Source organism: Camelus dromedarius, unplaced genomic scaffold (genome assembly GCF_036321535.1).
Source record: "Camelus dromedarius isolate mCamDro1 unplaced genomic scaffold, mCamDro1.pat HAP1_SCAFFOLD_140, whole genome shotgun sequence".
Lineage (NCBI taxonomy): Eukaryota > Metazoa > Chordata > Mammalia > Artiodactyla > Camelidae > Camelus > Camelus dromedarius.
In genome coordinates this window covers 3,173,471-3,245,559 of record NW_026989773.1, presented here as the reverse complement: position 1 = coordinate 3,245,559, position 72,089 = coordinate 3,173,471, and positions in this window count along the sequence as shown.

Sequence of the window (72,089 nt, the reverse complement as noted above, 5' to 3'; positions counted from 1 at the left end):
CTAGCTCCAACTTGATTTTACAGTGAAAACTGCAGGAACTTCAAACCGGCTCTAGGAAAGAGACTGAGAAACCAGAGTAAAAGTTTCTCCTGCATCCCTTTCCCTTTGTGCTAGATGAACGAACGTCTCTCCACATGCTCAGTTCTGAGAGATAAGTGTGTGTGAAAGCCGTCCTTCACCTATCTTGTTGGGAACACAAAGTTTGTTTTCACTTGCAAACTCCACTCCATACATATATATGGGGAGTTACGAGCTCCAACTCGGTTTTACAGTGAAAACTGCAGGAACTTCAAACCGGCACTAGGAAACAGACTGAGAAACCACAGTAAAAGTTTCTCCTGGAACCTGTTCCCTTTGTGCTAGATGAACGAACGTCTCTCCACATGCTGAGTTCTGAGAGAAAAGTGTGTGTGAATGCCGTCCTTCACCTAGCTTGTTGGGAACACAAAGTTTATTTTCAGTTGCAAACTCCACTCCATACATATATATGGGGAGGTACTAGCTCCAACTCTGTTTTACAGTGAAAACTGCAGGAACATCAAACCGGCACTAGGAAACAGACTGAGAAACAAGAGTAAAAGTTTCTGTTGCAACCCGTTCCCTTTGTGCTAGATGAACGAACGTCTCTCCACATGCTCAGTTCTGAGGGATAAATGTGTGTGAATGTCTTCCTTCACCTAGCTTGTTGGGAACACAGTTTCTTTTCAGTTGCAAACTCCACTCCACACATATATATGGGGAGGTACTAGCTCCAACTCGGTATTACAGTGAAAACTGCAGGAACTTCACACCGGCACTAGGAAACAGACTGAGAAACCAGGGATAATGTTTCTCCTGCAACCCGTTCCCTTTGTGCTAGATGAACGAACGTCTCTCCAAATGCTCAGTTCTGAGAGATAAGTGTGTGTGAAAGCCGTCCTTCACCTAGCTTGTTGGGAACACAAAGTTTCTTTTCACTTGCAAACTCCACTCCATACATATATATGGGGAGGTACTAGCTCCAACTCGGTTTTACAGTGAAAACTGCAGGAACTTCAAAGCGGTAACAGGAAACAGACTGAGAAACCATAGTAAAAGTTTCTCCTGCAATCCGTTCCCTTTGTGCTAGATGAACGAACGTCTCGACACATGCTCAGTTCTGAGAGATAAGTGTGTATGAAAGCCGTCCTTCACCTAGCTTGTTGGGAACACAAAGTTTGTTTTAAGTTGCAAACTCCACTCCATACATATATATGCGGAGGTACTAGCTCCAACTCAGTTTTATTGTGAAAACTGCAGGAACTTCAAACCGGCACTAGGAAACAGACTAAAAAATCAGAGTAAAAGTTTCTCCTGCCACCCTTTCCCTTTGTGCTAGATGAACGAACGTCTCTCCACATGCTCAGTTCTGAGAGGTAAGTGTGTGTGAATGCCGTCCTTCACCTAGGTTGTTGGGAACACAAAGTTTCTTTTCACTTGCAAACTCCACTCCATACATATATATGGGGAAGTACTAGCTCCAACTCGGTATTACAGTGAAAACTGCAGGAACTTCACACCGGCACTAGGAAACAGACTGAGAAACCAGAGATAATGTTTCTTCTGCAACCCGTTCCCTTCGTGCTAGATGAACGAACGTCTCTCCACATGCTCAGTTCTGAGAGATAAGTGTGTGTGAAAGCCGTCCTTCACCTAGCTTGTTGGGAACACAAAGTTTCTTTTCACTTGCAAACTCCACTCCATACATATATATGGGGAGGTACTAGCTCCAACTAGGTTTTACAGTGAAAACTGCAGGAACTTCAAACCGGCACTAGGAAAGAGACTGAGAAACCAGAGTAAATGCTTCTCCTGTAACCCGTTCCCTTTGTGCTAGATGAACGAACGACTCTCCACATGATCATTTCTGAGAGATAATTGTGTGTGAAAGCCGTACTTCACCTAGCTTGTTGGGAACACAAAGTTTGTTTTCAGTTGCAAACTCCACTCCATACATATATATGGGGAGGTACTATCTCCAACTTGCTGTTACAGTGAAAACTGCAGGAAATTCAAACCGGCACTAGGAAAGATACTGAGAAAACAGAGTAAAAGTTTCTCCTGCACCCCGTTCCCTTTGTGCTAGATGAATGAACGTCTCTCCACATGCTCACTTCTGAGAGATAAGTGTGTGTGAAAGCCGTCCTTCACCTAGCTTGTTGGAAACACAAAGTTTGTTTTCAGTTGCAAACTCCACTCCATACATATATGTGGGGAGGTATTAGCTCCAAATCGGTTTTACAGTGAAAACTGCCGGAACTTCAAACCGGCACTAGGAAACAGACTGAGAAACCAGAGTAAAAGTTTCTCCTGCAACCCGTTCCCTTTTTGCTAGATGAACGAACATCTCTCCACATGCTCTGTTCTGAAAGATAAGTGTGTGTGAAAGCAGTCCTTCACCTAGCTTGTTGGGAACACAAAATTTCTTTTCACTTGCAAACTCCACTCCATATATATATATGGGGAGGTACGAGCTCCAACTCGATTTTACAGTGAAAACTGCAGGAACTTTAAACCGGCACTAGGAAACAGACTGAGAAACCAGAGTAAAAGTTTCTCATGGAACCTGTTCCCTTTGTGCTAGATGAACGAACGTCTCTCCACATGCTCAGTTCTGAGAGATAAATGTGTGTGAATGCCGTCCTTCACCTAGCTTGTTGGGAACACAAAGTTTCTTTTCAGTTTCAAACTCCACTCCATACATATATATGGGGAGGTACTAGCTCCAACACGGTTTTACAGTGAAAACTGCAGGAAAATCAAACCGGCACTAGGAAAGAGACTGAGAAACCAGAGTAAAAGTTTCTCCTGTAACCCGTTCCCTTTGTGCTAGATGAACGAACGTCTCGCCACATGCTCAGTTCTGATAGATAAGTGTGTGTGGAAGCCGTCGTTCACCTAGCTTGTTTGGAACACAAAGTTTCTTTTCACTTGCAAACTCCACTCCATACATATATATGGGGAGGTACTAGCTCCAAATCGGTATTACAGTGAAAACTGCAGGAACTTCAAAGCGGCAACAGGAAACAGACTGAGAAACCAGAGTAAAAGTTTCTCCTGCAACCCGTTCCCTTTGTGCTAGATGAACGAACGTCTCTCCACATGCTCAGTTCTGAGAGATAAGTGTGTGTGAAAGCCGTCTTTATCCTAGCTTGTTGGGAACACAAAGTTTCTTTTCAGTTGCAAACTACACTCCATACATATATATGGGGAGGTACTAGCTCCAACTCGGTTTTACAGTGAAAACTGCAGGAACTTCACACCGGCACTAGGAAAGAAACTGAGAAACCAGAGTAAAAGTTTCTCCTGCAACCCGTTCCCTTTGTGCTAGATGAACGAACGTCTGTCCACATGCTCAGTTCTGAGAGATAAGTGTGTGTGAAAGCCGTCCTTCACCTAGCTTGTAGGGAACACAAAGTTTCTTTTCAGTTGCAAACTCCACTCCATACATATATATGGGGTGGTACTAGCTCCAACCCCGTTTTACAGTGAAAACTGCAGGAACTTCAAAGCGGCAACAGGAAACAGACTGGGAAACCAGAGTAAAAGTTTCTCCTGCAACCCGTTCCCTTTGTGCTAGATGAACGAACGTCTCTCCACATGCTCAGTTCTGAGAGATAAGTGTGTGTGAAAGCCGTCCTTCACCTAGCTTGTTGGGAACACAAAGTTTGTTTTCACTTGCAAACTACACTCCATACATATATATGGGGAGGTACTAGCTCCAAAACGGTTTTACAGTGAAAACTGCAGGATCTTCATACAGGCACTACGAAAAAGTCTGAGAAACCAGAGTAAACGTTTCTCCTGGAAACTGTTCCCTTTGTGCTAGATGAACGAACGTCTCTCCACATGCTCAGTTCTGAGAGATAAGTGTGTGTGAAAGCCGCCCTTCATCTATCTTGTTGGGAACACAAAGTTTCTTTTCAGTGTCAAACTCCACTCCATACATATATATGGGGAGGTTCTAGCTCCAACTCGGTTTTACAGTGAAAAATGCAGGAACATCAAACCGGCACTAGGAAACAGACTGAGAAACCAGAGTAAAAGTTCCTCCTGTAACCCGTTCCCTTTGTGCTAGATGAACGAACGTCTCTCCACATGCTCAGTTCTGAGGGATAAGTGTGTGTGAAAGCCGCCCTTCACCTAGCTGGTTGGGAACACAAAGTAACTTTTCACTTGCAAACTCCACTCCATACTTATATATGGGGTGGTACTAGCTCCAACTCGGTTTTACAGTGAAAACTGCAGGAACTTCAAAGCGGCAACAGGAAACAGACTGAGAAACCAGAGTAAAAGTTTCTCCTGCCAACCGTTCCATTTGTGCTAGATGAACGAACGTCTCTCCACATGCTCAGTTCTGAGAGATAAGTGTGTGTGAAAGCCGTCCTTCACCTAGCTTGTTGGGAACACAAAGTTTCTTTTCAGTTGCAAACTCCACTCCATACATATATATGGGGAGGTACTAGCTCCAACTCGGTTTTACAGTGAAAACTGCAGGAACTTCAAAGCGGCAACAGGAAAAAGAGTGAGAAACCAGAGTAAAAGTTTCTCCTGCAGCCCGTTCCATTTGTGCTAGATGAACGAACGTCTCTCCACATGCTCAGTTCTGAGAAATAAGTGTGTGTGAAAGCCGTCTTTCTCCTAGCTTGTTGGGAACACAAAGTTTCTTTTCAGTTGCAAACTCCACTCCATACATATATATGGGGAGGTACTAGCTCCAACTCGGTTTTACAGTGAAAACTGCAGGAACTTCACACCGGCACTAGGAAAGAAACTGAGAAACCAGAGTAAAAGTTTCTCCTGCAACCCGTTCCCTTTGTGCTAGATGAACGAACGTCTGTCCACATGCTCAGTTCTGAGAGATAAGTGTGTGTGAAAGCCGTCCTTCACCTAGCTTGTAGGGAACACAAAGTTTCTTTTCAGTTGCAAACTCCACTCCATATATATATATGGGGAGGTACTAGCTCCAACTCGGTTTTACAGTGAAAACTGCAGAAACTTCAAACCGGCACTAGGAAAGAGACTGAGAAACCAGAGTAAAAGTTTCTCCTGTAACCCGTTCCCTTTGTGCTAGATGAACGAACATCTGTTCACATGCTCAGTTCTGAGAGATAAGTGTGTGTGAAAGCCGTCCTTCACCTAGATTGTTGGGAACACAAAGTTTCTTTTCACTTGCAAACTCCACTCCATACATATATATGGGGAGGTACTAGCTCCAACTCGGTTTTACAGTGAAAACTGCAGGAACTTCAAAGCGGCAACAGGAAACAGACTGAGAAACCAGAGTAAAAGTTTCCCCTGCCAACCGTTCCATTTCTGCTAGATGAACGAACGTCTCTCCACATGCTCAGTTCTGAGAGATAAGTGTGTGTGAAAGCCGTACTTCACCTAGCTTGTTGGAAACACAAAGTTTCTTTTCAATTGCAAACTCCACTCCATACATATATATGGGGAGGTACTAGCCCCAACTCGGTTTTACAGTGAAAACTGCAGGAAATTCAAAGCGGCAACATGAAACAGACTGAGAAACCAGAGTAAAAGTTTCTCCTGCAAACCGTTCCATTTGTGCTAGATGAACGAACGTCTCTCCACATGCTCAGTTCTAAGAGATAAGTGTGTGTGAAAGCCGTCCTTCACCTAGCTTGTTGGGAACACAAAGTTTGTTTTCAGTTGCAAACTCCACTCCATATATATATATGGGGAGGGACTTGCTCCAAATCGGTTTTAAAGTGAAAACTGCAGGAATATCAAACCGGCACTAGGAAACAGACTGAGAATTCAGAGTAATAGTTTCTGTTGCAACCCGTTCCCTTTGTGCTAGATGAAAGAACGTCTCTCCACATGCTCAGTTCTGAGAGATATGTGTGTGTGAAAGCCGTCCTTCACCTAGCATGTTGGGAACACAAAGTTCTTTTCAGTTGAAAACTCCACTCCATACATATATATGGGGAGGTACTAGCTCCAAATCGGTTTTACAGTGAAATCTGCAGGAACTTCCAACCGGCACTAGGAAAAAGACTGAGAAACCAGAGTAAAAGTTTCTCCTGCAAACCGTTCCCTTTGTGCTAGATGAACGAACGTCTCTCCACATGCTCAGTTCTGAGAAATAAGTGTGTGTGACAGCCGTCTTTCTCCTAGCTTTTTGGGAACACAAAGTTTCTTTTCAGTTCCAAACTCCACTCCATATTTATATATGGGGAGGTAATAACTCCAACTCGGTTTTACAGTGAAAACTGCAGGAAGTTCAATCCGGCACTAGGAAAGAGACTGAGAAACCAGAATAAAAGCTTCTCCTGTAACCCGTTCCCTTTGTGCTAGATGAACGAAAGTCTCTCCACATGCTCAGTTCTGAGTGATAAGTGTGTGTGAAAGCCGTCCTTCACATAGCTTGTTGGGAACACAAAGTTTGTTTTCAGTTGCAAACCCCACTCCATATATATATATGGGGAGGGACTAGCTCCAACTCGGTTTTAAAGTGAAAACTGCAGGAACTTCAAACCGGCACTAGGAAACAGACTGAGAATTCAGAGTAAAAGTTTCTGTTGCAACCCGTTCCCTTTGTGCTAGATGAAAGAACGTCTCTCCACATGCTCAGTTCTGAGAGATAAGTGTGTGTGAAAGCCGCCCTTCACCTAGCTGGTTGGGAACACAAAGTATCTTTTCACTTGCAAACTCCACTCCATACTTATATATGGGGAGGTACTAGCTCCAACTCGGTTTTACAGTGAAAACTGCAGGAACTTCAAAGCGGCAACAGGAAACAGACTGAGAAACCAGAGTAAAAGTTTCTCCTGCCACCCGTTCCCTTTGTGCTAGATGAACGAACGTCTCTCTACATGCTCAGTTCTGAGAGATAAGTGTGTGAAAGCCGTCCTTCACCTAGCTTGTTGATAACACAAAGTTTCTTTTCAGTTGCAAACTCCACTCCATACATATATATGGGGAGGTACTAGCTCCAACTCGGTTTTACAGTGAAAACTGCAGGAACTTCAAAGCGGCAACAGGAAAAAGAGTGAGAAACCAGAGTAAACGTTTCTCCTGGAACCTGTTCCCTTTGTGCTAGATGAACGAACGTCTCTCCACATGCTCAGTTCTGAGAGATAAGTGTGTGTGAAAGCCGTCCTTCATCTATCTTGTTGGGAACACAAAGTTACTTTTCAGTGTCAAACTCCACTCCATACATATATATGGGGAGGTTCTAGCTCCAACTCGGTTTTACAGTGAAAAATGCAGGAACATCAAACCGGCACTAGGAAACAGACTGAGAAACCAGAGTAAAAGTTCCTCCTGTAACCCGTTCCCTTTGTGCTAGATGAACGAACTTCTCTCCACATGCTCAGTTCTGAGAGATAAGTGTGTGTGAAAGCCGCCCTTCACCTAGCTGGTTGGGAACACAAAGTATCTTTTCACTTGCAAACTCCACTCCATACTTATATATGGGGTGGTACTAGCTCCAACTCGGTTTTACAGTGAAAACTGCAGGAACTTCAAAGCGGCAACATGAAACAGACTGAGAAACCAGAGTAAAAGTTTCTCCTGCCACCCGTTCCATTTGTGCTAGATGAACGAACGTCTCTCCACATGCTCAGTTCTGAGAGATAAGTGTGTGTGAAAGCCGTCCTTCACCTAGCTTGTTGGGAACACAAAGTTTCTTTTCAGTTGCAAACTCCACTCCATACATATATATGGGGAGGTACTAGCTCCAACTCGGTTTTACAGTGAAAACTGCAGGAACTTCAAAGCGGCAACAGGAAAAAGAGTGAGAAACCAGAGTAAAAGTTTCTCCTGCAGCCCGTTCCATTTGTGCTAGATGAACGAACGTCTCTACACATGCTCAGTTCTGAGAAATAAGTGTGTGTGAAAGCCGTCTTTCTCCTAGCTTGTTGGGAACACAAAGTTTCTTTTCAGTTGCAAACTCCACTCCATACATATATATGGGGAGGTACTAGCTCCAACTCGGTTTTACAGTGAAAACTGCAGGAACTTCACACCGGCACTAGGAAAGAAACTGAGAAACCAGAGTAAAAGTTTCTCCTGCAACCCGTTCCCTTTGTGCTAGATGAACGAACGTCTGTCCACATGCTCAGTTCTGAGAGATAAGTGTGTGTGAAAGCCGTCCTTCACCTAGCTTGTAGGGAACACAAAGTTTCTTTTCAGTTGCAAACTCCACTCCATATATATATATGGGGAGGTACTAGCTCCAACTCGATTTTACAGTGAAAACTGCAGAAACTTCAAACCGGCACTAGGAAAGAGACTGAGAAACCAGAGTAAAAGTTTCCCCTGTAAACCGTTCCCTTTGTGCTAGACGAACGAACGTCTGTTCACATGCTCAGTTCTGAGAGATAAGTGTGTGTGAAAGCCGTCCTTCACATAGATTGTTGGGAACACAAAGTTTCTTTTCACTTGCAAACTCCACTCCATACATATATATGGGGAGGTACTAGCTCCAACTCGGTTTTACAGTGAAAACTGCAGGAACTTCAAAGCGGCAACAGGAAACAGACTGAGAAACCAGAGTAAAAGTTTCCCCTGCCAACCGTTCCCTTTCTGCTAGATGAACGAACGTCTCTCCACATGCTCAGTTCTGAGAGATAAGTGTGTGTGAAAGCCGTACTTCACCTAGCTTGTTGGAAACACAAAGTTTCTTTTCAATTGCAAACTCCACTCCATACATATATATGGGGAGGTACTAGCCCCAACTCGGTTTTACAGTGAAAACTGCAGGAACTTCAAAGCGGCAACATGAAACAGACTGAGAAACCAGAGTAAAAGTTTCTCCTGCAAACCGTTCCATTTGTGCTAGATGAACGAACGTCTCTCCACATGCTCAGTTCTAAGAGATAAGTGTGTGTGAAAGCCGTCCTTCACCTAGCTTGTTGGGAACACAAAGTTTGTTTTCAGTTGCAAACTCCACTCCATATATATATATGGGGAGGGACTTGCTCCAACTCGTTTTTAAAGTGAAAACTGCAGGAATATCAAACCGGCACTAGGAAACAGACTGAGAATTCAGAGTAAAAGTTTCTGTTTCAACCCGTTCCCTTTGTGCTAGATGAAAGAACGTCTCTCCACATGCTCAGTTCTGAGAGATATGTGTGTGTGAAAGCCGTCCTTCACCTAGCATGTTGGGAACACAAAGTTCTTTTCAGTTGAAAACTCCACTCCATACATATATATGGGGAGGTACTAGCTCCAACTCGGTTTTACAGTGAAATCTGCAGGAACTTCCAACCGGCACTAGGAAAAAGACTGAGAAACCAGAGTAAAAGTTTCTCCTGCAAACCGTTCCCTTTGTGCTAGATGAACGAACGTCTCTCCACATGCTCAGTTCTGAGAAATAAGTGTGTGTGACAGCCGTCTTTCTCCTAGCTTTTTGGGAACACAAAGTTTCTTTTCAGTTCCAAACTCCACTCCATATTTATATATGGGGAGGTAATAGCTCCAACTCGGTTTTACAGTGAAAACTGCAGGAAGTTCAATCCGGCACTAGGAAAGAGACTGAGAAACCAGAATAAAAGCTTCTCCTGTAACCCGTTCCCTTTGTGCTAGATGAACGAAAGTCCCTCCACATGCTCAGTTCTGAGAGATAAGTGTGTGTGAAAGCCGTCCTTCACATAGCTTGTTGGGAACACAAAGATTGTTTTCAGTTGCAAACCCCACTCCATATATATATATGGGGAGGGACTAGCTCCAACACGGTTTTAAAGTGAAAACTGCAGGAACTTCAAACCGGCACTAGGAAACAGACTGAGAATTCAGAGTAAAAGTTTCTGTTGCAACCCGTTCCCTTTGTGCTAGATGAAAGAAGGTCTCTCCACATGCTCAGTTCTGAGAGATAAGTGTGTGTGAAAGCCGCCCTTCACCTAGCTGGTTGGGAACACAAAGTATCTTTTCACTTGCAAACTCCACTCCATACTTATATATGGGGAGGTACTAGCTCCAACTCGGTTTTACAGTGAAAACTGCAGGAACTTCAAAGCGGCAACAGGAAACAGACTGAGAAACCAGAGTAAAAGTTTCTCCTGCCACCCGTTCCCTTTGTGCTAGATGAACGAACGTCTCTCTACATGCTCAATTCTGAGAGATAAGTGTGTGTGAAAGCCGTCCTTCACCTAGCTTGTTGATAACACAAAGATTCTTTTCAGTTGCAAATTCCACTCCATACATATATATGGGGAGGTACTAGCTCCAACTCGGTTTTACAGTGAAAACTGCAGGAACTTCAAAGCGGCAACAGGATAAAGAGTGAGAAGCCAGAGTAAAAGTTTCTCCAGCAACCCGTTCCATTTGTGCTAGATGAACGAACGTCTCTCCACATGCTCAGTTCTGAGAAATAAGTGTGTGTGAAAGCCGTCTTTCTCCTAGCTTGTTGGGAACACAAAGTTTCTTTTAAGTTGCAAACTCCACTCCATACATATATATGGGGAGGTACTAGCTCCAACTCGGTTTTACAGTGAAAACTGCAGGAACTTCACACCGGCACTATTAAAGAAACTGAGAAACCAGAGTAAAAGTTTCTCCAGCAAACCGTTCCATTTGTGCTAGATGAACGAACGTCTCTCCACATGCTCAGTTCTAAGAGATAAGTGTGTGTGAAAGCCGTCCTTCAACTAGCTTGTTGGGAACACAAAGTTTGTTTTCAGTTGCAAACTCCACTCCATATATATATATGGGGAGGGACTAGCTCCAACTCGGTTTTAAAGTGAAAACTGCAGGAATATCAAACTGGCACTAGGAAACAGACTGAGAATTCAGAGTAAAAGTTTCTGTTGCAACCCGTTCCCTTTGTGCTAGATGAAAGAACGTCTCTCCACATGCTCAGTTCTGAGAGATATGTGTGTGTGAAAGCCGTCCTTCACCTAGCATGTTGGGAACACAAAGTTCTTATCAGTTGAAAACTCCACTCCATACATATATATGGGGAGGTACTAGCTCCAACTCGGTTTTACAGTGAAAACTGCAGGAACTTCCAACCGGCACTAGGAAAAAGACTGAGAAACCAGAGTAAAAGTTTCTCCTGCAAACCGTTCCCTTTGTGCTAGATGAACGAACGTCTCTCCACATGCTCAGTTCTGAGAAATAAGTGTGTGTGAAAGCCGTCTTTCTCCTAGCTTGTTGGGAACACAAAGTTTCTTTTCAGTTTCAAACTCCACTCCATATTTATATATGGGGAGGTAATAGCTCCAACTCGCTTTTACAGTGAAAACTGCAGGAAGTTCAATCCGGCACTAGGAAAGAGACTGAGAAACCAGAATAAAAGCTTCCCCAGTAACCCGTTCCCTTTTTGCTAGATGAACGAAAGTCTCTCCACATGCTCAGTTCTGAGAGATAAGTGTGTGTGAAAGCCGTCCTTCACATAGCTTGTTGGGAACACAAAGTTTGTTTTAAGTTGCAAACCCCAATCCATATATATATATGTGGAGGGACTAGCTCCAACTCGGTTTTAAAGTGAAAACTGCAGGAAATTCAAACCGGCACTAGGAAACAGACTGAGAATTCAGAGTAAATGTTTCTGTTGCACCCCGTTCCCTTTGTGCTAGATGAAAGAACGTCTCTCCACATGCTCAGTTCTGAGAGATATGTGTGTGTGAAAGCCGTCCTTCACCTAGCATGTTGGGAACACAAAGTTCTTATCAGTTGAAAACTCCACTCCATACATATATACGGGGATGTACTAGCTCCAACTCGGTTTTACAGTGAAAACTGCAGGAACTTCCAACCGGCACTAGGAAAAAGACTGAGAAACCAGAGTAAAAGTTTCTCCTGCAAACCGTTCCCTTTGTGCTAGATGAACGAACGTCTCTCCACATGCTCAGTTCTGAGAAATAAGTGTGTGTGAAAGCCGTCTTTCTCCTAGCTTGTTGGGAACACAAAGTTTCTTTTCAGTTTCAAACTCCACTCCATATTTATATATGGGGAGGTAATAGCTCCAACTCGCTTTTACAGTGAAAACTGCAGGAAGTTCAATCCGGCACTAGGAAAGAGACTGAGAAACCAGAATAAAAGCTTCTCCTGTAACCCGTTCCCTTTTTGCTAGATGAACGAAAGTCTCTCCACATGCTCAGTTCTGAGAGATAAGTGTGTGTGAAAGCCGTCCTTCACATAGCTTGTTGGGAACACAAAGTTTGTTTTAAGTTGCAAACCCCAATCCATATATATATATGTGGAGGGACTAGCTCCAACTCGGTTTTAAAGTGAAAACTGCAGGAACTTCAAACCGGCACTAGGAAACAGACTGAGAATTCAGAGTAAAAGTTTCTGTTGCACCCCGTTCCCTTTGTGCTAGATGAAAGAACGTCTCTCCACATGCTCAGTTCTGAGAGATATGTGTGTGTGAAAGCTGTACTTCACGTAGCATGTTGGGAACACAAAGTTTCTTTTCAGTTGCAAACTCCACTCCATACATATATATGGGGAGGTACTAGCTCCAACTCGGTTTTACAGTGAAAACTGCAGGAACTTCACACCGGCACTAGGAAAGAAACTGAGAAACCAGAGTAAAAGTTACTCCTGCAACCCGTTCCCTTTGTGCTAGATGAACGAACGTCTGTCCACATGCTCAGTTCTGAGAGATAAGTGTGTGTGAAAGCCGTCCTTCAACTAGGTTGTAGGGAACACAAAGTTTCTTTTCAGTTGCAAACTCCACTCCATATATATATATGGGGAGGTACTAGCTCCAACTCGGTTTTACAGTGAAAACTGCAGAAACTTCAAACCGGCACTAGGAAAGAGACTGAGAAACCAGAGTAAAAGTTTCTCCTGTAACCCGTTCCGTTTGTGCTAGATGAACGAACGTCTGTTCACATGCTCAGTTCTGAGAGATAAGTGTGTGTGAAAGCCGTCCTTCACCTAGATTGTTGGGAACACAAAGTTTCTTTTCACTTGCAAACTCCACTCCATACATATATATGGGGAGGTACTAGCTCCAACTCGGTTTTACAGTGAAAACTGCAGGAACTTCAAAGCGGCAACAGGAAACAGACTGAGAAACCAGAGTAAAAGTTTCCCCTGCCAACCGTTCCCTTTCTGCTAGATGAACGAACGTCTCTCCACATGCTCAGTTCTGAGAGATAAGTGTGTGTGAAAGCCGTACTTCACCTAGCTTGTTGGAAACACAAAGTTTCTTTTCAATTGCAAACTCCACTCCATACATATATATGGGGAGGTACTAGCCCCAACTCGGTTTTACAGTGAAAACTGCAGGAAATTCAAAGCGGCAACATGAAACAGACTGAGAAACCAGAGTAAAAGTTTCTCCTGCAAACCGTTCCATTTGTGCTAGATGAACGAACGTCTCTCCACATGCTCAGTTCTAAGAGATAAGTGTGTGTGAAAGCCGTCCTTCACCTAGCTTGTTGGGAACACAAAGTTTGTTTTCAGTTGCAAACTCCACTCCATATATATATATGGGGAGGTACTTGCTCCAACTCGGTTTTAAAGTGAAAACTGCAGGAATATCAAACCGGCACTAGGAAACAGACTGAGAATTCAGAGTAAAAGTTTCTGTTGCAACCCGTTCCCTTTGTGCTAGATGAAAGAACGTCTCTCCACATGCTCAGTTCTGAGAGATATGTGTGTGTGAAAGCCGTCCTTCACCTAGCATGTTGGGAACACATAGTTCTTTTCAGTTGAAAACTCCACTCCATACATATATATGGGGAGGTACTAGCTCCAACTCGGTTTTACAGTGAAATCTGCAGGAACTTCCAACCGGCACTAGGAAAAAGACTGAGAAACCAGAGTAAAAGTTTCTCCTGCAAACCGTTCCCTTTGTGCTAGATGAACGAACGTCTCTCCACATGCTCAGTTCTGAGAAATAAGTGTGTGTGACAGCCGTCTTTCTCCTAGCTTTTTGGGAACACAAAGTTTCTTTTCAGTTCCAAACTCCACTCCATATTTATATATGGGGAGGTAATAGCTCCAACTCGGTTTTACAGTGAAAACTGCAGGAAGTTCAATCCGGCACTAGGAAAGAGACTGAGAAACCAGAATAAAAGCTTCTCCTGTAACCCGTTCCCTTTGTGCTAGATGAACGAAAGTCCCTCCACATGCTCAGTTCTGAGAGATAAGTGTCTGTGAAAGCCGTCCTTCACATAGCTTGTTGGGAACACAAAGTTTGTTTTCAGTTGCAAACCCCACTCCATATATATATATGGGGAGGGACTAGCTCCAACTCGGTTTTAAAGTGAAAACTGCAGGAACTTCAAACCGGCACTAGGAAACAGACTGAGAATTCAGAGTAAAAGTTTCTGTTGCAACCCGTTCCCTTTGTGCTAGATGAAAGAACGTCTCTCCACATGCTCAGTTCTGAGAGATAAGTGTGTGTGAAAGCCGCCCTTCACCTAGCTGGTTGGGAACACAAAGTATCTTTTCACTTGCAAACTCCACTCCATACTTATATATTGGGAGGTACTAGCTCCAACTCGGTTTTACAGTGAAAACTGCAGGAACTTCAAAGCGTCAACAGGAAACAGACTGAGAAACCAGAGTAAAAGTTTCTCCTGCCACCCGTTCCCTTTGTGCTAGATGAACGAACGTCTCTCTACATGCTCAGTTCTGAGAGATAAGTGTGTGAAAGCCGTCCTTCACCTAGCTTGTTGATAACACAAAGATTCTTTTCAGTTGCAAACTCCACTCCATACATATATATGGGGAGGTACTAGCTCCAACTCGGTTTTACAGTGAAAACTGCAGGAACTTCAAAGCGGCAACAGGAAAAAGAGTGAGAAGCCAGAGTAAAAGTTTCTCCAGCAACCCGTTCCATTTGTGCTAGATGAACGAAAGTCTCTCCACATGCTCAGTTCTGAGAAATAAGTGTGTGTGAAAGCCGTCTTTCTCCTAGCTTGTTGGGAACACAAAGTTTCTTTTCAGTTGCAAACTCCACTCCATACATATATATGGGGAGGTACTAGCTCCAACTCGGTTTTACAGTGAAAACTGCAGAAACTTCAAACCGGCACTAGGAAAGGGACTGCGAAACCAGAGTAAAAGTTTCTCCTGTAACCCGTTCCCTTTGTGCTAGATGAACGAACGACTGTCCACATGCTCAGTTCTGAGAGATAAGTGTGTGTGAAAGCCGTCCTTCACCTAGACTGTTGGGAACACAAAGTTTCTTTTCACTTGCAAACTCCACTCCATACATATATATGGGGAGGTACTAGCTCCAACTCGGTTTTACAGTGAAAACTGCAGGAACTTCAAAGCGGCAACAGGAAACAGACTGAGAAACCAGAGTAAAAGTTTCTCCAGCAAACCGTTCCATTTGTGCTAGATGAACGAACGTCTCTCCACATGCTCAGTTCTAAGAGATAAGTGTGTGTGAAGCCGTCCTTCAACTAGCTTGTTGGGAACACAAAGTTTGTTTTCAGTTGTAAACTCCACTCCATATATATATATGGGGAGGGACTTGCTCCAACTCGGTTTTAAAGTGAAAACTGCAGGAATATCAAACTGGCACTAGGAAACAGACTGAGAATTCAGAGTAAAAGTTTCTGTTGCAACCCGTTCCATTTGTGCTAGATGAAAGAACGTCTCTCCACATGCTCAGTTCTGAGAGATATGTGTGTGTGAAAGCCGTCCTTCACCTAGCATGTTGGGAACACAAAGTTCTTATCAGTTGAAAACTCCACTCCATACATATATATGGGGAGGTACTAGCTCCAACTCGGTTTTACAGTGAAAACTGCAGGAACTTCCAACCGGCACTAGGAAAAAGACTGAGAAACCAGAGTAAAAGTTTCTCCTGCAAACCGTTCCCTTTGTGCTAGATGAACGAACGTCTCTCCACATGCTCAGTTCTGAGAAATAAGTGTGTGTGAAAGCCGTCTTTCTCCTAGCTTGTTGGGAACACAAAGTTTCTTTTCAGTTTCAAACTCCACTCCATATTTATATATGGGGAGGTAACAGCTCTAACTCGCTTTTACAGTGAAAACTGCAGGAAGTTCAATCCGGCACTAGGAAAGAGACTGAGAAACCAGAATAAAAGCTTCTCCTGTAACCCGTTCCCTTTTTGCTAGATGAACGAAAGTCTCTCCACATGCTCAGTTCTGAGAGATAAGTGTGTGTGAAAGCCGTCCTTCACATAGCTTGTTGGGAACACAAAGTTTGTTTTAAGTTGCAAACCCCAATCCATATATATATATGTGGAGGGACTAGTTCCAACTCGGTTTTAAAGTGAAAACTGCAGGAACTTCAAACCGGCACTAGGAAACAGACTGAGGATTCAGAGTAAAAGTTTCTGTTGCACCCCGTTCCCTTTGTGCTAGATGAAAGAACGTCTCTCCACATGCTCAGTTCTGAGAGATATGTGTGTGTGAAAGCTGTACTTCACGTACCATGTTGGGAACACAAAGTTTCTTTTCAGTTGAAAACTCCACTCCATACATATATATGGGGAGGTACTAGCTCCAACTCGGTTTTACAGTGAAAACTGCAGAAACTTCAAACCGGCACTAGGAAAGGGACTGCGAAACCAGAGTAAAAGTTTCTCCTGTAACCCGTTCCCTTTGTGCTAGATGAACGAACGACTGTCCACATGCTCAGTTCTGAGAGATAAGTGTGTGTGAAAGCCGTCCTTCACCTAGACTGTTGGGAACACAAAGTTTCTTTTCACTTGCAAACTCCACTCCATACATATATATGGGGAGGTACTAGCTCCAACTCGGTTTTACAGTGAAAACTGCAGGAACTTCAAAGCGGCAACAGGAAACAGACTGAGAAACCAGAGTAAAAGTTTCTCCAGCAAACCGTTCCATTTGTGCTAGATGAACGAACGTCTCTCCACATGCTCAGTTCTAAGAGATAAGTGTGTGTGAAGCCGTCCTTCAACTAGCTTGTTGGGAACACAAAGTTTGTTTTCAGTTGTAAACTCCACTCCATATATATATATGGGGAGGGACTTGCTCCAACTCGGTTTTAAAGTGAAAACTGCAGGAATATCAAACTGGCACTAGGAAACAGACTGAGAATTCAGAGTAAAAGTTTCTGTTGCAACCCGTTCCATTTGTGCTAGATGAAAGAACGTCTCTCCACATGCTCAGTTCTGAGAGATATGTGTGTGTGAAAGCCGTCCTTCACCTAGCATGTTGGGAACACAAAGTTCTTATCAGTTGAAAACTCCACTCCATACATATATATGGGGAGGTACTAGCTCCAACTCGGTTTTACAGTGAAAACTGCAGGAACTTCCAACCGGCACTAGGAAAAAGACTGAGAAACCAGAGTAAAAGTTTCTCCTGCAAACCGTTCCCTTTGTGCTAGATGAACGAACGTCTCTCCACATGCTCAGTTCTGAGAAATAAGTGTGTGTGAAAGCCGTCTTTCTCCTAGCTTGTTGGGAACACAAAGTTTCTTTTCAGTTTCAAACTCCACTCCATATTTATATATGGGGAGGTAACAGCTCTAACTCGCTTTTACAGTGAAAACTGCAGGAAGTTCAATCCGGCACTAGGAAAGAGACTGAGAAACCAGAATAAAAGCTTCTCCTGTAACCCGTTCCCTTTTTGCTAGATGAACGAAAGTCTCTCCACATGCTCAGTTCTGAGAGATAAGTGTGTGTGAAAGCCGTCCTTCACATAGCTTGTTGGGAACACAAAGTTTGTTTTAAGTTGCAAACCCCAATCCATATATATATATGTGGAGGGACTAGTTCCAACTCGGTTTTAAAGTGAAAACTGCAGGAACTTCAAACCGGCACTAGGAAACAGACTGAGGATTCAGAGTAAAAGTTTCTGTTGCACCCCGTTCCCTTTGTGCTAGATGAAAGAACGTCTCTCCACATGCTCAGTTCTGAGAGATATGTGTGTGTGAAAGCTGTACTTCACGTACCATGTTGGGAACACAAAGTTTCTTTTCAGTTGAAAACTCCACTCCATACATATATATGGGGAGGTACTAGCTCCAACTCGGTTTTACAGTGAAAACTGCAGGAACTTCAAACCGGCACTAGGAAAAAGACTGAGAAACCAGAGTAAAAGTTTCTCATGCAACCCGTTCCTTTTGTGCTAGATGAAAGAACGTCTCTCCACATGCTCAGTTCTGAGAGAAAAGTGTGTGTGAAAGCCGTCCTTCACCTAGCTTGTAGGGAACACAAAGTTCCTTTTCAGTTGCAAACTCCACTCCATATATATATATGGGGAGGTACTAGCTCCAACTCGGTTTTACAGTGAAAACTGCAGAAACTTCAAACCGGCACTAGGAAAGAGACTGAGAAACCAGAGAAAAAGTTTCTCCTGTAACCCGTTCCCTTTGTGCTACATGAACGATCGTCTGTCCACATGCACAGTTCTGAGAGATAAGTGTGTGTGAAGCCGTCCTTCGCCTAGATTGTTGGGAACACAAAGTTTCTTTTCACTTGCAAACTCCACTCCATACATATATATGGGGATGTACTAGCTCCAACTCGGTTTTACAGTGAAAACGGCAGGAACTTCAAACCGGCACTAGGAAACAGACTGAGAAACCAGAGTAAAAGTTTCTGTTGCAACCCGTTCTTTTGTGCTAGATGAACGAAAGTCTCTACACATGCTCAGTTCTGAGATATATTTGTGTGTGAAAGACGTCATTCACCTAGCTTGTTGGGAACACAAAGTTTCTTTTCACTTGCAAACTCCAATTCTTACATATATATGGGGAGGTACAAGCTACAACTCTGTTTTACAGTGAAAACTGCAGGAATTTCAAACCGGCACTTGGAAACAGACTGACATACCAGCGTAAAAGTTTCTCCTGTAACCTGTTCCCTTTTTGCCAAATGAACGAAAGTCTCTCCACATGCTCACTTCTGAGAGATAAATTTGTGTGAATGCGGTCCTTCACCTAGCATGTTGGAAACACAAAGTTCCTTTTCAGTTGCAAACTCCACTCCATACATATATATGGGGAGGTACTAGCTCCAACTCGGTTTTACAGTGAAAACTGCAGGAACTTCATACCGGCACTAGGAAAGAGACTGAGAAACCAGAGTAAAAGTTTCTCCTGTAACCCGTTCCTTTGTGCTAGATGAACGAACTTCTCTCCACATGCTCAGTTCGCAGAGATAAGTGTGTGTGAAAGCCGACCTTCACCTAACTTGTTGGGAACACAAAGTTTCTTTTCACTTGCAAACTCCACTCCATACATATATATGGGGAGGTACTAGCTCCAACTCGGTTTTACAGTGAAAACTGCAGGAATTTCAAAGCGGCAACAGGAAACAGACTGAGAAACCAGAGAAAAAGTTTCTCCTGCAACCCGCCCCATTTTTGCTAGATGAACGATCGTCTCTCCACATGCTCAGTTCTGAGAGATAAGTGTGTGTGAAAGCCGTCCTTCACCTAGCTTGTTGGGAACACAAAGTTTCTTTTAACTTGCAAACTCCACTCCATACATATAAAAGGGAAGGTACCAGCTCAAACTCGGTTTTACAGTGAACACTGCAGGAATTTCAAACCGGCACTAGGAAACAGACTGAGAAAACAGAGTAAAATTTTCTACGGCAATCCCTTCCCTTTGTGCTAGATGAACGAAAGTCTCTTCACATGCTCAGTTCTGAGAGATAAATGTGTGTGAAAGCCGCCCTTCACCTAGCTTGTGGGGAACACAAAGTTTCTTTTCAGTTGCAAACTCCACTCCATACATATATATGAGGTGGTACTAGCTCCAACTCGGTTTTACAGTGAAAACTGCAGGAAATTCAAACCGGCACTAGGAAACAGACTGAGAAACCAGAGTAAAAGTTTCTCCTGCAACCCGTTCCATTTGTGCTAGATGAACGAGCGTCTCTCCACATGTTCAGTTCTGAGAGATAAGTGTGTGTGAAAGCCGTCCTTCACCTAGCTTGTTGGGAACACAAAGATTCTTTTCAATTGCAAACTCCACTCCATACAAATATATGGGGAAGTACTAGCTCCAACTCGGTTTTACAGTGAAAACTGCAGGAACTTCAAACCGGCACTAGGAAACAGACTGAGAAACCAGAGTAAAAGTTTTTCCTGCAAACCGTTCCCTTTGTGATAGATGAACGAACGTCTCTCCACATGCTCAGTTCTGAGAGATAAGTGTGTGTGAAAGCCGTCCTTCACCTAGCTTGTTGGGAACATAAAGTTTCTTTTCACTTGCTAAACCCAATCCATACATATATATGGGGAGGTTCTAGTTCCAACTCGGTTTTACAGTGAAAACTGCAGGAACTTCAAACCGGCACTAGGAAACAGACTGAGAAACCAGAGAAAAAATTTTTTCTCATGCAAACCGTTCATTTTGTGTTAGATGAACGAACGTCTCTCCACATGCTCAGTTCTGAGAGATATGTGTGTGTGAAAGCCTTCCTTCACTTAGCTTGTAGGGAACACAAAGTTTCTTTTAACTTGCAAACTCCACTCCATACATATATAAGGGAAGGTACCAGCTCCAACTCGGTTTTACAGGGAACACTGCAGGAACTTCAAACCGGCACTAGGAAACAGACTGAGAATCCAGAGTGAAATTTTCTACTGCAACCCCTTCCCTTTGTGCTAGATGAACGAACGTCTCTCCACATGCTCAGTTCTGAGAGATAAGTGTGTGTGAAAGCCGCCCTTCACCTAGCTTGTGGGGAACACAAATTTTCTTTTCAGTTGCAAACTCCAATCCATACATATATATGGGGAGGTACTAGCTCCAACTCGGTTTTACAGTGAAAACTGCAGGAACTTCCAACCGGCACTAGGAAACAGACTGAGAAAATAGAGTTAAGTTTCTCCTACAACCCGTTCCCTTTGTGCTAGATGAACGAACGCCTCTCCACATGCTCAGTTCTGAGGGATAAGTGTGTGTGAAAGCCGTCCTTCACTAAGCTTGTTGGGAACACAAAGTTTCTTTTCACTTGAAAACTCCACTCCATACATATATATGGGTAGGTACTAGCTCCAACTCGGTTTTACAGTGAAAACTGCAGAAACTTCAAACCGGCACTAGGAAACAGACTGAGAATCCAGTGTAAAAGTTTCCCTACAACCCGTTCCTTTTGTGCTAGATGAACGAACGTCTCTCCACATGCTCAGTTCGGAGAGATAAGTGTGTGTGAAAGTCGTATTTCACCTAGCTTGTTGGGAACACAAAGTTTCTTTTCAGTTGCAAACTCCACTCCATACGTATATATGGGGAAGCACTAGCTCCAACGCCGTTTTACAGTGAAAATTGCAGGGACTTCAAACCGGCACTAGGAAACAGACTGAGAAACCAGAGTAAAAGTTCCTTTTGCAACCCATTCCTTTGTGCTACATGAACGAACGCCTCTACACATGCTCAGTTCTGAGAGATAAGTGTGTGTGAAAGCCGCCTTTCAACTAGCTTGTTGGGAACACAAAGTTTCTTTTAAGTTGCAACTTCACTCCATACATATATATGGGGAGGTACTAGCTCCAACTCGGTTATACAGTGAAAACTGCAGGAACTTCAAACCGGCACTAGGAAACAGACTGAGAAACCAGAGTATAAGTTATCCTGTAAGACGTTCCCTTTGTGCTAGATGAACGAACGTCTCTCCACATGCTCAGTTCTGAGAGATAATTGTGTATGAAAGCCGTCCTTCACCTAGCTTGTTGGGAACACAAAGTTCCTTTTCACTTGCAAACTCCACTCCATACATATATATGGGGAGGCACTAGCTCCAACACGGTTTTACAGTGAAAACTGCAGGAACTTCAAACCGGCACTAGGAAACAGACTGAGAAAAAAGAGTAAAACTTTCTGTTGCAACCCGTTCCCTTTGTGCTAGATGAACGAACGTCTCTCCACATGCTCAGTTCTGAGAGATAATTGTTAGTGAAGCCGCCCTTCAACTAGCTTGTTGGGAACACAAAGTTTCTTTTCAGGTGCAAACTCCACTCCATACATATATATGGGGAGGTAGTAGCTCCAACTCGGTTTTACAGTGAAAACTGCAGGAACTTCAAACCGGCACTAGGAAACAGACTGAGAAACCAGTGTAAAAGTTTCTCCTGCAACCCGTTCCTTTGTTCTAGATGAACGATCGTCTCTCCACATGCTCAGTTCTGAGAGATAAGTGTGTGTGAAAGCCGTCCTTCACTAAGCTTGTTGGGAACACAAAGTTTCTTTTCACTTGAAAACTCCACTCCATACATATATATGGGTAGGTACTAGCTCCAACTCGGTTTTACAGTGAAAACTGCAGAAACTTCAAACCGGCACTAGGAAACAGACTGAGAAACCAGTGTAAAAGTTTCCCTACAACCCGTTCCTTTTGTGCTAGATGAACGAACGTCTCTCCACATGCTCAGTTCGGAGAGATAAGTGTGTGTGAAAGTCGTCTTTCACCTAGCTTGTTGGGAACACAAAGTTTCTTTTCAGTTGCAAACTCCACTCCATACGTATATATGGGGAGGCACTAGCTCCAACGCCGTTTTACAGTGAAAATTGCAGGGACTTCAAACCGGCACTAGGAAACAGACTGAGAAACCAGAGTAAAAGTTCCTTTTGCAACCCATTCCTTTGTGCTACATGAACGAACGCCTCTGCACATGCTCAGTTCTGAGAGATAAGTGTGTGTGAAAGCCGCCTTTCAACTAGCTTGTTGGGAACACAAAGTTTCTTTTAAGTTGCAACTTCACTCCATACATATATATGGGGAGGTACTAGCTCCAACTCGGTTATACAGTGAAAACTGCAGGAACTTCAAACCGGCACTAGGAAACAGACTGAGAAACCAGAGTATAAGTTATCCTGTAAGACGTTCCCTTTGTGCTAGATGAACGAACGTCTCTCCACATGCTCAGTTCTGAGAGATAATTGTGTATGAAAGCCGTCCTTCACCTAGCTTGTTGGGAACACAAAGTTCCTTTTCACTTGCAAACTCCACTCCATACATATATATGGGGAGGCACTAGCTCCAACACGGTTTTACAGTGAAAACTGCAGGAACTTCAAACCGGCACTAGGAAACAGACTGAGAAAAAAGAGTAAAACTTTCTGTTGCAACCCGTTCCCTTTGTGCTAGATGAACGAACGTCTCTCCACATGCTCAGTTCTGAGAGATAATTGTTAGTGAAGCCGCCCTTCAACTAGCTTGTTGGGAACACAAAGTTTCTTTTCAGGTGCAAACTCCACTCCATACATATATATGGGGAGGTAGTAGCTCCAACTCGGTTTTACAGTGAAAACTGCAGGAACTTCAAACCGGCACTAGGAAACAGACTGAGAAACCAGTGTAAAAGTTTCTCCTGCAACCCGTTCCTTTGTTCTAGATGAACGATCGTCTCTCCACATGCTCAGTTCTGAGAGATAAGTGTGTGTGAAAGCCGTCCTTCACTTAGCTTGTTGGGAACCCAAAGTTTCTTTTCAATTGCAAACTCCACTCCTTACATATATATGGGGAGGTACTAGCTCCAACTCGGTTTTAGAGTGAAAACTGCAGGAGCTTCAAAGCGGCAACAGGAAACAGGCTGAGAATCCAGAGTAAAATATTCTCCTGCAAACCATTCCATTTGGGCTAGATGAACGAACGTCTCTCCACATGCTAAGTTCTGAGAGATAAGTGCGTTTGAAAGCCGTCCTTCACTATCTTGTTGGGAACACAAAGTTTCTTTTCAGTTGCAAACCCACTCCATACATATATATGGGGAGGTACTAGCTCCAACTCGGTTTTACAGTGAAAACTGCAGGAACTTCAAACCGGCACTAGGAAACAGACTGAGAAACCAGAGTAAAAGTTTCTGTTGCAACCCGTTCCCTTTGTGCTAGATGAACGAACGTCTCTCCACATGCTCAGTTCTGAGAGATAAGTGTGTGTGAAAGCCGTCCTTCACCTAGCTTGTTGGGAACACAAAGTTTCTTTTCATTTGCAAACTCCACTCCATAAATATACATGGGGAGGTACTAGCTCCAACTCGGTTTTACAGTGAAAACTGCAGGAACTTCAAACCGGCACTAGGAAACAGACTGAGAAACCAGAGTAAAAGTTTCTGTTGCAACCCGTTCCCTTTGTGCTAGATGAACGAACGTCTCTCCACATGCTCAGTTCTGAGATATAAGTGTGTGTGAAAGCCGCACTTCAACTAGCTTGTTGGGAACACAAAGTTTCTTTTCAGTTGCAAACTCCACTCCGTACATATATACGGGGAGATACTAACTCCAACTCGGTTTTACAGTGAAAACTGCAGGTACTTCAAACCGGCACTAGGAAACAGACTGAGAAACCAGAGAAAATGTTTCCCCTGCAAACCGTTCACTTTGTGTTAGATGAACGAACGTCTCTCCACATGCTCAGTTCTGAAGATAAGTGTGTGTGAAAGCCGTCCTTCACTTAGCTTGTTGGGAACACAAAGTTCCTTTTAACTTGCAAACTCCACTCCATACATATATATGGGGAAGTACTAGCTCCAAATCTGTTTTACAGTGAAAACTGCAGGAACTTCAAACCGGCACTAGGAAACAGACTGAGAAACCAGAGTAAATGTTTCTCGTGCAACCCGTTCCATTTGTGCTAGATGAACTTAATTCTCTCCACATGCTCAGTTCTGAGAGATAAGTGTGTTTTAAAGCCGTCCTTCACTTAACTTTTTGGGAACACAAAGTTTCTTTTCACTTGCAAACTCCACTCCATACATATATAAGGGGAGGTACTAGCTCGAACTCGGTTTTACAGTGAAAAATCCAGGAACTTCAAACCGGCACTAGGAAACAGACTGAGAAACCAGAGTAAAGGTTTCTCCTGCAAACCGTTCCGTTTGTACTAGTTGAACGAACGTCTCTCCACATGCTCAGTTCTGAGAGATAATTGTGTGTGAAAGCCGCCCTTCACCTAGCTTTTTGGGAACACAAAGTTTCTTTTCAATTGCAAACTCCACTCCATACATATATATGGGGAGGTAGTAGCTCCAACTCGGTTATACTGTGAAAAGTGCAGGAAATTCAAACCGGCACTAGGAAACAGACTGAGAAACCAGAGTAAAATTTCGTTTGCAACCCGTTCATTTGTGCTAGATGAACGAACGCCTAAACACATGCTCAGTTCTGAGAGATAAGTGTGTGTGAAAGCCGTCCTTCACTTAGCTTGTTGGGAACCCAAAGTTTCTTTTCACTTGCAAACTCCACTCCATACATATATATGGGGAGGTACTAGCTCCAACTCGGTTTTAGAGTGAAAACTGCAGGAGCTTCAAAGCGGCAACAGGAAACAGGCTGAGAATCCAGAGAAAAATATTCTCCTGCAAACCATTCCATTTGGGCTAGATGAACGAACGTCTCTCCACATGCTAAGTTCTGAGAGATAAGTGCGTGTGAAAGCCGTCCTTCACTAGCTTGTTGGGAACACAAAGTTTCTTTTCAGTTGCAAACCCACTCCATACATATATATGGGGAGGTACTAGCTCCAACTCGGTTTTACAGTGAAAACTGCAGGAACTTCAAACCGGCACTAGGAAACAGACTGAGAAACCAGAGTAAAGGTTTCTCCTGCAAACCGTTCCGTTTGTACTAGTTGAACGAACGTCTCTCCACATGCTCAGTTCTGAGAGATAATTGTGTGTGAAAGCCGCCCTTCACCTAGCTTTTTGGGAACACAAAGTTTCTTTTCAATTGCAAACTCCACTCCATACATATATATGGGGAGGTACTAGCCCCAACTCGGTTTTACCGTGAAAACTGCAGGAACTTCAAACCGGCATTAGGAAACAGACTGAGAAACCAGAGTAAAGTTTCTCCTGCAAACCGTTCCATTTGTGCTAGATGAACGAACGTCTCTACACATGCTCAGTTCTGAGAGATAAGTGTGTGTGGAAGCCGTCCTTCAACTAGCTTGTTGGGAACACAAAGTTTTTTTTAATTTGCAAACTCCATTCCATACATATATAAGGGGAGGTACAAACTCCAACTCGGTTTTACAGTGAAAACTGCAGGAACTTCAAACCGGCACTAGGAAACAGACTGAGAAAACAGAGTAAAAGTTTCTCCTGCAACCCGTTCCCTTTGTGCTAGATGAACGAACGTCTCCCACATGCTCAGTTCTGAGAGATAAGTGTGTGTGAAAGCCGTCCTTCACCTAGCTTGTCGGGAACACAAAGTTTCTTTTCAGTTGCAAACTCCACTCCATACATATATATGGGGAGGTACGAGCTCCAACTCGGGTTTACAGTGAAAACTGCAGGAACTTCCAACCGGCACTAGGAAACAGACTGAGAAACCAGAGTGAAAGTTTCTCCTGCAACCCTTTACTATTGTGCTAGATGAACGAACGTCTCTCCACATGCTCAGTTCTGAGAGATAAGTGTGTATGAAAGCCGTCCTTCACCTAGCTTGTTGGGAACACAAAGTTTCTTTTCAGTTGCAAACCCCATTCCATACATATATATGGGGAGGTAATAGCTCCAACTCGGTTTTACAGTGATAACTGCAGGAACTTCAAAGCGGCACTAGGAAACAGACTGAGAAACCAGAGTAAAAGATTCTCCTGCAAACCTTACCCTTTGTGCAAGATGAACGAACGTCTCTCCACATGCTCAGTTCTGAGAGACAAGTGTGTATGAAAGCCGTCCTTCACCTAGCTTGTTGGGAACAAAAATTTTCTTTTCAGTTGCAAACTCCACTCCATACATATATATGGGGAGGTACTAGCTCTAATTCGGTTTTACAGTGAAAACTGCAGGAACATCAAAACGGCTCTAGGAAACAGACTGAGAAACCAGAGAAAAAGTTTCTTTTGCAACCCGTTCCCTTGTTGCTAGATGAACGAACGTCTCTCCACATGCTCACTTCTAAGAGATAAGTGCGTGTGAAAGCCGTACTTCACCTAGCTTGTTGGGAACACAAAATTTCTTTTCACATGCAAACTCCACTACATACATATATATGGGGAGGTACTAGCTCCAAATCAGTTTTACAATGAAAAATGCAGTAATTTCAAACCGGCACTAGGAAACAGACTGAGAAACCAGAGTAAAAGTTTCTTCTGCAACCCGTTCCCTTTGTGCTAGATGAATGAACGTCTCTCCACATGCTCAGTTCTGAGAGATAAGTGTGTGTGAAAGCCGTCTTTCACCTAGCTTGTTGGGAACACAAACTTTCTTTTCACATGCAAACTCCACTCCATACATATATATGGGGAGGTACAAGCTCCCACTCTGTTTTACAGTGAAAACTACAGGAACTTCAAACCGGCACTAGGAAACAGACTGAGAAACCAGTGTAAAAGTTTCACCTGCAACCCGTTCCCTTTGTGCTAGATGAAAGAATGTCTCTCAACATGCTCAGTTCTGAGAGATATGTGTGTGTGAAAGCCGTCCTTCACCTAGCTTGTTGGGAACACAAAGTTTCTTTTCACTTGCAAACTCCACTCCATACATATATATGGGGAGGTACTAGCTCCAACTCAGTTTTACAGTGATATCTGCAGGAACTTCAAACCGGCACTAGGAAACAGACTGAGAAACCAGAGTAAAAGTTTCTCCTGCAAACTTTTCCTATTGTGCTAGATGAACGAACGTCTCTCCACTTGCTCACTTCTAAGAGATAATTGTGTGTGAAAGCCGTCCTTCACCTAGCTTGTTGGGAACACAAAGTTTCTTTTCAGTTGCAAACCCCACTCCATACATATATATGGGGAGGTAATAGCTCAAACTCGGTTTAACAGTGATAACTGCAGGAACTTCAAACCGGCACTAGGAAACAGACTGAGAAACCAGAGTAAAAGTTTCTCCTGCATCCCGTTCCCTTTGTGCAAGATGAACGAACGTCTCTCCACATGCTCAGTTCTGAGAGACAAGTGTGTATGAAAGCCGTCCTTCACCTACCTTGTTGGGAACACAAAGATTCTTTTAAGTTGCAAACTCCACTCCATACATATATATGGGGAAGTACTATTTCCAACTCTGTTTTACAGTGAAAACTGCATGAACATGAAACCGGCACTAGGAAACAGACTGAGAAACCAGAGTAAATGTTTCTCGTGAAACCCGTTCCCTTTGTGCTAGAAGAACTTAATTCTCTCCACATGCTCAGTTCTGAGAGATAAGTGTGTTTTAAAGCCGTCCTTCACTTACCTTGTTGGGAACACAAAGTTTCTTTTCAGTTGCAAACTCCACTCCATACGTATATATGGGGAGGCACTAGCTCCAACGCCGTTTTACAGTGAAAATTGCAGGGACTTCAAACCGGCACTAGGAAACAGACTGAGAAACCAGAGTAAAAGTTCCTTTTGCAACCCATTCCTTTGTGCTACATGAACGAACGCCTCTACACATGCTCAGTTCTGAGAGATAAGTGTGTGTGAAAGCCGCCTTTCAACTAGCTTGTTGGGAACACAAAGTTTCTTTTAAGTTGCAACTTCACTCCATACATATATATGGGGAGGTACTAGCTCCAACTCGGTTATACAGTGAAAACTGCAGGAACTTCAAACCGGCACTAGGAAACAGACTGAGAAACCAGAGTATAAGTTATCCTGTAAGACGTTCCCTTTGTGCTAGATGAACGAACGTCTCTCCACATGCTCAGTTCTGAGAGATAATTGTGTATGAAAGCCGTCCTTCACCTAGCTTGTTGGGAACACAAAGTTCCTTTTCACTTGCAAACTCCACTCCATACATATATATGGGGAGGCACTAGCTCCAACACGGTTTTACAGTGAAAACTGCAGGAACTTCAAACCGGCACTAGGAAACAGACTGAGAAAAAAGAGTAAAACTTTCTGTTGCAACCCGTTCCCTTTGTGCTAGATGAACGAACGTCTCTCCACATGCTCAGTTCTGAGAGATAATTGTTAGTGAAGCCGCCCTTCAACTAGCTTGTTGGGAACACAAAGTTTCTTTTCAGGTGCAAACTCCACTCCATACATATATATGGGGAGGTAGTAGCTCCAACTCGGTTTTACAGTGAAAACTGCAGGAACTTCAAACCGGCACTAGGAAACAGACTGAGAAACCAGTGTAAAAGTTTCTCCTGCAACCCGTTCCTTTGTTCTAGATGAACGATCGTCTCTCCACATGCTCAGTTCTGAGAGATAAGTGTGTTTTAAAGCCGTCCTTCACTTAAGTTTTTGGGAACACAAAGTTTCTTTTCACTTGCAAACTCCACTCCATACATATATAAGGGGAGGTACTAGCTCGAACTCGGTTTTACAGTGAAAAATCCAGGAACTTCAAACCGGCACTAGGAAACAGACTGAGAAACCAGAGTAAAGGTTTCTCCTGCAAACCGTTCCGTTTGTACTAGTTGAACGAACGTCTCTCCACATGCTCAGTTCTGAGAGATAATTGTGTGTGAAAGCCGCCCTTCACCTAGCTTTTTGGGAACACAAAGTTTCTTTTCAATTGCAAACTCCACTCCATACATATATATGGGGAGGTAGTAGCTCCAACTCGGTTTTACTGTGAAAAGTGCAGGAAATTCAAACCGGCACTAGGAAACAGACTGAGAAACCAGAGTAAAATTTCGTTTGCAACCCGTTCATTTGTGCTAGATGAACGAACGCCTAAACGCATGCTCAGTTCTGAGAGATAAGTGTGTGTGAAAGCCGTCCTTCACTTAGCTTGTTGGGAACCCAAAGTTTCTTTTCACTTGCAAACTCCACTCCATACATATATATGGGGAGGTACTAGCTCCAACTCGGTTTTAGAGTGAAAACTGCAGGAGCTTCAAAGCGGCAACAGGAAACAGGCTGAGAATCCAGAGAAAAATATTCTCCTGCAAACCATTCCATTTGGGCTAGATGAACGAACGTCTCTCCACATGCTAAGTTCTGAGAGATAAGTGCGTGTGAAAGCCGTCCTTCACTAGCTTGTTGGGAACACAAAGTTTCTTTTCAGTTGCAAACCCACTCCATACATATATATGGGGAGGTACTAGCTCCAACTCGGTTTTACAGTGAAAACTGCAGGAACTTCAAACCGGCACTAGGAAACAGACTGAGAAACCAGAGTAAATGTTTCTCGTGCAACCCGTTCCCTTTGTGCTAGATGAACTTAATTCTCTCCACATGCTCAGTTCTGAGAGATAAGTGTGTTTTAAAGCCGTCCTTCACTTAACTTTTTGGGAACACAAAGTTTCTTTTCACTTGCAAACTCCACTCCGTACATATAAAAGGGGAGGTACTAGCTCGAACTCGGTTTTACAGTGAAAACTGCAGGAACTTCAAACCGGCACTAGGAAACAGACTGAGAAACCAGAGTAAAGGTTTCTCCTGCAAAACGTTCCGTTTGTACTAGTTGAACGAACGTCTCTCCACATGCTCAGTTCTGAGAGATAATTGTGTGTGAAAGCCGCCCTTCACCTAGCTTTTTGGGAACACAAAGTTTCTTTTCAATTGCAAACCCCACTCCATACATATATATGGGGATGTACTAGCCCCAACTCGGTTTTACCGTGAAAACTGCAGGAACTTCAAACCGGCATTAGGAAACAGACTGAGAAACCAGAGTAAAAGTTTCTCCTGCAAACCATTCCATTTGTGCTAGATGAACGAACGTCTCTACACATGCTCAGTTCTGAGAGATAAGTGTGTGTGGAAGCCGTCATTCAACTAGCTTGTTGGGAACACAAAGTTTTTTTTAATTTGCAAACTCCATTCCATACATATATAAGGGGAGGTACAAACTCCAACTCGGTTTTACAGTGAAAACTGCAGGAACTTCAAACCGGCACTAGGAAACAGACTGAGAAAACAGAGTAAAAGTTTCTCCTGCAACCCGTTCCCTTTGTTCTAGATGAACGAACGTCTCCCACATGCTCAGTTCTGAGAGATAAGTGTGTGTGAAAGCCGTCCTTCACCTAGCTTGTCGGGAACACAAAGTTTCTTTTCAGTGGCAAACTCCACTCCATACATATATATGGGGAGGTACGAGCTCCAACTCGGGTTTACAGTGAAAACTGCAGGAACTTCCAACCGGCACTAGGAAACAGACTGAGAAACCAGAGTGAAAGTTTCTCCTGCAACCCTTTCCTATTGTGCTAGATGAACGAACGTCTCTCCACATGCTCAGTTCTGAGAGATAAGTGTGTGTGAAAGCCGTCCTTCAACTATCTTGTTGGGAACAGAAAGTTTCTTTCACTTGCAAATTCCAATCCATACACAAATATGGGGCGGTACTAGCTCCAACTCGGTTTTACAGTGAAAACTGCAGGAACTTCAAACCGGAACTTAGAAACAGACTGAGAAACCAGAGAAAAATTTGTCCTGCAACCCGTTCAATTTGTGCTAGATGAACGAACGTCTCACCAAATGCTCAGTTCTGAGAGATAATTGTGTATGAAAGCCGTCCTTCACCTAGCTTGTTGGGAACACAAAGTTTCTTTTCAGTTGCAAACCCCATTCCATACATATATATGGGGAGGTAATAGCTCCAACTCGGTTTTACAGTGATAACTGCAGGAACTTCAAAGCGGCACTAGGAAACAGACTGAGAAACCAGAGTAAAAGATTCTCCTGCAAACCGTACCCTTTGTGCAAGATGAACGAACGTCTCTCCACATGCTCAGTTCTGAGAGACAAGTGTGTATGAAAGCCGTCCTTCACCTAGCTTGTTGGGAACAAAAATTTTCTTTTCAGTTGCAAACTCCACTCCATACATATATATGGGGAGGTACTAGCTCTAATTCGGTTTTACAGTGAAAACTGCAGGAACATCAAAACGGCTCTAGGAAACAGACTGAGAAACCAGAGAAAAAGTTTCTTTTGCAACCCGTTCCCTTGTTGCTAGATGAACGAACGTCTCTCCACATGCTCACTTCTAAGAGATAAGTGCGTGTGAAAGCCGTACTTCACCTAGCTTTTTGGGAACACAAAATTTCTTTTCACATGCAAACTCCACTACATACATATATATGGGGAGGTACTAACTCCAAATCAGTTTTACAATGAAAAATGCAGTAATTTCAAACCGGCACTAGGAAACAGACTGAGAAACCAGAGTAAAAGTTTCTTCTGCAACCCGTTCCCTTTGTGCTAGATGAATGAACGTCTCTCCACATGCTCAGTTCTGAGAGATAAGTGTGTGTGAAAGCCGTCTTTCACCTAGCTTGTTGGGAACACAAACTTTCTTTTCACATGCAAACTCCACTCCATACATATATATGGGGAGGTACAAGCTCCCACTCTGTTTTACAGTGAAAACTACAGGAACTTCAAACCGGCACTAGGAAACAGACTGAGAAACCAGTGTAAAAGTTTCACCTGCAACCCGTTCCCTTTGTGCTAGATGAAAGAATGTCTCACAACATGCTCAGTTCTGAGAGATATGTGTGTGTGAAAGCCGTCCTTCACCTAGCTTGTTGGGAACACAAAGTTTCTTTTCACTTGCAAACTCCACTCCATACATATATATGGGGAGGTACTAGCTCCAACTCAGTTTTACAGTGATATCTGCAGGAACTTCAAACCGGCACTAGGAAACAGACTGAGAAACCAGAGTAAAAGTTTCTCCTGCAAACCTTTCCTATTGTGCTAGATGAACGAACGTCTCTCCACTTGCTCACTTCTAAGAGATAATTGTGTGTGAAAGCCGTCCTTCACCTAGCTTGTTGGGAACACAAAGTTTCTTTTCAGTTGCAAACCCCACTCCATACATATATATGGGGAGGTAATAGCTCAAACTCGGTTTAACAGTGATAACTGCAGGAACTTCAAACCGGCACTAGGAAACAGACTGAGAAACCAGAGTAAAAGTTTCTCCTGCATCACGTTCCCTTTGTGCAAGATGAACGAACGTCTCTCCACATGCTCAGTTCTGAGAGACAAGTGTGTATGAAAGCCGTCCTTCACCTACCTTGTTGGGAACACAAAGATTCTTTTAAGTTGCAAACTCCACTCCATACATATATATGGGGAAGTACTATTTCCAACTCTGTTTTACAGTGAAAACTGCATGAACATGAAACCGGCACTAGGAAACAGACTGAGAAACCGGAGTAAATGTTTCTCGTGAAACCCGTTCCCTTTGTGCTAGATGAACTTAATTCTCTCCACATGCTCAGTTCTGAGAGATAAGTGTGTTTTAAAGCCGTCCTTCACTTACCTTGTTGGGAACACAAAGTTTCTTTTCACTTGCAAACTCCACTCCATACATATATAAGGGGAGGTACTAGCTCCAACTCGGTATTACAGTGAAAACTCCAGGAACTTCAAACCGGCACTAGGCAACAGACTGAGAAACCAGAGTAAAGGTTTCTCCTGCAAACCGTTCCGTTTGTACTAGTTGAACAAAAGTCTCTCCACATGCTCAGTTCTGAGAGATAAGTGCGTGTGAAAGCCGTACTTCACCTAGCTTGTTGGGAACACAAAATTTCTTTTCACATGCAAACTCCACTACATACATATATATGGGGAGGTACTAGCTCCAAATCAGTTTTACAATGAAAAATGCAGTAATTTCAAACCGGCACTAGGAAACAGACTGAGAAACCAGAGTAAAAGTTTCTTCTGCAACCCGTTCCCTTTGTGCTAGATGAATGAACGTCTCTCCACATGCTCAGTTCTGAGAGATAAGTGTGTGTGAAAGCCGTCCTTCACCTAGCTTGTTGGGAACACAAACTTTCTTTTCACATGCAAACTCCACTCCATACATATATATGGGGAGGTACAAGCTCCCACTCTGTTTTACAGTGAAAACTACAGGATCTTCAAACCGGCACTAGGAAACAGACTGAGAAACCAGTGTAAAAGTTTCACCTGCAACCCGTTCCCTTTGTGCTAGATGAAAGAATGTCTCTCAACATGCTCAGTTCTGAGAGACAAGTGTGTATGAAAGCCGTCCTTCACCTACCTTGTTGGGAACACAAAGATTCTTTTAAGTTGCAAACTCCACTCCATACATATATAAGGGGAAGTACTATTTCCAACTCTGTTTTACAGTGAAAACTGCATGAACATGAAACCGGCACTAGGAAACAGACTGAGAAACCAGAGTAAATGTTTCTCGTGAAACCCGTTCCCTTTGTGCTAGATGAACTTAATTCTCTCCACATGCTCACTTCTGAGAGATAAGTGTGTTTTAAAGCCGTCCTTCACTTACCTTGTTGGGAACACAAAGTTTCTTTTCACTTGCAAACTCCACTCCATACATATATAAGGGGAGGTACTAGCTCCAACAAGGTATTACAGTGAAAACTCCAGGAACTTCAAACCGGCACTAGGAAACAGACTGAGAAACCAGAGTAAAGGTTTCTCCTGCAAACCGTTCCGTTTGTACTAGTTGAACGAACGTCTCTCCACATGCTCAGTTCTGAGAGATAAGTGTGTGTGAAAGCCGTACTTCACCTAGCTTGTCGGGAACACAAAGTTTCTTTTCAATTGCAAACTCCACTCCATACATATATATGGGGAGGTACGAGCTCCAACTCGGTTTTACAGTGAAAACTGCAGGAAATTCCAACCGGCACTAGGAAACAGACTGAGAAACCAGAGTAAAAGTTTCTCCTGCAACCCTTTCCTATTGGGCTAGATGAACGAACGTCTCTACACATGCTCAGTTCTGAGAGATAAGTGTGTGTGAAAGCCGTCCTTCAACTATCTTGTTGGGAACAGAAAGTTTCTTTCATTTGCAAATTCCAATCCATACACATATATGGGGAGGTACTAGCTCCAAATCGGTTTTACAGTGAAAACTGCAGGAACTTCAAACCGGAACTTAGAAACAGACTGAGCAACCAGAGGAAAAGTTTCTCCTGCAAACCTTTCCTATTGTGCTAGATGAACGAACGTCTCACCAAATGCTCAGTTCTGAGAGAAAAGTGTGTATGAAAGCCGTTCTTCACCTAGCTTGTTGGGAACACAAAGTTTCTTTTCAGTTGCAAACCCCACTCCACACATATATATGGGGAGTTACTAGCTCCAACTCGGTTTTACAGTGATAACTGCAGGAACTTCAAACCGGCAGTAGGAAACAGACTGAGAAACCAGAGTAAAAGTTTCTCCTGCAAACCGTTCCTTTGTGCAAGATGTACGAACGTCTCTCCACATGCTCAGTTCTGAGAGACAAGTGTGTATGAAAGCCGTCCTTCACCTAGCTTGTTGGGAACACAAAGATTCTTTACAGTTGCAATCTCCACTCCATACATATATTTGGGGAAGTACTAGCTCCAACTCGGTTTTACAGTGAAAACTGCAGGAACTTGAAACCGGCACTAGGAAACAGACTGAGAAACCAGAGTAAAAGGTTCTCCTGCAACCCGTTCCCTTTGTGTTAGATGAACGATCGTCTCTCCATATGCTCAGTTCTGAGAGATAATTGTGTGTGAAAGCCGTCCTTCAACTAGCTTGTTGGGAACAGAAAGTTTCTTTCCACTTGCAAACTCCAATCCATACATATATATGGGAAGTACTAGAACCAAATAAATTTTACAGTGAAAACTGCAGGAACTTCAAACCGGCACTAGGAAACAGAATGAGAAAACAGAGTAAAAGTTTCTCCTGCAACCCGTTCCCTTTGTGCTAGATGAACGAACGTCTCTCCACATGCTCAGTTCTGAGAGATAAGTGTGTGTGAAAGCCGTCCTTCACCTAGCTTGTCGGGAACACAAAGTTTCTTTTCAGTTGCAAACTCCACTCCATACATATATATGAGGAGGCACTAGCTCCAACTCGGTTTTACAGTGAAAACTGCAGGAACTTCAAACCGGTATTAGGAAACAGACTGAGAAACCAGAGTAAAACTTTCTCCTGCAACCCGTTCCCTTTGTGCTAGATGAACGAACGTCTCTCCACATGCTCAGTTCTGAGAGATAAGTGTGTGTGAAAGCCGTCCTTCAACTATCTTGTTGGGAACAGAAAGTTTCTTTCACTTGCATATTCCAATCCATACACATATATGGGGAGGTACTAGCTCCAACTCGTTTTTACAGTGAAAATTCCAGGAACTTCAAACCGGCACTAGGAAACAGACTGAGAAACCAGAGTAAAGGTTTCTCCTGCAAACCGTTTCGTTTGTACAAGTTGAACGAACGTCTCTCCACATGCTCAGTTCTGAGAGTCAAGTGTGTATGAAAGCCGTCCTTCACCTACCTTGCTGGGAACACAAAGATTCTTTTAAGTTGCAAACTCCACTCCATACATATATATTGGGAAGTACTAGTTCCAAATCTGTTTTACAGTGAAAACTGCAGGAACTTGAAACCGGCACTAGGAAACAGACTGAGAAACCAGAGTAAATGTTTCTCGTGAAACCCGTTCCCTTTGTGCTAGATGAACTTAATTCTCTCCACATGCTCAGTTCTGAGAGATAAGTGTGTTTTAAAGCCGTCCTTCACTTACCTTGTTGGGAACACAAAGTTTCTTTTCACTTGCAAACTCCACTCCATACATATATAAGGGGAGGTTCTAGCTCCAACACGGTATTACAGTGAAAATTCCAGGAACTTCAAACCGGCACTAGGAAACAGACTGAGAAACCAGAGTAAAGGTTTCTCCTGCAAACCGTTCCGTTTGTACCTGTTGAACGAACGTCTCTCCACATGCTCAGTTCTGAGAGATAAGTGTGTGTGAAAGCCGTCCTTCACCTAGCTTGTCGGGAACACAAAGTTTCTTTTCAATTGTAAACTCCACTCCATACATATATATGGGGAGGTACGAGCTCCAACTCGGTTTTACAGTGAAAACTGCAGGAAATTCCAACCGGCACTAGGAAACAGACTGAGAAACCAGAGTAAAAGTTTCTCCTGCAACCGTTTCCTATTGTGCTAGATGAACGAACGTCTCTACACATGCTCAGTTCGGAGAGATAAGTGTGTGTGAAAGCCGTCCTTCAACTATCTTGTTGGGAACAGAAAGTTTCTTTAACTTGCAAATTCCAATCCATACACATATATGGGGAGGTACTAGCTCCAACTCGGTTTTACAGTGAAAACTGCAGGAACTTCAAACCGGAACTTAGAAACAGACTGAGAAACCAGAGGAAAAGTTTCTCCTGCAAACCTTTCCTATTGTGCTAGATGAACGAACGTCTCACCAAATGCTCAGTTCTGAGAGATAAGTGTGTATGAAAGCCGTTCTTCACCTAGCTTGTTGGGAACACAAAGTTTCTTTTCAGTTGCAAACCCCACTCCACACATATATATGGGGAGTTACTAGCTCCAACTCGGTTTTACAGTGATAACTGCAGGAACTTCAAACCGGCAGTAGGAAACAGACTGAGAAACCAGAGTAAAAGTTTTTCCTGCAAACCGTTCCTTTGTGCAAGATGTACGAACGTCTCTCCACATGCTCAGTTCTGAGAGACAAGTGTGTATGAAAGCCGTCCTTCACCTAGCTTGTTGGGAACACAAAGATTCTTTTCAGTTGCAATCTCCACTCCATACATATATATGGGGAAGTACTAGCTCCAACTCGGTTTTACAGTGAAAACTGCAGGAACTTGAAACCGGCACTAGGAAACAGACTGAGAAACCAGAGTAAAAGGTTCTCCTGCAACCCGTTCCCTTTGTGTTAGATGAACGATCGTCTCTCCATATGCTCAGTTTTGAGAGATAATTGTGTGTGAAAGCCGTCCTTCAACTAGCTTGTTGGGAACAGAAAGTTTCTTTCCACTTGCAAACTCCAATCCATACATATATATGGGAAGTACTAGAACCAAATAAATTTTACAGTGAAAACTGCAGGAACTTCAAACCGGCACTAGGAAACAGACTGAGAAAACAGAGTAAAAGTTTCTCCTGCAACCCGTTCCCTTTGTGCTAGATGAACGAACGTCTCTCCACATGCTCAGTTCTGAGAGATAAGTGTGTGTGAAAGCCGTCCTTCACCTAGCTTGTCGGGAACACAAAGTTTCTTTTCAGTTGCAAACTCCACTCCATACATATATATGAGGAGGCACTAGCTCCAACTCGGTTTTACAGTGAAAACTGCAGGAACTTCAAACCGGTACTAGGAAACAGACTGAGAAACCAGAGTAAAACTTTCTCCTGCAACCCGTTCCCTTTGTGCTAGATGAACGAACGTCTCTCCACATGCTCAGTTCTGAGAGATAAGTGTGTGTGAAAGCCGTCCTTCAACTATCTTGTTGGGAACAGAAAGTTTCTTTCACTTGCAAATTCCAATCCATACACATATAAGGGGAGGTACTAGCTCCAACTCGTTTTTACAGTGAAAATTCCAGGAACTTCAAACCGGCACTAGGAAACAGACTGAGAAACCAGTGTAAATGTTTCTCGTGCAACCCGTTCCCTTTGTGCTAGATGAACTTAATTCTCTCCACATGCTCAGTTCTGAGAGATAAGTGTGTTTTAAAGCCGTCCTTCACTTAACTTTTTGGGAACACAAAGTTTCTTTTCACTTGCAAACTCCACTCCATACATATATAAGGGGAGGTACTAGCTCGAACTCGGTTTTACAGTGAAAACTGCAGGAACTTCAAACCGGCACTAGGAAACAGACTGAGAAACCAGAGAAAAAATTTTTTCTCATGCAAACCGTTCATTTTGTGTTAGATGAACGAACGTCTCTCCACATGCTCAGTTCTGAGAGATATGTGTGTGTGAAAGCCTTCCTTCACTTAGCTTGTAGGGAACACAAAGTTTCTTTTAACTTGCAAACTCCACTCCATACATATATAAGGGAAGGTACCAGCTCCAACTCGGTTTTACAGGGAACACTGCAGGAACTTCAAACCGGCACTAGGAAACAGACTGAGAAACCAGAGTGTAATTTTCTACTGCAACCCCTTCCCTTTGTGCTAGATGAACGAACGTCTCTCCACATGCTCAGTTCTGAAGATAAGTGTGTTTGAAAGCCGTCCTTCACTTAGCTTGTTGGGAACACAAAGTTTCTTTTAACTTGCAAACTCCACTCCATACATATATATGGGGAAGTACTAGCTCCAACTCTGTTTGACAGTGAAAACTGCAGGAACTTCAAACCGGCACTAGGAAACAGACTGAGAAACCAGTGTAAATGTTTCTCGTGCAACCCGTTCCCTTTGTGCTAGATGAACTTAATTCTCTCCACATGCTCAGTTCTGAGAGATAAGTGTGTTTTAAAGCCGTCCTTCACTTAACTTTTTGGGAACACAAAGTTTCTTTTCACTTGCAAACTCCACTCCATACATATATAAGGGGAGGTACTAGCTCGAACTCGGTTTTACAGTGAAAACTCCAGGAACTTCAAACCGGCACTAGGAAACAGACTGAGAAACCAGAGTAAAGGTTTCTCCTGCAAACCATTCCGTTTGTACTAGTTGAACGAACGTCTCTCCACATGCTCAGTTCTGAGAGATAATTGTGTGTGAAAGCCGCCCTTCACCTAGCTTTTTGGGAACACAAAGTTTCTTTTCAATTGCAAACTCCACTCCATACATATATATGGGGAGGTACTAGCCCCAACTCGGTTTTACAGTGAAAACTGCAGGAACTTCAAACCGGCATTAGGAAACAGACTGAGAAACCAGAGTAAAAGTTTCTCCTGCAACCCTTTCCTATTGTGCTAGATGAACGAACGTCTCTCCACATGCTCAGTTCTGAGAGATAAGTGTGTGTGAAAGCCGTCCTTCAAATATCTTGTTGGGAACAGAAAGTTTCTTTCACTTGCAAATTCCAATCCATACACATATATGGGGCGGTACTAGCTCCAACTCGGTTTTACAGTGAAAACTGCAGGAACTTCAAACCAGAACTTAGAAACAGACTGAGAAACCAGAGGAAAAGTTTTTCCTGCAACCCGTTCAATTTGTGCTAGATGAACGATCGTCTCACCAAATGCTCAGTTCTGAGAGATAATTGTGTATGAAAGCCGTCCTTCACCTAGCTTGTTGGGAACACAAAGTTTCTTTTCAGTTGCAAACCCCATTCCATACATATATATGGGGAGGTAATAGCTCCAACTCGGTTTTACAGTGATAACTGCAGGAACTTCAAACCGGCACTAGGAAACAGACTGAGAAACCAGAGTAAAAGATTCTCCTGCAAACCGTACCCTTTGTGCAAGATGAACGAACGTCTCTCCACATGCTCAGTTCTGAGAGACAAGTGTGTATGAAAGCCGTCCTTCACCTAGCTTGTTGGGAACAAAAATTTTCTTTTCAGTTGCAAACTCCACTCCATACATATATATGGGGAGGTACTAGCTCTAATTCGGTTTTACAGTGAAAACTGCAGGAACATCAAACCGGCTCTAGGAAACAGACTGAGAAACCAGAGAAAAAGTTTCTTTTGCAACCCGTTCCCTTGTTGCTAGATGAACGAACGTCTCTCCACATGCTCACTTCTAAGAGATAAGTGCGTGTGAAAGCCGTAATTCACCTAGCTTGTTGGGAACACAAAATTTCTTTTCAGATGCAAACTCCACTACATACATATATATGGGGAGGTACTAGCTCCAAATCAGTTTTACAATGAAAAATGCAGTAATTTCAAACCGGCACTAGGAAACAGACTGAGAAACCAGAGTAAAAGTTTCTTCTGCAACCCGTTCCCTTTGTGCTAGATGAATGAACGTCTCTCCACATGCTCAGTTCTGAGAGATAAGTGTGTGTGAAAGCCGTCCTTCACCTAGCTTGTTGGGAACACAAACTTTCTTTTCACATGCAAACTCCACTCCATACATATATATGGGGAGGTACAAGCTCCCACTCTGTTTTACAGTGAAAACTACAGGAACTTCAAACCGGCACTAGGAAACAGACTGAGAAACCAGTGTAAAAGTTTCACCTGCAACCCGTTCCCTTTGTGCTAGATGAAAGAATGTCTCTCAACATGCTCAGTTCTGAGAGATATGTGTGTGTGAAAGCCGTCCTTCACTTAGCTTGTTGGGAACACAAAGTTTCTTTTCACTTGCAAACTCCACTCCATACATATATATGGGGAGGTACTAGCTCCAACTCAGTTTTACAGTGATAACTGAAGGAACTTCAAACCGGCACTAGGAAACAGACTGAGAAACCAGAGTAAAAGTTTCTCCTGCAACCCGTTCCCTTTGTGCTAGATGAACGAACGTCTCTCCACTTGCTCACTTCTAAGAGATAATTGTGTGTGAAAGCCGTCCTTCACCTAGCTTGTTGGGAACACAAAGTTTCTTTTCAGTTGCAAACCCCACTCCATACATATATATGGGGAGGTAATAGCTCCAACTCGGTTTTACAGTGAAAACTGCAGGAACTTCCAACCGGCACTAGGAAACAGACTGAGAAACCAGAGTAAAAGTTTCTCCTGCATCCCTTTCCTATTGTGCTAGATGAACGAACGTCTCTCCACATGCTCAGTTCTGAGAGATATGTGTGTGTGAAAGCCGTCCTTCAACTATCTTGTTGGGAACAGAAAGTTTCTTTCACTTGCAAGTTCCAATCCATACACATATATGGGGAGGTACTAGCTTCAACTCGGTTTTACAGTGAAAACTGCAGGAACTTCAAACCGGAACTTAGAAACAGACTGAGAAACCAGAGTAAAAGGTTCTCCTGCAACCCGTTCCCTTTGTGCTAGATGAACGAACGTCTCTCCATATGCTCAGTTCTGAGAGATAATTGTGTGTGAAAGCCGTCCTTCAACTAGCTTGTTGGGAACAGAAAGTTTCTTTCCACTTGCAAACTCCACTCCATACATATATATGGGAGGTACTAGCTCCAAATAAATTTTACAGTGAAAACTGCAGGAACTTCAAACCGGCACTAGGAAACAGACTGTGAAAACAGAGTAAAAGTTTCTCCTGCAACCCGTTCCTTTGTGCTAGATGAACGAACGTCTCTCCACATGCTCAGTTCTGAGAGATAAGTGTGTGTGAAAGCCGTCCTTCACCTAGCTTGTTGGGAACACAAAGTTTTTTTAATTTGCAAACCCCATTCCATACATATATAAGGGGAGGTACAAGCTCCAACTCGGTTTTACAGTGAAAACTGCAGGAACTTCAAACCGGCACTAGGAAACAGACTGAGAAAACAGAGTAAAAGTTTCTCCTGCAACCCGTTCCCTTTGTGCTAGATGAACGAACGTCTCTCCACATGCTCAGTTCTGAGAGATAAGTGTGTGTGAATGCCGTACTTCACCTAGCTTGTCGGGAACACAAAGTTTCTTTTCAGTTGCAAACTCCACTCCATACATATATATGGGGAGGTACGAGTTCCAACTCGGTTTTACAGTGAAAACTGCAGGAACTTCCAACCGGCACTAGGAAACAGACTGAGAAACCAGAGTAAAAGTTTCTCCTGCAACCCTTTCCTATTGTGCTAGATGAACGAACGTTTCTCCACATGCTGAGTTCTGAGAGATAAGTGTGTGTGAAAGCCGTCCTTCAACTATCTTGTTGGGAACAGAAAGTTTCTTTCACTTGCAAATTCCAATCAATACACATATATGGGGAGGTAATAGCTCCAACTCGTTTTTACAGTGAAAATTCCAGGAATTTCAAACCGGCACTAGGAAACAGACTGAGAAACCAGAGTAAAGGTTTCTCCTGCAAATCGTTCCGTTTGTACTAGTTGAACGAACGTCTCTCCACAAGCTCAGTTCTGAGAGATAAATGTGTGTGAAAGCCGTCCTTCACCTAGCTTGTTGGGAACAGAAAGTTTCTTTCCACTTGCAAACTCCACTCCATACATATATATGGGGAGGTACTAGCCCCAACTCGGTTTTACAGTGAAAACTGCAGGAACTTCAAACCGGCACTAGGAAACAGACTGAGAAACCAGAGTAAAAGTTTCTCCTGCAACCCGTTCCCTTTGTGCTAGATGAACGAACGTCTCTACACATGCTCGGTTCTGAGAGATAGGTGTGTGTGGAAGCCGTCCTTCAAATAGCTTGTTGGGAACACCAAGATTTTTTTAATTTGCAAACTCCATTCCATACATATATAAGGGGAGGTACAAGCTCCAACTCGGTTTTACAGTGAAAACTGCAGGAACTTCAAACCGGCACTAGGAAACAGACTGAGAAACCAGAGTAAAAGTTTCTCCTGCAACCCGTTCCCTTTGTGCTAGATGAACGAACGTCTCTCCACATGCTCAGTTCTGAGAGATAACTGTGTGTGAATGCCGTCCTTCACCTAGCTTGTCGGGAACACAAAGTTTCTTTTCAGTTGCAAACTCCACACGATACATATATATGGGGAGGTACGAGCTCCAACTCGGTTTTACAGTGTAAACTGCAGGAACTTCCAACCGGCACTAGGAAACAGACTGAGAAACCAGAGAAAAAGTTTCTCCTGCATCCCTTTCCTATTGTGCTAGATGAACGAACGTCTCTCCACATGCTCAGTTCTGAGAGATATGTGTGTGTGAAAGCCGTCCTTCAACTATCTTGTTGGGAACAGAAAGTTTCTTTCACTTGCAAATTCCAATCCATACACATATATGGGGAGGTACTAGCTCCAACTCGGTTTTACAGTGAAAACTGCAGGAACTTCAAACCGGAACTTAGAAACAGACTGAGAAACCAGAGGAAAAGTTTCTCCTGCAACTCGTTCAATTTGTGCTCGATGAACGAACGTCTCACCAAATGCTCAGTTCTGAGAGATAAGTGTGTATGAAAGCCGTACTTCACCTAGCTTGTTGGGAACACAAAGTTTCTTTTCAGTTGCAAACCCCACTCCACACATATATATGGGGAGGTACTAGCTCCAACTCGGTTTTACAGTGATAACTGCAGGAACTTCAAACCGGCACTAGGAAACAGACTGAGAAACCAGAGTAAAAGTTTCTCTTGCAAACCGTTCCTTTGTGCAAGATGTACGAAAGTCTCTCCACATGCTCAGATCTGAGAGACAAGTGTGTATGAAAGCCGACCTTCGCCTAGCTTGTTGGGAACACAAAGATTCTTTTCAGTTGCAAACTCCACTCCATACATATATATGGGGAAGTACTAGCTCCAACTCGGTTTTACAGTGAAAACTGCAGGAACTTGGAACCGGCACTAGGAAACAGACTGAGAAACCAGAGTAAAAGGTTCTCCTGCAACCCGTTCCCTTTGTGTTAGATGAACGAACGTCTCTCCATATGCTCAGTTCTGAGAGATAATTGTGTGTGAAAGCCGTCCTTCAACTAGCTTGTTGGGAACAGAAAGTTTCTTTCCACTTGCAAACTCCACTCCATACATATATATGGGAAGTACTAGCTCCAAATAAATTTTACAGTGAAAACTGCAGGAACTTCAAACCGGCACTAGGAAACAGACTGAGAAAACAGAGTAAAAGTTTCTCCTGCAACCCGTTCCCTTTGTGCTAGATGAACGAACGTCTCTCCACATGCTCAGTTCTGAGAGATAAGTGTGAGTGAAAGCCGTCCTTCACCTAGCTTGTCGGGAACACAAAGTTTCTTTTCAGTTGCAAACTCCACTCCATACATATATATGAGGAGGCACTAGCTCCAACTCGGTTTTACAGTGAAAACTGCAGGAACTTCAAACCGGTACTAGGAAACAGACTGAGAAACCAGAGTAAAACTTTCCCCTGCAACCCGTTCCCTTTGTGCTAGATGAACGAACGTCTCTCCACATGCTCAGTTCTGAGAGATAAGTGTGTGTGAAAGCCGTCCTTCACCTAGCTTGTTGGGAACAGAAAGTTTCTTTCCACTTGCAAACTCCACTCCATACATATATATGGGGAGGTACTAGCCCCAACTCGGTTTTACAGTGAAAACTGCAGGAACTTCAAACCGGCACTAGGAAACAGACTGAGAAACCAGAGTAAAAGTTTCTCCTGCAACCCGTTCCCTTTGTGCTAGATGAACGAACGTCTCTACACATGCTCGGTTCTGAGAGATAAGTGTGTGTGGAAGCCGTCCTTCAACTAGCTTGTTAAGAACACAAAGTTTTTTTTAATTTGCAAACTCCATTCCATACATATATAAGGGGAGGTACAAGCTCCAACTCGGTTTTACAGTGAAAACTGCAGGAACTTCAAACCGGCACTAGGAAACAGACTGAGAAAACAGAGTAAAAGTTTCTCCTGCAACCCGTTCCTTTTGTGCTAGATGAACGAACGTCTCTCCACATGCTCAGTTCTGAGAGATAAGTGTGTGTGAAAGCCGCCCTTCACCTAGCTTGTCGGGAACACAAAGTTTCTTTTCAGTTGCAAATTCCACACCATACATATATATGGGGAGGAACAAGCTCCAACTCGGTTTTACAGTGAAAACTGCAGGAACTTCCAACCGGCACTAGGAAACAGACTGAGAAACCAGAGTAAAAGTTTCTCCTGCATCCCTTTCCTATTGTGCTAGATGAACGAACGTCTCTCCACATGCTCAGTTCTGAGAGATAAGTGTGTGTGAAAGCCGTCCTTCACCTAGCTTGTCGGGAACACAAAGATTCTTTTCAGTTGCAAACTCCACACCATACATATATATGGGGAGGTACAAGCTCCAACTCGATTTTACAGTGAAAACTGCAGGAACTTCCAACCGGCACTAGGAAACAGACTGAGAAACCAGAGTAAAAGTTTCTCCTGCCTCCCTTTCCTATTGTGCTAGATGAACGAACGTCTCTCCACATGCTCAGTTCTGAGAGATAAGTGTGTGTGAAAGCCATCCTTCAACTATCTTGTTGGGAACAGAAAGTTTATTTCACTTGCAAATTCCAATCCATACACATATATGGGGAGGTACTAGCTCCAACTCGGTTTTACAGTGAAAACTGCAGGAACTTCAAACCGGAACTTAGAAACAGACTGAGAAACCAGAGGAAAAGTTTCTCCTGCAACCCGTTCAATTTGTGCTAGATGAACGAACGTCTCACCAAATACTCAGTTCTGAGAGATAGGTGTGTGTGAAAGCCGTCCTTCACCTAGCTTGTTCGGAAAACAAAGTTTCCTTTCAGTTGCAAACCCAATCCATACATATATATGGGGAGGTACTAGCTCCAACTCGGTTTTACAGTGATAACTGCAGGAACTTCAAACCGGCACTAGGAAACAGACTGAGAAACCAGAGTAAAAGTTTCTCCTGCAAACCGTTCCCTTTGTGCAAGATGAACGAACGTCCCTCCACATGCTCAGTTCTGAGAGACAAGTGTGTATGAAAGCCGTCCTTCACCTAGCTTGTTGGGAACACAAAGATTCTTTACAGTTGCAAACTCCACTCCATACATATATATGGGGAAGTACTAGCTCCAACTCGGTTTTACAGTGAAAACTGCAGGAACTTGAAACCGGCACTAGGAAACAGACTGAGAAACCAGAGTAAAAGGTTCTCCTGCAACCCGTTCCCTTTGTGCTAGATGAACGAACGTCTCTCCATATGCTCAGTTCTGAGAGATAATTGTGTGTGAAAGCCGTCCTTCAACTAGCTTGTTGGGAACAGAAAGTTTCTTTCCACTTGCAAACTCCACTCCATACATATATATGGGAGGTACTAGCTCCAAATAAATTTTACAGTGAAAACTGCAGGAACTTCAAACCGGCACTAGGAAACAGACTGAGAAAACAGAGTAAAAGTTTCTCCTGCAACCCGTTCTTTTGTGCTAGATGAACGAACGTCTCTCCACATGCTCAGTTCTGAGAGATAAGTGTGTGTGAAATCCGTCCTTCAACTAGCTTGTTGGGAACACAAAGTTTTTTTTAATTTGCAAACTCCATTCCATACATATATAAGGGGAGGTACAAGCTCCAACTCGGTTTTACAGTGAAAACTGCAGGAACTTCAAACCGGCACTAGGAAACAGACTGAGAAAACAGAGTAAAAGGTTCTCCTGCAACCCGTTCCCTTTGTGCTAGATGAACGAACGTCTCTACACATGCTCGGTTCTGAGAGATAAGTGTGTGTGGAAGCCGTCCTTCAACTAGCTTGTTGGGAACAGAAAGTTTCTTTCACTTGCAAATTACAATCCATACACATATATGGGGAGGTACTAGCTCCAACACGGTTTTACAGTGAAAACTGCAGGAACTTCAAACCGGAACTTAGAAACAGACTGAGAAACCAGAGGAATAGTTTCTCCTGCAACCCGTTCAATTTGTGCTCGATGAACGAACGTCTCACCAAATGCTCAGTTCTGAGAGATAAGTGTGTATGAAAGCCGTACTTCACCTAGCTTGTTGGGAACACAAAGTTTCTTTTCAGTTGCAAACCCCAATCCACACATATATATGGGGAGGTACTAGCTCCAACTCGGTTTTACAGTGATAACTGCAGGAACTTCAAACCGGCACTAGGAAACAGACTGAGAAACCAGAGTAAAAGTTTCTCCTGCAAACCGTTCCTTTGTGCAAGATGTACGAACGTCTCTCCACATGCTCAGTTCTGAGAGACAAGTGTGTATGAAAGCCGTCCTTCACCTAGCTTGTTGGGAACACAAAGATTCTTTTCAGTTGCAAACTCCACTCCATACATATATATGGGGAAGTACTAGCTCCAACTCGGTTTTACAGTGAATACTGCAGGAACGTGGAACCGGCACTAGGAAACAGACTGAGAAACCAGAGTAAAAGGTTCTCCTGCAACCCGTTCCCTTTGTGTTAGATGAACGAACGTCTCTCCATATGCTCAGTTCTGAGAGATAATTGTGTGTGAAAGCCGTCCTTCAACTAGCTTGTTGGGAACAGAAAGTTTCTTTCCACTTGCAAACTCCACTCCATACATAAATATGGGAAGTACTAGCTCCAAATAAATTTTACAGTGAAAACTGCAGGAACTTCAAACCGGCACTAGGAAACAGACTGAGAAAACAGAGTAAAAGTTTCTCCTGCAAACCGTTCCCTTTGTGCTAGATGAACGAACGTCTCTCCACATGCTCAGTTCTGAGAAATTAGTGTGTGTGAAAGCCGTCCTTCACCTAGCTTGTCGGGAACACAAAGTTTCTTTTCAGTTGCAAACTCCACTCCATACATATATATGAGGAGGCACTAGCTCCAACTCGGTTTTACAGTGAAAACTGCAGGAACTTCAAACCGGTACTAGGAAACAGACTGAGAAACCAGAGTAAAACTTTCTCCTGCAACCCGTTCCCTTTGTGCTAGATGAACGAACGTCTCTCCACAAGCTCAGTTCTGAGAGTTAATTGTGTGTGAAAGCCGTCCTTCACCTAGCTTGTTGGGAACAGAAAGTTTCTTTCCACTTGCAAACTCCACTCCATACATATATATGGGGAGGTACTAGCCCCAACTCGGTTTTACAGTGAAAACTGCAGGAACTTCAAACCGGCACTAGGAAACAGACTGAGAAACCAGAGTAAAAGTTTCTCCTGCAACCCGTTCCCTTTGTGCTAGATGAACGAACGTCTCTACACATGCTCGGTTCTGAGAGATAAGTGTGTGTGGAAGCCGTCCTTCAACTAGCTTGTTGGGAACACAAAGTTTTTTTTAATTTGCAAACTCCATTCCATACATATATAAGGGGAGGTACAAGCTCCAACTCGGTTTTACAGTGAAAACTGCAGGAAATTCCAACCGGCACTAGGAAACAGACTGAGAAACCAGAGTAAAAGTTTCTCCTGCATCCCTTTCCTATTGTGCTAGATGAACGAACGTCTCTCCACATGCTCAGTTCTGAGAGATAAGTGTGTGTGAAAGCCGTCCTTCAACTATCTTGTTGGGAACAGAAAGTTTCTTTCACTTGCAAATTCCAATCCATACACATATATGGGGAGGTACTAGCTCCAACTCGGTTTTACAGTGAAAACTGCAGGAACTTCAAACCGGAACTTAGAAACAGACTGAGAATCCAGAGTAAAAGGTTCTTCTGCAACCCGTTCCCTTTGTGCTAGATGAACGAACGTCTTTCCATATGCTCAGTTCTGAGAGATAATTGTGTGTGAATGCCGTCCTTCAACTAGCTTTTTGGGAACAGAAAGTTTCTTTCCACTTGCAATCTCCACTCCATACATATATATGGGAGGTACTAGCTCCAAATCGGTTTTACAGTGAAAACTGCAGGAACTTCCAACCGGCACTAGGAAACAGACTGAGAAATCAGAGTAAAAGTTTCTCCTGCAACCGGTTTCTTTTGTGCTAAATGATCGAAATTCTCTCCACAGTTCTGAGTGATAATTGTGTGTGAAAGCCGTCCTTCACCTAACTTGTTGGGAACACAAAGTTTCTTTTAATTTGTAAACTCCACTCCATAAATATATAAGGGGAGGTACAAGCTCGAACTCGGTTTTACAGTGAAAACTGCAGGAACTTCCACCCGGCACTAGGAAACAGACTGAGAAACCAGAGAAAAATTTCTCCTGCAACCCGTTCCCTTTGTGAAGATGAAAGAACGTCTCTCCACATGCTAAGTTCTGAGAGAGAAGTGTGTGTGAAAGCCGTCCTTCACCTAGCTTGTTGGGAACACAAAGTTTCTTTTCAGTTGCAAACTCCACTCCATACATATATATGGGGAGGTATTAGCTCCAACTCGGTTTTACAGTGAAAACTGCCGGAACTTCCAAACGGCACTAGGAAACAGACTGAGAAACTAGAGTAAATTTTCTCCTGCAACCCGTTCCCTTTGGCTAGATGTACGAACGTCTCTCCACATGCTCAATTCTTAGAAATAAGTGTGTGTGAAAGCCGTCCTTCACCTAGCTTGTTGGGAACACAAAGTTTCTTTTCAGTTGCAAACAACAATACATACATATATATGGGGATGTACTAGCTCCAACCAGGTTTTACAGAGAAAACTGCAGGAACTTCAAACCGGCACTAGGAAACAGACTGAGAAACCAGAGTAAATGTTTCTCCTGCAAACTGTTCCCTTTGTGCTAGATGAACGAACGTCTCCCCACATGCTCCTTTCTGAGAGATTAGTGTGTGTGAAAGCTGTCCTTCACCTAGCTTGTTGGGAACACAAAGTTTCTTTTCACTTGCAAACTGAACTCCATACATATATATGGGGAGGAACTAGCTCTAACTTGGTTTTACAGTGAAAACTGAAGGAACTTCAAACCGGCACTAGGAAACAGACTGAGAAACCAGAGTAAAAGTTTCTCCTGCAACATGATCCCTTTGTGCTAGATGAACGAACGTCTCTCCACATGCTCAGTTCTGACAGAAAATTGTGTGTGAAATCCGTACTTCACGTAGCTTGTGTTGAACACAAAGATTCTTTTCAGTTGCAAACTTCACTCCATAAATATATATGGGGAGTTACTAGCTCCAAATCGGTTTTACAGTGAAAACTGCAGGAACTTCAAACCGGCACTAGGAAACAGACTGAGAAACCAGAGTAAAAGTTTCTCCTGCAACCCGTTCCCTTTGTGCTAGATGAACGAACGTGTCTACACATGCTCAGTTTGAGTGGTAAGTGTGTGTGAAAGCCGTCCTTCACCCAGCTTGTTTGGAAAACAAAGATTCTTTTCACTTGCAAACCCCACTCCATTCATATATACGGGGAGGTACTAGCTCCAAGTCGGTTTTACAGTGAAAACTGCAGGAACTTCAAACCGGCACTAGGAAACAGACTGAAAAACCAGAGTAAAAGTTTCTCCTGCCACACGATCCCTTTGTGCTAGATGAACGAACGTCTCTCCACATGCTCAGTTCTGAGAGATAAGTGTGTGTGAAAGCCGTACTTCACCTAGCTTGTTGGGAACACAAAGTTTCTTTTCAGTTGTAAACTCCACTCCATAAATATATATGGGGAGTTACTAGCTCCAACTCGGTTTTACAGTGAAATCTGAAGGAACTTCAAACCGGCACTAGGAAACAGACTGAGAAACCAGAGTAAAATTTCTCCTGCAACCCGTTCCCTTTGTGCTAAATGAACGAACGTCTCTACACATGCTCTGTTTTGAGAGGTAAGTGTGTGTGAAAGCCGTCCTTCACCCAGCTTGTTTGGAACACAAAGATTCATTTCTGTAGCTAACTCCACTTCATACATATATATGGGGAGGTACTAGCTCCAACTCGGTTTTTCAGTGAAAACTGCAGGAACTTCAAACCGGCACTAGGAAACAGACTGAGAAACCAGAGTAAAAGTTTCCCCTGAAACAGGTTCCATTTGTGCTAGATGAACGAACGTCTCTCCACATGATATTTTTCTGAGAGATAAGTGTGTGTGAAAGCCGTCCTTCACATAGCTTGTAGGGAACACAAAGTATCTTTTCACTTGCAAACTCCCCTCCATACATATATATGGGGAGGTACTAGCTCCAACTCGGTTTTACAGTGAAAACTGCAGGAACTTCAAACCGGCACTTGGAAACAGACTGAGAAACCAGAGTAAAAGTTTCCCCTGCAAACCTTTCCCTTTGTGCTAGTTGAACGAAAGTCTCTCCAAATGCTCACTTCTAAGAGATAAGTGTGTGTGAAAGTCGTCCTTCACATATCTTGTCGGGAACACAAAGTTTCTTTTCAGATGCAAACTCCACTGCATACATATATATGGGGAGGTACTAGTTCCAACTCGGTTTTACAGTGAAAACTGCAGGAACATCCACCCGGCACTAGGAAACAGACTGAGAATCCAGAGAAAAATTTCTCCTGCAACCCGTTCCCTTTGTGCTAGATGAACGAACGTCTATCCACATGCTAAGTTCTGAGAGAGAATTGTGTGTGAAAGCCGTCCTTCACCTAGCTTGTTGGGAACACAAAGTTTCTTTTCAGTTGCAAACTCCACTCCATACATATATATGGGGAGGAACTAGCTCTAAATTGGTTTTACAGTGAAAAGTGCAGGAACTTCAAACCGGCACTAGGAAACAGACTGAGAAACCAGAGTAAAAGTTTCTCCTGCAACATGATCCCTTTGTGCTAGATGAACGAACGTCTCTCCACATGCTCAGTTCTGACAGAAAAGTGTGTGTGAAATCCGTACTTCACCTAGCTTGTGGGGAACACAAAGTTTCTTTTCAGTTGCAAACTTCACTCCATACATATATATGGGTTGGTACTAGCTCCAAATCTGTTTTACAGTGAAAGCTGCAGGAACTTCAAATCGGCCCTAGGAAACAGACTGAGAAACCAGAGTAAAAGTTTCTCCTGCAACAGGTTCCATTTGTACTAGACGAACGAAAGTTTCTCCACATGCTCAGTTCTTAGAGATATGTGTGTGTGAAAGCCGTCCTTCAACTAGCTTGTTGGGAACACAAAGTTTCTTTTCAGTTGCAAACTCCAATCCATACTTATATATGGGGAGGTACTAGCTCCAACTCGGTTTTACAGTGAAAACTGCAGGAACTTCAAACCGGCACTAGGAAACAGACTGAGAAACCAGAGTAAAAGTTTCTCCTGCAACATGATCCCTTTGTGCTAGATGAACGAACGTCTCTCCACATGCTCAGTTCTGACAGAAAAGTGTGTGTGAAATCCGTACTTCACGTAGCTTGTGTTGAACACAAAGATTCTTTTCAGTTGCAAACTTCACTCCATAAATATATATGGGGAGTTACTAGCTCCAAATCGGTTTTACAGTGAAAACTGCAGGAACTTCAAACCGGCACTAGGAAACAGACTGAGAAACCAGAGTAAAAGTTTCTCCTGCAACCCGTTCCCTTTGTGCTAGATGAACGAACGTGTCTACACATGCTCAGTTTGAGTGGTAAGTGTGTGTGAAAGCCGTCCTTCACCCAGCTTGTTTGGAAAACAAAGATTCTTTTCACTTGCAAACCCCACTCCATTCATATATACGGGGAGGTACTAGCTCCAAGTCGGTTTTACAGTGAAAACTGCAGGAACTTCAAACCGGCACTAGGAAACAGACTGAAAAACCAGAGTAAAAGTTTCTCCTGCCACACGATCCCTTTGTGCTAGATGAACGAACGTCTCTCCACATGCTCAGTTCTGAGAGATAAGTGTGTGTGAAAGCCGTACTTCACCTAGCTTGTTGGGAACACAAAGTTTCTTTTCAGTTGTAAACTCCACTCCATAAATATATATGGGGAGTTACTAGCTCCAACTCGGTTTTACAGTGAAATCTGAAGGAACTTCAAACCGGCACTAGGAAACAGACTGAGAAACCAGAGTAAAATTTCTCCTGCAACCCGTTCCCTTTGTGCTAAATGAACGAACGTCTCTACACATGCTCTGTTTTGAGAGGTAAGTGTGTGTGAAAGCCGTCCTTCACCCAGCTTGTTTGGAACACAAAGATTCATTTCTGTAGCTAACTCCACTTCATACATATATATGGGGAGGTACTAGCTCCAACTCGGTTTTTCAGTGAAAACTGCAGGAACTTCAAACCGGCACTAGGAAACAGACTGAGAAACCAGAGTAAAAGTTTCCCCTGAAACAGGTTCCATTTGTGCTAGATGAACGAACGTCTCTCCACATGATATTTTTCTGAGAGATAAGTGTGTGTGAAAGCCGTCCTTCACATAGCTTGTAGGGAACACAAAGTATCTTTTCACTTGCAAACTCCCCTCCATACATATATATGGGGAGGTACTAGCTCCAACTCGGTTTTACAGTGAAAACTGCAGGAACTTCAAACCGGCACTTGGAAACAGACTGAGAGACCAGAGTAAAAGTTTCCCCTGCAAACCTTTCCCTTTGTGCTAGTTGAACGAAAGTCTCTCCAAATGCTCACTTCTAAGAGATAAGTGTGTGTGAAAGTCGTCCTTCACATATCTTGTCGGGAACACAAAGTTTCTTTTCAGATGCAAACTCCACTGCATACATATATATGGGGAGGTACTAGTTCCAACTCGGTTTTACAGTGAAAACTGCAGGAACATCCACCCGGCACTAGGAAACAGACTGAGAATCCAGAGAAAAATTTCTCCTGCAACCCGTTCCCTTTGTGCTAGATGAACGAACGTCTATCCACATGCTAAGTTCTGAGAGAGAATTGTGTGTGAAAGCCGTCCTTCACCTAGCTTGTTGGGAACACAAAGTTTCTTTTCAGTTGCAAACTCCACTCCATACATATATATGGGGAGGAACTAGCTCTAACTTGGTTTTACAGTGAAAAGTGCAGGAACTTCAAACCGGCACTAGGAAACAGACTGAGAAACCAGAGTAAAAGTTTCTCCTGCAACATGATCCCTTTGTGCTAGATGAACGAACGTCTCTCCACATGCTCAGTTCTGACAGAAAAGTGTGTGTGAAATCCGTACTTCACCTAGCTTGTGGGGAACACAAAGTTTCTTTTCAGTTGCAAACTTCACTCCATACATATATATGGGTTGGTACTAGCTCCAAATCTGTTTTACAGTGAAAGCTGCAGGAACTTCAAATCGGCCCTAGGAAACAGACTGAGAAACCAGAGTAAAAGTTTCTCCTGCAACAGGTTCCATTTGTACTAGACGAACGAAAGTTTCTCCACATGCTCAGTTCTTAGAGATATGTGTGTGTGAAAGCCGTCCTTCAACTAGCTTGTTGGGAACACAAAGTTTCTTTTCAGTTGCAAACTCCAATCCATACTTATATATGGGGAGGTACTAGCTCCAACTCGGTTTTACAGTGAAAACTGCAGGAACTTCAAACCGGCACTAGGAAACAGACTGAGAAACCAGAGTAAAAGTTTCTCCTGCAACCCGTTCCCTTTGTACTAGATGAACGAACTTCTCCCCAAATGCTCACTTCTAAGAGATATGTTTGTGTGAAAGCCGTCCTTCAACTAGCTTGTAGGGAACACAAAGATTCTTTTCACTTGCAAACCCCACTCCATACATATATAAGGGGAGGTACTAGCTCCAAGTCGGTTTTACAGTGAAAACTGCAGGAACTTCAAACCGGCACTAGGAAACAGACTGAGAAACCAGAGTAAAAGTTTCTCCTGCCACACGATCCCTTTGTGCTAGATGAACGAACGTCTCTCCACATGCTCAGTACTGAGAGATAAGTGTGTGTGAAAGCCGTACTTCACCTAGTTTGTTGGGAACACAAAGTTTCTTTTCAGTTGCAAACTCCACTCCATAAATATATATGGGGGGTTACTAGCTCCTACTCGGTTTTACAGTGAAATCTGATTGAACTTCAAACCGGCACTAGGAAACAGACTGAGAAACCAGAGTAAAATTTCTCCTGCAACCCGTTCCCTTTGTGCTAAATGAACGAACGTCTCTACACATGCTCTGTTTTGAGAGGTAAGTGTGTGTGAAAGCCGTCCTTCACCCAGCTTGTTTGGAACACAAAGATTCTTTTCAGTAGCTAACTCCACTTCATACATATATATGGGGAGGTACTAGCTCCAACTCGGTTTTTCAGTGAAAACTGCAGGAACTTCAAACCGGCACTAGGAAACAGACTGAGAAACCAGAGTAAAAGTTTCCCCTGAAACAGGTTCCATTTGTGCTAGATGAACGAACGTCTCTCCACATGATATTTTTCTGATAGATAAGTGTGTGTGAAAGCCGTCCTTCACCTAGCTTGTTGGGAACACAAAGTTTCTTTTCAGTTGCAAACTCCTCTCCATACATATATATGGGGAGGTACTAGCTCCAACTCGGTTTTACAGTGAATACTGCAGGAACTTCAAACCTGCACTAGGAAACAGACTGAGAAACCAGAGTAAAAGTTTCTCCTGCAAACCGTTCCCTTTGTGCTAGATGAACGAACGTCTCTCGACATGCTCACTTCTAAGAGATAAGTGAGTGTGAAAGACATCCTTCACCTAGCTTGTTGGGAACACAAACTTTCTTTTCACTTGCAAACCCCACTCCATACATATATATGGGGAGGTACTAGCTCCAACTCGGTTTTACAGTGAAAACTGCAGGAAATTCAAGTCGGCAGTAGGAAACAGACTGAGAAACCAGAGTAAAAGTTTCTCCTGAAACCCGTTCTCTTTGTGCTAGATGAACGAACGTCTCTCCAGATGCTCAGGTCTGAGGGATAAGTGTGTGTGAAAGCCGTACTTCACCTAGCTTGTTGGGAACACAAAGTATCTTTTCAGTTGCAAATTCCACTAAATACATATATATGGGGAGGTACTGTCTCCAACTCGGTTTTACAGTGAAAAGTGCAGGAACTTCAAACTGGCACTAGGAAACAGACTGAGAAACCAGAGTAAAATTTTCTCCTGCAACAAGTTCCATTTGTGCTAGATGAACGAACTTCTCTCCACATGCTCAGTTCTGAGAGATAAGTGTGTGTGAAAGCCGTCCTTCACCTAGCTTGTTGGGAACACAAAGTTTCTTTTCAGTTGCAAACTCCACTCCATATATTTATATGGGGAGGTACTAGCTCCAAATCGGTTTTACAGTGAAAACTGCAGGAACTTCAAACCGGCACTAGGAATCAGACTGAGAAACCAGAGTAAAAGTTTCTCCTGCAACCCGTTCCTTTTGTGCTAGATGAACGAACGTCTCTACACATGCTCAGTTTTGAGAGGTAAGTGTGTGTGAAAGCCGTCCTTCACACAGCTTGTTTGGAACACAAAGATTCTTTTCAGTTGCCAACTCCACTCCATACATATATATGGGGAGGTACTAGCTCCAACTCGGTTTTACAGTGAAAACTGCAGGAACTTCAAACCGGCACTAGGAAACAGACTGAGAAACCAGAGTAAAAATTTCCCCTACAACAGGTTCCATTTGTGCTAGATGAACGAACGTCTCTCCACATGCTCAGTTCTGAGAGATAACTGTGTGTGAAAGCCGTACTTCACCTAGCTTGTTGGGAACACAAAGTTTCTTTTCAGTTGCAAAATCCACTCCATAAATATATATGGGGAGGTACTTGCTCCAACTCGGTTTTACAGTGAAAACTGCAGGAACTTCAAACCTGCACTAGGAAACAGACTGAGAAACCAGAGTAAAAGTTTCACCTGCAACAGGTTCCATTTATGCTAGATGAACGAAAGTCTCTCCACATGCTAAATTCTGAGAGATAAGTGTGTGTGAAAGCCGTCCTTCACCTAGCTTGTTGGGAACACAAAGTATCTTTTCAGTTGCAAATTCCACTAAATGCATATATATGGGGAGGTACTGTCTCCAACTCGGTTTTACAGTGAAAAGTGCAGGAACTTCAAACTGGCACTAGGAAACAGACTGAGAAACCAGAGTAATATTTTCTCCTGCAACAAGTTCCATTTGTGCTAGATGAACGAACTTCTCTCCACATGCTCAGTTCTGAGAGATAAGTGTGTGTGAAAGCCGTCCTTCACCTAACTTGTTGGGAACACAAAGTTTCTTTTCAGTTGCAAACTCCACTCCATATATTTATATGGGGAGGTACTAGCTCCAAATCGGTTTTACAGTGAAAACTGCAGGGACTTCAAACCGGCACTAGGAATCAGACTGAGAAACCAGAGTAAAAATTTCTCCTGCAATCCGTTCCTTTTGTGCTAGATGAACGAACGTCTCTACACATGCTCAGTTTTGAGAGGTAAGTGTGTGTGAAATCCGTCCTTCACACAGCTTGTTTGGAACACAAAGATTCTTTTCAGTTGCCAACTCCACTCCATACATATATATGGGGAGGTACTAGCTCCAACTCGGTTTTACAGTGAAAACTGCAGGAACTTCAAACCGGCACTAGGAAACAGACTGAGAAACCAGAGTAAAAATTTCCCCTACAACAGGTTCCATTTGTGCTAGATGAACGAACGTCTCTCCACATGCTCAGTTCTGAGAGATAAGTGTGTGTGAAAGCCGTACTTCACCTAGCTTGTTGGGAACACAAAGTTTCTTTTCAGTTGCAAACTCCACTCCATAAATATATATGGGGAGGTACTTGCTCCAACTCGGTTTTACAGTGAAAACTGCAGGAACTTCAAACCTGCACTAGGAAACAGACTGAGAAACCAGAGTAAAAGTTTCTCCTGCAAACCGTTCCCTTTGTGCTAGATGAACGAACGTCTCTCCACATGCTCATTTCTGAGAGATAAGTGTGTGTGAAAGCCGTCCTTCAACTAGCTTGTTGGGAACACAAAGTTTCTTTTCAGTTGCAAACTCCTCTCCATACATATATATGGGGAGGTACTAGTTCCAACTCGGTTTTACAGTGAATACGGCAGGAACTTCAAACCGGCACTAGGAATCAGACTGAGAAACCAAAGTAAAAGTTTCTCCTGCAAACCGTTCCCTTTGTGCAAGATGAACGAACGTCTCTCCACATGCTCACTTCTAAGAGATAATTGTGTGTGAAAGCCGTCCTTCACCTAGCATTTTGGGAACACAAAGTTTCTTTTCACTTGCAATCTCCACTCCATACATTTATATGGGGATGTACTAGCTCCAACTCGGTTTTACAGTGAAAACTGCAGGAACTTCAAACCGGCACTAGGAAGCAGACTGAGAAACCAGAGTAAAAGTTTCTCCTGCAAACCGTTCCCTTTGTGCTAGATGAACGAATGTCTCTACACATGCTCAGTTCTGAGAGGTAAGTGTGAGTTAAAGCCGCCCTTCACCCAGCTTGTTGGGAACACAAAGATTCTTTTCAGTTGCCAACTCCACCCCATACATATATATGGGGATGTACGAGCTCCAACTCGGTTTTACAGTGAAAACTGCAGGAAATTCAAACCGGCACTAGGAAACAGACTGAGAAACCAGAGTAACAGTTTCCCTGCAAACCGTTCTCTTTGTGCTAGATGAACGAACGTCTATTCACATGCTCACTTCTAAGAGATAAGTGTGTGTGAAAGCCATCCTTCACCTAGCTTGTTGGGAACACAAAGTTTCTTTTCAGTTGCAAACACCACTCCATACATATATATGGGGAGGTACTAGCTCCAATTCGGTTTTACAGTGAAAACTGCAGGAACTTCAACCCGGCACTAAGAAACAGACTGAGAAACCAGAGTAAAAGTTTCTCCTGCAGCCCGTTCCCTTTGTGCTAGATGAACGAACGTCTCTCCACATGCTCACTTCTAAGAGGTAAGTGTGAGTGAAAGCCGTTCTTTACCTAGCTTGTTGGGAACACAAAGTTTCTTTTCAGTTGCAAACTCCACTCCATACATATATATGGGGAGGTACTAGCTCCTACTCGATTTTACAGTGAAAACTACAGGAACTTCAAACCGGCACTAGGAAACAGACTGAGAAACCAGAGTAAAATTTTCTCCTGCATCAGGTTCCATTTGTGCTAGATGAACGAACTTCTCTCCACATGCTCAGTTCTGAGAGATAAGTGTGTGTGAAAGCCGTCCTTCACCAAGCTTGTTGGAAACACAAAGTTTCTTTTAAGTTGCTAAATCCTCTCCATACATATATATGGGGAGGTACTAGCTCCAAATCAGTTTTACAGTGAAAACTGCAGGAACTTCAAACCGGCACTAGGAATCAGACTGAGAAACCAGAGTAAAATTTCTCCTGCAACTCGTTCCCTTTGTGCTAGATGAACGAATGTCTCTACAAATGCTCAGTTTTGAGAGGTAAGTGTGTGTGAAAGCCGTCCTTCACACAGCTTGTTTGGAACACAAAGATTCTTTTCAGGTGCAAACTCCACTCCATACATATATATGGGGAGGTACTAGCTCCAACTCGGTTTTACAGTGAAAATTGCAGGAACTTCAAACCGGCACTAGGAAACAGACTGAGAAACCAGAGTAAAAATTTCCCCTACAACAGGTTCCATTTGTGCTAGATGAACGAACGTCTCTCCACATGCTCAGTTCTGAGAGATAAGTGAGTGTGAAAGCCGTACTTCACCTAGCTTGTTGGGAACACAAAGTTACTTTTCAGTTGCAAACTCCACTCCATATATATATAAGGGGAGGTACTAGCTCCAACTCGGTTTTACAGTGAAAACTGCAGGAAATTCAAGCCGGCACTAGGAAACAGACTGAGAAGCCAGAGTAAAAGTTTCTTCTGCAACCCTTTCCTTTTGTGCTAGATGAACGAACGTCCCTCCACATGCTCAGTTCTGAGAGATAAGTGTGTGTGAATGCCGTCCTTCACCTAGCTTGTTGGGAACACAAAGTTTCTTTTCAGTTGCAAACTCCACTCCATACATATATATGGGGAAGTACTAGGTCCAACTCGGTTTTACAGTGAAAACTGCAGGAACTTCAAACCGGCACTAGGAAACAGACTGAGAAACCAGAGTAAGAGTTTCCCTGCAACCCGTTCCCTTTGTGCTAGATGAACGAACGTCTCTCCACATGCTCATTTCTAAGAGATAAGTGTGTGTGAAAGCCGTACTTCACCTAGTTTGTTGGGAACACAAAGTTTCTTTTCAGTTGCAAACTCCACTCCATAAATATATATGGGGGGTTACTAGCTCCTACTCGGTTTTACAGTGAAATCTGATTGAACTTCAAACCGGCACTAGGAAACAGACTGAGAAACCAGAGTAAAATTTCTCCTGCAACCCGTTCCCTTTGTGCTAAATGAACGAACGTCTCTACACATGCTCTGTTTTGAGAGGTAAGTGTGTGTGAAAGCCGTCCTTCACCCAGCTTGTTTGGAACACAAAGATTCTTTTCAGTAGCTAACTCCACTTCATACATATATATGGGGAGGTACTAGCTCCAACTCGGTTTTTCAGTGAAAACTGCAGGAACTTCAAACCGGCACTAGGAAACAGACTGAGAAACCAGAATAAAAGTTTCACCTGAAACAGGTTCCATTTGTGCTAGATGAACGAACGTCTCTCCACATGATATTTTTCTGATAGATAAGTGTGTGTGAAAGCCGTCCTTCACCTAGCTTGTTGGGAACACAAAGTTTCTTTTCAGTTGCAAACACCTCTCCATACATGTATATGGGGAGGTACTAGCTCCAACTCGGTTTTACAGTGAATACTGCAGGAACTTCAAACCTGCACTAGGAAAAAGACTGAGAAACCAGAGTAAAAGTTTCTCCTGCAAACCGTTCCCTTTGTGCTAGATGAACGAACGTCTCTCGACATGCTCACTTCTAAGAGATAAGTGAGTGTGAAAGACATCCTTCACCTAGCTTGTTGGGAACACAAACTTTCTTTTCACTTGCAAACCCCACTCCATACATATATATGGGGAGGTACTAGCTCCAACTCGGTTTTACAGTGAAAACTGCAGGAAATTCAAGTCGGCAGTAGGAAACAGACTGAGAAACCAGAGTAAAAGTTTCTCCTGAAACCCGTTCTCTTTGTGCTAGATGAACGAACGTCTCTCCAGATGCTCAGGTCTGAGGGATAAGTGTGTGTGAAAGCCGTACTTCACCTAGCTTGTTGGGAACACAAAGTATCTTTTCAGTTGCAAATTCCACTAAATACATATATATGGGTAGGTACTGTCTCCAACTCGGTTTTACAGTGAAAAGTGCAGGAACTTCAAACTGGCACTAGGAAACAGACTGAGAAACCAGAGTAAAATTTTCTCCTGCAACAAGTTCCATTTGTGCTAGATGAACGAACTTCTCTCCACATGCTCAGTTCTGAGAGATAAGTGTGTGTGAAAGCCGTCCTTCACCTAGCTTGTTGGGAACACAAAGTTTCTTTTCAGTTGCAAACTCCACTCCATATATTTATATGGGGAGGTACTAGCTCCAAATCGGTTTTACAGTGAAAACTGCAGGAACTTCAAACCGGCACTAGGAATCAGACTGAGAAACCAGAGTAAAAGTTTCTCCTGCAACCCGTTCCTTTTGTGCTAGATGAACGAACGTCTCTACACATGCTCAGTTTTGAGAGGTAAGTGTGTGTGAAAGCCGTCCTTCACACAGCTTGTTTGGAACACAAAGATTCTTTTCAGTTGCCAACTCCACTCCATACATATATATGGGGAGGTACTAGCTCAAACTCGGTTTTACAGTGAAAACTGCAGGAACTTCAAACCGGCACTAGGAAACAGACTGAGAAACCAGAGTAAAAATTTCCCCTACAACAGGTTCCATTTGTGCTAGATGAACGAACGTCTCTCCACATGCTCAGTTCTGAGAGATAACTGTGTGTGAAAGCCGTACTTCACCTAGCTTGTTGGGAACACAAAGTTTCTTTTCAGTTGCAAACTCCACTCCATAAATATATATGGGGAGGTACTTGCTCCAACTCGGTTTTACAGTGAAAACTGCAGGAACTTCAAACCTGCACTAGGAAACAGACTGAGAAACCAGAGTAAAAGTTTCACCTGCAACAGGTTCCATTTATGCTAGATGAACGAAAGTCTCTCCACATGCTAAATTCTGAGAGATAAGTGTGTGTGAAAGCCGTCCTTCACCTAGCTTGTTGGGAACACAAAGTATCTTTTCAGTTGCAAATTCCACTAAATACATATATATGGGGAGGTACTGTCTCCAACTCGGTTTTACAGTGAAAAGTGCAGGAACTTCAAACTGGCACTAGGAAACAGACTGAGAAACCAGAGTAAAATTTTCTCCTGCAACAAGTTCCATTTGTGCTAGATGAACGAACTTCTCTCCACATGCTCAGTTCTGAGAGATAAGTGTGTGTGAAAGCCGTCCTTCACCTAACTTGTTGGGAACACAAAGTTTCTTTTCAGTTGCAAACTCCACTCCATATATTTATATGGGGAGGTACTAGCTCCAAATCGGTTTTACAGTGAAAACTGCAGGAACTTCAAACCGGCACTAGGAATCAGACTGAGAAACCAGAGTAAAAGTTTCTCCTGCAATCCGTTCCTTTTGTGCTAGATGAACGAACGTCTCTACACATGCTCAGTTTTGAGAGGTAAGTGTGTGTGAAATCCGTCCTTCACACAGCTTGTTTGGAACACAAAGATTCTTTTCAGTTGCCAACTCCACTCCATACATATATATGGGGAGGTACTAGCTCCAACTCGGTTTTACAGTGAAAACTGCAGGAACTTCAAACCGGCACTAGGAAACAGACTGAGAAACCAGAGTAAAAATTTCCCCTACAACAGGTTCCATTTGTGCTAGATGAACGAACGTCTCTCCACATGCTCAGTTCTGAGAGATAAGTGTGTGAAAGCCGTACTTCATCTAGCTTGTTGGGAACACAAAGTTTCTTTTCAGTTGCAAACTCCACTCCATAAATATATATGGGGAGGTACTTGCTCCAACTCGGTTTTACAGTGAAAACTGCAGGAACTTCAAACCTGCACTAGGAAACAGACTGAGAAACCAGAGTAAAAGTTTCTCCTGCAAACCGTTCCCTTTGTGCTAGATGAACGAACGTCTCTCCACATGCTCATTTCTGAGAGATAAGTGTGTGTGAAAGCCGTCCTTCAACTAGCTTGTTGGGAACACAAAGTTTCTTTTCAGTTGCAAACTCCTCTCCATACATATATATGGGGAGGTACTAGTTCCAACTCGGTTTTACAGTGAATACGGCAGGAACTTCAAACCGGCACTAGGAATCAGACTGAGAAACCAAAGTAAAAGTTTCTCCTGCAAACCGTTCCCTTTGTGCAAGATGAACGAACGTCTCTCCACATGCTCACTTCTAAGAGATAATTGTGTGTGAAAGCCGTCCTTCACCTAGCATTTTGGGAACACAAAGTTTCTTTTCAATTGCAATCTCCACTCCATACATTTATATGGGGATGTACTAGCTCCAACTCGGTTTTACAGTGAAAACTGCAGGAACTTCAAACCGGCACTAGGAAGCAGACTGAGAAACCAGAGTAAAAGTTTCTCCTGCAAACCGTTCCCTTTGTGCTAGATGAACGAATGTCTCTACACATGCTCAGTTCTGAGAGGTAAGTGTGAGTTAAAGCCGCCCTTCACCCAGCTTGTTGGGAACACAAAGATTCTTTTCAGTTGCCAACTCCACCCCATACATATATATGGGGATGTACTAGCTCCAACTCGGTTTTACAGTGAAAACTGAAGGAAATTCAAACCGGCACTAGGAAACAGACTGAGAAACCAGAGTAACAGTTTCCCTGCAAACCGTTCTCTTTGTGCTAGATGAACGAACGTCTATTCACATGCTCACTTCTAAGAGATAAGTGTGTGTGAAAGCCATCCTTCACCTAGCTTGTTGGGAACACAAAGTTTCTTTTCAGTTGCAAACACCACTCCATACATATATATGGGGAGGTACTAGCTCCAATTCGGTTTTACAGTGAAAACTGCAGGAACTTCAACCCGGCACTAGGAAACAGACTGAGAAACCAGAGTAAAAGTTTCTCCTGCAGCCCGTTCCCTTTGTGCTAGATGAACGAACGTCTCTCCACATGCTCACTTCTAAGAGGTAAGTGTGAGTGAAAGCCGTTCTTCACCTAGCTTGTTGGGAACACAAAGTTTCTTTTCAGTTGCAAACTCCACTCCATACATATATATGGGGAGGTACTAGCTCCAACTCGATTTTACAGTGAAAACTACAGGAACTTCAAACCGGCACTAGGAAACAGACTGAGAAACCAGAGTAAAATTTTCTCCTGCATCAGGTTCCATTTGTGCTAGATGAACGAACTTCTCTCCACATGCTCAGTTCTGAGAGATAAGTGTGTGTGAAAGCCGTCCTTCACCAAGCTTGTTGGAAACACAAAGTTTCTTTTAAGTTGCTAAATCCACTCCATACATATATATGGGGAGGTACTAGCTCCAAATCAGTTTTACAGTGAAAACTGCAGGAACTTCAAACCGGCAATAGGAATCAGACTGAGAAACCAGAGTAAAATTTCTCCTGCAACCCGTTCCCTTTGTGCTAGATGAACGAATGTCTCTACACATGCTCAGTTTTGAGAGGTAAGTGTGTGTGAAAGCCGTCCTTCACACAGCTTGTTTGGAACACAAAGATTCTTTTCAGGTGCAAACTCCACTCCATACATATATATGGGGAGGTACTAGCTCCAACTCGGTTTTACAGTGAAAATTGCAGGAACTTCAAACCGGCACTAGGAAACAGACTGAGAAACCAGAGTAAAAATTTCCCCTACAACAGGTTCCATTTGTGCTAGATGAACGAACGTCTCTCCACATGCTCAGTTCTGAGAGATAAGTGAGTGTGAAAGCCGTACTTCACCTAGTTTGTTGGGAACACAAAGTTACTTTTCAGTTGCAAACTCCACTCCATATATATATAAGGGGAGGTACTAGCTCCAACTCGGTTTTACAGTGAAAACTGCAGGAAATTCAAGCCGGCACTAGGAAACAGACTGAGAAGCCAGAGTAAAAGTTTCTTCTGCAACCCTTTCCTTTTGTGCTAGATGAACGAACGTCCCTCCACATGCTCAGTTCTGAGAGATAAGTGTGTGTGAATGCCGTCCTTCACCTAGCTTGTTGGGAACACAAAGTTTCTTTTCAGTTGCAAACTCCACTCCATACATATATATGGGGAAGTACTAGCTCCAACTCGGATTTCCAGAGAAAACTGCAGGAACTTCAACCCGGCAATAGGAAACAGACGGAGAATCCATAGTAAGAGTTTCTCCTGCAACTGGTTCAATTTATGCTAGATGAACGAACGTCTCTCCACATGCTCACTTCGAAGAGATAAGTGTGAGTGAAAGCCGTCCTTCACCTAGCTTGTTGGGAACACAAAGTTTCTTTTCAGTTGCAAACTCCACTCCATACATATATATGGGGAGGTACTAGCTCCAACTCGATTTTACAGTGAAAACTGCAGGAACTTGAAACCGGCACTAGGAAACAGACTGAGAAACCTGAGTAAAAGTTTCTCCTGCAAACCTTTCCCTTTGTGCCAGATGAACGAATGTCTCTACACATGCTCAGTTCTGAGAGGTAAGTGTGTGTGAAAGCCGTACTTCACCAAGCTTGTTGGGAACACAAAGTTTCTTTTCAGTTGCCAACTCCACTACATACATATATATGGGTAGGTACTAGACCCAACACGGTTTTAGAGTGAAAACTGCAGGAACTTCAAACCGGCACTAGGAAACAGACTGAGAAACCAGAGTAAAATTTTCTCCTGCAACAGGTTCCGTTTGTGCTAGATGAACGTACTTCTCTCCACATGCTCAGTTCTGAGGGATAAGTGTGTGTGAAAGCCGTCCTTCACCTAGCTTGTTGGGAACACAAAGTATCTATTCAGTTGCAAATTCCACTAAATACATATATATGGGTAGGTACAGGCTCCAACTCGGTTTTACAGTGAAAAGTGCAGGAAATTCAAACCGGCACTAGGAAACAGACTGAGAAACCAGAGTAAAAGTTTCTCCTGCAACAGGTTCCATTTGTGCTAGATGAACGAACTTCTCTCCACATGCTCATTTCTGAGAGATAAGTGTGTGTGAAAGCCGTCCTTCACCAAGCTTGTTGGAAACACAAAGTTTCTTTTAAGTGGCTAAATCCACTCCATACATATATATGGGGAGGTACTAGCTCCAAATCGGTTTTACAGTGAAAAATGCAGGAAATTCAAGCCGGCACTAGGAAACAGACTGAGAAACCAGAGTAAAAGTTTCTTCTGCAAACCCCTTCCTTTTGTGCTAGATGAACAAACGTCCCTCCACATGCTCAGTTCTGAGAGATAAATGTGTGTGAAAGCCGTCCTTCACATAGCTTGTTGGGAACACGAAGTTTCTTTTCACTTGCAAACTCCACTCCATTCATATATATGGTGAGGTACTAGCTCCAACTCGGTTTTACAGTGAAAACTGCAGGAACTTCTAGCCGGCACTAGGAAACAGACTGAGAAACCAGAGTATAAGTTTCCCCTGCAAACCGTTCCCTTTGTGCTAGATGAACGAACGTCTCTCCACATGGTCAGTTCTGAGAAAAATGTGTGTTTCAAAGCCGTCCTTGACCTAGCTTTTTGGGAACACAAAGTTTCTTTTCACTTGCAAACTCCACTCCATAAATATATATGGGGAGGTACTAGCTCCAACTCGGTTTTACAGTGAAAACTGCAGGAACTTCAAACCGGCACTAGGAAACAGACTGAGAAACCAGAGTAATACTTTCTCTTGCAACCCGATCCCTTTGTGCTAGATGAACGAACGTCTCTCCACATACTAAATTCTGAGAGATAATTGTGTGTGAAATCCGTACTTCACCTAGCTTGTTGGGAAAACAAAGTTACTTTTCAGTTGCAAACTCCACTCCATACATATATACGGGGAGGTACTAGCTCCAACTCGGTTTTACAGTGAAAACTGCAGGAACTTCAAACCGGCACTAGGAAGCAGACTGAGAACCCAGAGTAAAAGTTTCTCCTGCAACCCGTTCCTTTGTGCTAGATGAACGAACGTCTCTCCACATGCTCAGTTCTGAGAAAAATGTGTGTTTGATAGCCGTCCTTCACCTAGCTTTTTGGGAACACAAAGTTTCTTTTCACTTGCAAACTCCACTCCATACATATATATGGGGAGGTACTAGCTCCAACTCGGTTTTACAGTGAAAACTGCAGGAACTTCAAACCGGCACTAGGAAACAGACTGAGAAACCAGAGTAAGAGTTTCCCTGCAACCCGTTCCCTTTGTGCTAGATGAACGAATGTCTCTACACATGCTCAGTTCTGAGAGTTAAGTGTGTGTGAAAGCCGTCCTTCACCCAGCTTGTTGGGAACACAAATATTCTTTTCAGTTGCAAACTCCACTCCATACATATATATGGGGAAGTACTAGGTCCAACTCGGTTTTACAGTGAAAACTGCAGGAACTTCAAAACGGCACTAGGAAACAGACTGAGAAACCAGAGTAAGAGTTTCCCTGCAACCCGTTCCCTTTGTGATAGATGAACGAACGTCTCTCCACATGTTCATTTCTAAGAGATAAGTGTGTGTGAAAGCCGTACTTCACCTAGTTTGTTGGGAACACAAAGTTTCTTTTCAGTTGCAAACTCCACTCCATAAATATATATGGGGGGTTACTAGCTCCTACTCGGTTTTACAGTGAAATCTGATTGAACTTCAAACCGGCACTAGGAAACAGACTGAGAAACCAGAGTAAAATTTCTCCTGCAACCCGTTCCCTTTGTGCTAAATGAACGAACGTCTCTACACATGCTCTGTTTTGAGAGGTAAGTGTGTGTGAAAGCCGTCCTTCACCCAGCTTGTTTGGAACACAAAGATTCTTTTCAGTAGCTAACTCCACTTCATACATATATATGGGGAGGTACTAGCTCCAACTCGGTTTTTCAGTGAAAACTGCAGGAACTTCAAACCGGCACTAGGAAACAGACTGAGAAACCAGAGTAAAAGTTTCCCCTGAAACAGGTTCCATTTGTGCTAGATGAACGAACGTCTCTCCACATGCTATTTTTCTGATAGATAAGTGTGTGTGAAAGCCGTCCTTCACCTAGCTTGTTGGGAACACAAAGTTTCTTTTCAGTTGCAAACACCTCTCCATACATATATATGGGGAGGTACTAGCTCCAACTCGGTTTTACAGTGAATACTGCAGGAACTTCAAACCTGCACTAGGAAACAGACTGAGAAACCAGAGTAAAAGTTTCTCCTGCAAACCGTTCCCTTTGTGCTAGATGAACGAACGTCTCTCGACATGCTCACTTCTAAGAGATAAGTGAGTGTGAAAGACATCCTTCACCTAGCTTGTTGGGAACACAAACTTTCTTTTCACTTGCAAACCCCACTCCATACATATATATGGGGAGGTACTAGCTCCAACTCGGTTTTACAGTGAAAACTGCAGGAAATTCAAGTCGGCAGTAGGAAACAGACTGAGAAACCAGAGTAAAAGTTTCTCCTGAAACCCGTTCTCTTTGTGCTAGATGAACGAACGTCTCTCCAGATGCTCAGGTCTGAGGGATAAGTGTGTGTGAAAGCCGTACTTCACCTAGCTTGTTGGGAACACAAAGTATCTTTTCAGTTGCAAATTCCACTAAATACATATATATGGGGAGGTACTGTCTCCAACTCGGTTTTACAGTGAAAAGTGCAGGAACTTCAAACTGGCACTAGGAAACAGACTGAGAAACCAGAGTAAAATTTTCTCCTGCAACAAGTTCCATTTGTGCTAGATGAACGAACTTCTCTCCACATGCTCAGTTCTGAGAGATAAGTGTGTGTGAAAGCCGTCCTTCACCTAGCTTGTTGGGAACACAAAGTTTCTTTTCAGATGCCAACTCCACTCCATACATATATATGGGGAGGTACTAGCTCCAACTCGGTTTTACAGTGAAAACTGCAGGAACTTCAAACCGGCACTAGGAAACAGACTGAGAAACCAGAGTAAAAATTTCCCCTACAACAGGTTCCATTTGTGCTAGATGAACGAACGTCTCTCCACATGCTCAGTTCTGAGAGATAACTGTGTGTGAAAGCCGTACTTCACCTAGCTTGTTGGGAACACAAAGTTTCTTTTCAGTTGCAAACTCCACTCCATAAATATATATGGGGAGGTACTTGCTCCAACTCGGTTTTACAGTGAAAACTGCAGGAACTTCAAACCTGCACTAGGAAACAGACTGAGAAACCAGAGTAAAAGTTTCACCTGCAACAGGTTCCATTTATGCTAGATGAACGAAAGTCTCTCCACATGCTAAATTCTGAGAGATAAGTGTGTGTGAAAGCCGTCCTTCACCTAGCTTGTTGGGAACACAAAGTATCTTTTCAGTTGCAAATTCCACTAAATACATATATATGGGGAGGTACTGTCTCCAACTCGGTTTTACAGTGAAAAGTGCAGGAAATTCAAACTGGCACTAGGAAACAGACTGAGAAACCAGAGTAAAATTTTCTCCTGCAACAAGTTCCATTTGTGCTAGATGAACGAACTTCTCTCCACATGCTCAGTTCTGAGAGATAAGTGTGTGTGAAAGCCGTCCTTCACCTAACTTGTTGGGAACACAAAGTTTCTTTTCAGTTGCAAACTCCACTCCATATATTTATATGGGGAGGTACTAGCTCCAAATCGGTTTTACAGTGAAAACTGCAGGAACTTCAAACCGGCACTAGGAATCAGACTGAGAAACCAGAGTAAAAGTTTCTCCTGCAATCCGTTCCTTTTGTGCTAGATGAACGAACGTCTCTACACATGCTCAGTTTTGAGAGGTAAGTGTGTGTGAAATCCGTCCTTCACACAGCTTGTTTGGAACACAAAGATTCTTTTCAGTTGCCAACTCCACTCCATACATATATATGGGGAGGTACTAGCTCCAACTCGGTTTTACAGTGAAAACTGCAGGAACTTCAAACCGGCACTAGGAAACAGACTGAGAAACCAGAGTAAAAATTTCCCCTACAACAGGTTCCATTTGTGCTAGATGAACGAACGTCTCTCCACATGCTCAGTTCTGAGAGATAAGTGTGTGTGAAAGCCGTACTTCACCTAGCTTGTTGGGAACACAAAGTTTCTTTTCAGTTGCAAACTCCACTCCATGAATATATATGGGGAGGTACTTGCTCCAACTCGGTTTTACAGTGAAAACTGCAGGAACTTCAAACCTGCACTAGGAAACAGACTGAGAAACCAGAGTAAAAGTTTCTCCTGCAAACCGTTCCCTTTGTGCTAGATGAACGAACGTCTCTCCACATGCTCATTTCTGAGAGATAAGTGTGTGTGAAAGCCGTCCTTCAACTAGCTTGTTGGGAACACAAAGTTTCTTTTCAGTTGCAAACTCCTCCTCATACATATATATGGGGAGGTACTAGTTCCAACTCGGTTTTACAGTGAATACGGCAGGAACTTCAAACCGGCACTAGGAATCAGACTGAGAAACCAAAGTAAAAGTTTCTCCTGCAAACCGTTCCCTTTGTGCAAGATGAACGAACGTCTCTCCACATGCTCACTTCTAAGAGATAATTGTGTGTGAAAGCCGTCCTTCACCTAGCATTTTGGGAACACAAAGTTTCTTTTCACTTGCAATCTCCACTCCATACATTTATATGGGGATGTACTAGCTCCAACTCGGTTTTACAGTGAAAACTGCAGGAACTTCAAACCGGCACTAGGAAGCAGACTGAGAAACCAGAGTAAAAGTTTCTCCTGCAAACCGTTCCCTTTGTGCTAGATGAACGAATGTCTCTACACATGCTCAGTTCTGAGAGGTAAGTGTGAGTTAAAGCCGCCCTTCACCCAGCTTGTTGGGAACACAAAGATTCTTTTCAGTTGCCAACTCCACCCCATACATATATATGGGGATGTACTAGCTCCAACTCGGTTTTACAGTGAAAACTGCAGGAACTTCTAGCCGGCACTAGGAAACAGACTGAGAAACCAGAGTATAAGTTTCCCCTGCAAACCGTTCCCTTTGTGCTAGATGAACGAACGTCTCTCCACATGGTCAGTTCTGAGAAAAATGTGTGTTTCAAAGCCGTCCTTGACCTAGCTTTTTGGGAACACAAAGTTTCTTTTCACTTGCAAACTCCACTCCATAAATATATATGGGGAGGTACTAGCTCCAACTCGGTTTTACAGTGAAAACTGCAGGAACTTCAAACCGGCACTAGGAAACAGACTGAGAAACCAGAGTAATACTTTCTCTTGCAACCCGATCCCTTTGTGCTAGATGAACGAACGTCTCTCCACATACTAAATTCTGAGAGATAATTGTGTGTGAAATCCGTACTTCACCTAGCTTGTTGGGAAAACAAAGTTACTTTTCAGTTGCAAACTCCACTCCATACATATATACGGGGAGGTACTAGCTCCAACTCGGTTTTACAGTGAAAACTGCAGGAACTTAAAACCGGCACTAGGAAGCAGACTGAGAACCCAGAGTAAAAGTTTCTCCTGCAACCCGTTCCTTTGTGCTAGATGAATGAACGTCTCTCCACATGCTCAGTTCTGAGAAAAATGTGTGTTTGATAGCCGTCCTTCACCTAGCTTTTTGGGAACACAAAGTTTCTTTTCACTTGCAAACTCCACTCCATACATATATATGGGGAGGTACTAGCTCCAACTCGGTTTTACAGTGAAAACTGCAGGAACTTCAAACCGGCACTAGGAAACAGACTGAGAAACCAGAGTAAGAGTTTCCCTGCAACCCGTTCCCTTTGTGCTAGATGAACGAATGTCTCTACACATGCTCAGTTCTGAGAGTTAAGTGTGTGTGAAAGCCGTCCTTCACCCAGCTTGTTGGGAACACAAATATTCTTTTCAGTTGCAAACTCCACTCCATACATATATATGGGGAAGTACTAGGTCCAACTCGGTTTTACAGTGAAAACTGCAGGAACTTCAAAACGGCACTAGGAAACAGACTGAGAAACCAGAGTAAGAGTTTCCCTGCAACCCGTTCCCTTTGTGATAGATGAACGAACGTCTCTCCACATGTTCATTTCTAAGAGATAAGTGTGTGTGAAAGCCGTACTTCACCTAGTTTGTTGGGAACACAAAGTTTCTTTTCAGTTGCAAACTCCACTCCATAAATATATATGGGGGGGTACTAGCTCCTACTCGGTTTTACAGTGAAATCTGATTGAACTTCAAACCGGCACTAGGAAACAGACTGAGAAACCAGAGTAAAATTTCTCCTGCAACCCGTTCCCTTTGTGCTAAATGAACGAACGTCTCTACACATGCTCTGTTTTGAGAGGTAAGTGTGTGTGAAAGCCGTCCTTCACCCAGCTTGTTTGGAACACAAAGATTCTTTTCAGTAGCTAACTCCACTTC